Source organism: Typopeltis vanoorti, chromosome 19, assembly GCF_054136105.1.
Source record: "Typopeltis vanoorti isolate ZY-2024b chromosome 19, IOZ_Tvanoo_1.0, whole genome shotgun sequence".
NCBI classification, from domain to species: Eukaryota; Metazoa; Arthropoda; class Arachnida; order Uropygi; family Thelyphonidae; genus Typopeltis; species Typopeltis vanoorti.
The window spans coordinates 31,152,980-31,225,068 of record NC_143567.1 but is presented as its reverse complement, the minus strand read 5'-3'; the positions used below and the strand labels follow the sequence as shown (position 1 = coordinate 31,225,068).

The window sequence follows — 72,089 nt, the reverse complement described above, 5'->3', positions numbered from 1 at the left end:
ATATGTAAACTAATACCCTGTTGCTTAATGTGGACACCTCATCGTCATAAAACCACTTCATTGGCAATAAAGACTTAAAGAAGTTAGACGGTACAAGGTCCAGCAAATATTGTGTGTACTATGACATATCTCCATACGTGTTGAATATTGTGCACTCAGTATGGAGATGTGCCAATATGTTATTGTCAGAGCACATAACAAGCGCTTAATGAATAATTCAATTTTAGGTTTAGTGAAAAGGCAGTGGTAAACGGGAGATCCACTAAGCACATTTTTTCTAACTTTTTTCTTTCTTTTTTTTTTTTTTTTGGAACGCCCTTTCAAATTCGAACGACGTGTTTAGTTATGACAGCTGTCAGAAAAACGTTACCAGTGTTTTCTTATATGTTAGTAGTGTAGTGTAGTGAAGAGAGACTTCTCGTCTTGGTATAAGGTTCCCTTTACTTAGTCCAAAGAAAAAGAAAAATGAACGCCATATTAAATATTCTGGACACCTCTATATTGTGCAATGATGGCTCCATGGAAATCATCTAATTGAGTATCAGCGTGATGATTTATCTGCTATTCTGCAAATTTAAAGAACGTGGTTTGAGTAAATATTTGAACAAGTTGTAAGATCAGATCGCTCATTACATCAGTATCTGAACCATAGGGGACACCTTAAGAAGAACTGTGTTTCGTCGTTTGAGAACAAAATAACCACATTCATATTCATTATTGGAAATGACCTGAGGTGGTTTCAGAATTTTAAGTTCTCAAATTGCAATTTTAGGAAAAAATTGAAAATGTGCATTAACTGTTAGACGGGTAGCCAAGTTTGAGTGGCGACCCTTCCATGCATGCGATATACACGGTCAAATGAGATGTGCTGTTCGTTACTAATAACTGTTGAGGCAGTTTAATGTGAAGCTAACCGCCTCAATATACAAGTAGCTTACTTGTGAGGATACTTTACGTGCAAAAGAATATAATTTCTTGTCAAATATGATTTTACGAAACACACAGTCTTTAATAGCTCTCTTTCTTTATAAAAATGAATATGGTTTCATGATACGCTGCTAAATTTTAAGATGCTAGTTAGCCATGAATTGTTTTCATTTTACATCAGAACTTTAGTATTGCAAAAGTAGCAATGCATTGAAAAACACTAACTAATGCGTTAGTGCTGTTTTATGAGTTTTAATTTAAGTTTTTGTAAATATTAAAAACCGAAAATATTTGGTGCGAGGAATAATTTGAGAAGTCAGCAGATTTCTCAGTTTATTTTCTGTTTTCATGCTAGGAATAACAAGCTTAATAACTATCTCGTTTATAGTTTTCTCCCGGAAACTCGTGTTTTTCATCCCGCATACAGACAAATCGGCCCTTCAGAACACACGCAATTTACAGACAAAAAAAAACTATTTGTGGTGGTGGGCGGTAGATGGCGCTGATATAGTTGATTGGTAGTAGAGGTTCGGTGTAGTGGTGAGGACGGAGAGTTGTGGGGTGGGTGTCCTCCCGCGATGAGTCTTCGGACTCCTTGGAGGTGTCACGAATAGTAATAATAGTATGGTATTATCTTTTAGTTTTGAAAATATCAAGCCTAAAAAGATGTCCTTCGTATCCCGTTGGATACGAAGAAGTTTTTCAGATAATAGAACGAAAGGAAGGGGCAAGAACTAACGACATCTTTGGAAATTGCACAAGAGAATGGTGAATAAAAGAATAGATTATTTTTGGTGACGTACAGAGTGATGGATCGTAATGCCTGAATATGTCCTAATGCTATGGTTCAGCTGGAAAATCCTTGTTGGAACTTGTATATGATCTAGCATATGATCACTTTGCTTTCATCTTCTGACATGCTGTATTATTTCCAAAACTTCCGTTTTCACTATGTGTATATATTCACTACACGAGGGAATATGTAATTATTTAAGCATACATTTTTTTATAATTTTTTTTATAAATAATTTTTTTTTATTGATCGCTAAAATATTTATACATACAATAAACATCTTGTGTGACATTGCACCTTATAATTTTACAGAGTACAGCACTAAGTGCTGCATTCCTACATTGGATTTCAATTAAAATTTTTAATAATACTTTTTTGCCTTTATATTACGTATTTACAACACGTGTTCTTCTAATATTAACAATGAAGATTATACAGAATTTTTTGTATAATTTTTAATTTTAATTTTATTTATTTTTTTATTTTTTTAAAGTTTGAGAAAGAGTGATTACAGATACAAATTTCTGCATTTGCTTATAAGGATTACTTGTAGATGTGTGAGGCAAGTTAATCCCACCTACTTCGAAGCTTGGGTTGGCTTTTATGAAGAGAGTGGGATTTAGCCTTCACTATTTGTGTTGTTGCTACTGTTTATGTATGGGATGTTGGCATTGGATGCTGGTGATTTGTGATGTGTATATTAGTATTAATGGTTTCTTAACTTTGTTGGTATATTTTCCAGAGTTCGTTTTTTAATGTTCTGTAGTTATCTACGTGTTTTAAATTTCTTGGTAGGTGGTTGAGTTGCGTGGGTATCTGATGTAATCTCACAAAAGAACCGTATGAGTTGTTGAAGGGTGCGGGGATGTAGAGAGTTGTTGTAGGTAGTGTTATACGATATGTGTCTCTGTTGTTTCAATAGGTGATGTTGAAGTAATTCCTTGTTAATGTCATGTAGTGTTTCAGGTTTTTAATGCTCAGAATTTTGTGTATCGTCATGTGCTTGTCGGATATTGGTTGTTGCGTATAAGGTGTCCAGATCACTGTTGATATTGACACGATTTTCCTGTGTAGTGTTTCTAATTTTGTTAGGTGGCTGTTTGATGTATTTGCATAGACTGTTATTCCGTATCTGAGTAGGGATTCGCTACCGTGATATAGGAGTTTTTCTTATGTTGGGTGGAATAATGTCTTTAACTTGGAAGAGTTTTGCTGCGATGATCCGGAGTTTGGTGTGTGTAGGTATTCTATATGTTTTGTCCATTTAAGGTGGGATTCTATATAGAGACCGAGGTATTTTGCGTGTGTTACAGGTTTGATTTCGGAACATTGGCAGGTATTTTTGTTGTTAATGCAGCGGTATGTGTGACAATGTATCGATAGTGATGCGGGGCGTATGATTCTTGGTTTGTGCATTATCAACATCTGTGTTTTGGTGCCGTCGATTAGAATTGCGTTTTGGTGGAAGTATGTTGTGATTTCATTTAGGTCTTGTTGTGCTTGCAGAGAGCTGCGTTAATGTCTGTGTGGATTTCTAGTAATGCAGTGTCATCTGCGTATTGAAATATTTGACTTTTTATGGATATGTTATGAACATCGTTAATGTATATGTTGAATACAGCGGGTGATAATATGGCACCTTGAGGTACACCGTGTTTTACTTGTATACTCCGACTGTGACGTACCTGTTTTTGTTACTTTTGTTCTGTTTGAGAGGTAGTTCTTGAACCTTGTATGCAGTGCTCCTCTTATACCAATTGAGTATAGTTTTGTGAGTAGTATGTCATGTTCACGTGTGTCAAATGCTTTGGTTAGGTCCAGCAGTATAAGGACAGCATACTTGTTTTTGTCGAGAGCTTTGTTTATTGTGTCGGCGATGTCTTCTAATAAAGTAACGGTGCTTTTTGAAAGCCGTATTGGTTTTATGAGATGATGTACTTCTGTAAATAGTTCTGTAGTCTGGTGTGTGTTATTTTTTCTAGAATTTTTGAGATGACTGGTAGTGTAGCTATTGGTCTGTAGTTCTGAGTATCGTTTCTTTTGCCGTGTTTGTATATTGGCGTAATTACTGCAGTTTTTAGTTGTTGTGGAATAATGCCTGTGTCGAATATTATGTTCACGAGTTTCAAAAGTATTGGATTTATTTGTTCAAAGTGTGTTATAAGGTCTGTGAGTCTTATTTTGTGTATTCCTGGAGTGGTCTTTGGTTTTTAGTTGTAGTAGCGCTTTCAGTTCCTGTTTTGTTACGGGTGGATAATACATCGTTTGTTGTTGACTTTGTGTGGGTAGTTTTTTGTTGATCGTTGGTAGTTTGTCTTTTTTGAGTTGTGTGATGTTGTTTGTCTTTTTTGAGTTGTGTGATGTTGTTTGTGAAAGCATGGTTGAATGATTCTGCTAGTTCCTCTTGGTTTGTGTTCTGACCGAAGCTTTTTGCAATAAAATCTTGTGCTGAAGTTTTCTTTTTTCGGGTTACTAATTCGTTGAATATAGCCCATGTTTGCTTCATGTAAAAAATACTTCAAAAAATATTCCATGAATTTTTGTAAGTAGTAGCGTCTTTTTGCCCTTCGAATTTTTGTTATTTGATTTCTTGTTTTTGCATAAGGTTTGTAAATGTGTGTTACTGGGTGACTTTTTAAGTTTTTTCCATAGATTTTCTTGTTTTCTTGTGGATTGTTGTCTGTTTGTCGCCTCGTTCGTGTAGGTTTTGTTGCTTTTTTGTATATTTCTGTGAACTTTAGTTGAAAATTCGCGTATAATGTTACAGGATCGTTTATTTTATGTAGGGAATTCCAGTCTGTATTTTTTACTTGGTTATCGACAATGCTCTTTAGTATGATCGAGTTTTGTCGACTTTTTGTGGTGGTGGTGGGGGGGGGGGGAGTAATAAAATGAAGTTGAGACAAAGCAGTGATCGGCAATTTTTACGTTAATTACTGATGTTGTATATGTATGGATGGGAGCCCGTATGTTAATATGATCAATGCATGATTGTGTTAGTGAGTTATTGAGTATTTCTTCTCTTGTTGGGGAGTTAATGGTAGGGTTTATGTTGTACTGACTTAGTATATCAAGATATGCGTTAGTGGTTGAAGAAGCGTGGTCAAGGGTATTTATGTTAATGTCTCCTATTAGGATGAGCCTGTGTGTTGTACGCGGTTCGATGCTGCTTAGCCATGTTTCTAACTCGTGAAGAAAACTGACTGGATTATTATCTGGGGGTCTGTATATTGTGTTTATTGTCTATTTGATACTATTGTGGCTATTTGTGAGTTCCAAAATTAGTGTTTCCGCATGTTCGAAGTGAGTTTGTTTTTCAGTCACATTGTATTTTTCTTTGATAAATACCATAATCCCACCTCCTCTTTTGTTTGGTGTACATAAGTTTTAGATTTGATAATTATTTATGTTGTATGCGTAAATTTCTGTGTCGTTTATTGCAACTTCGGTCAGTATTAGCGCACCTATGTTTATCAGGTATAATTGAGCTGTGTTATCAATGTAAGCCAGTGTTTTTTATACTTCTTATGTTTGTGTGTGTGATAGTGAAGTTGGTGCTGGTGGAAATGGTGTCTGACCATTTCTTCAAAGAGTCAAAGACCTTGAAGTTTATGTTGTCTGACTGGATATGTTCGAGATTTCCATTGTATAGTTTTTAAATGAGTTCTAATCTTATTCTTAAGGATGTGAAAAGTTAGTGTTTTATATTGGTAGGTTGTGTAAGTCGGATTCACTTGTAATTATGTATACGCGAGTGTTTTCATTCTTTCTCATAAATATCTTGGAATTCTTTGTCCACAGGAACTTGTAGTTTTTCTCTGTTTTTGTCTTTCTTGCTTGGTATAGAAGATTTTTGAAGTATGGAGTCCAGTGTTCCGTTATATAGATTGGTGTTAGGAGTTTCTTATCAGTTAGGATCGTTGTTGTCAGCCTTGTTTTCTTGCTTGCTGTAAGAATGGAGTCTCTCAGATTTCTGTTGGTAAAACGAGCGATGACTGATGGTGGTCTCTCTTTATTTTATTTTTTTTTTTTTTTATGGGCCACTGTTGATATAGGTGATATCTGTGGTAGCGATTTGAATTCCAATTTTGCTGCCGATCAGTTGCATTATGATGCTTAAGTCTTTTGTATTTTCTTTCCTTATTCCCTCAAGTTGAAGTTCTTTTTTTCTTTCTTTTTGTAGCATGTGTTCCATTTGACACTTGAGTGTGTTTACTTCTTTCCGCAATTCTTGATTTTCGCGTTGGAGTGTTTCTTGCGTTTCTATCGCTACCGTTAATTTCGTCTTTATTTCTCGCACGGTTCCTAACATTTTTTCAGAGGTCTCGTTATTGAACTGTGTGTAATGTTCATACTCCTCTACACTAAATAATAATAATAATAATAATAATAATAATAATAATAATAATAATAATAATAATAATAATAATAATAATAATAATAAATGTTAAGTGCTTATATGGGTTGAAACTCGAATCCTACGTAAATTGCCCATCTTATCGTTAGTTCACTTTCAGTGTTTATACAATCATATAGAAGATCATTGGAATTAACATAATGAAAAAATATATAATAACAACAATGACATCAATTAAAACCTGATGCAAAAAGCACCCTGTCAGAATAATTGCAGTTATAAATTTTCTAGTATTCAAAATTTATTACTCAGACCTTTATGCAAAAAATTATTGAAGCACTTAGCGAAAAGAACTCACTAAATAAACTAGTGGCTTAATGACTACTTAAATGAACGATGTTTAGATTGCAATTGTTTGCTCTGTAAACTGTCGTGACGTGTGAACTACGGAATAATTTCAGTTTATTCCAGCATAAGCCTCTTTACTACAAGGCATGAAACTATTATTATTATTATTATTATTATTATTATTATTATTATTATTATTATTATCGTCGTCATCGTATTTATCTTTTTGTTATATTTTTCTCTGTATTTTCGCATTTTGAATCCAAATAATTGGGCTACTTTCTGGTTGTTTGTTCACGTAATTTCAGTTATATTTCTCCTGTGTATAATTAGAATGTTGATGTAACAAGAGGCGTTGCGTTATGAAACTCATCGTTAGATATGACCGATAGACTGTGAAGTAAACCAAAAAACAATTATTTTTAGTGAATCGAACAGGTTCAGAAATTCATAGTGTTGTACTTCCGTTAAAAAATGCTGGATATAAAAGAAAATGTAAATTTTTTTCTTCCTTGTATATACGGCATAATGGATAATTATAAACTAAATAAAATTAAATAAAAAAAACAGTTTTATATACACGGACATCAGTGCATACGGTATCATGTAAAGTTAGACAAGTTAAAAATTTTGTCTAAATCATAGTTTGTGTGTGTGTGTGTGGACAGTAAGATGTTTTTCGATCTATTTTGCGTGTAAAATTATTATTATTTTTTTTTGTATCACCAAAGATTGTCCCGGGGGAACTTTTGGCCTCAAGCACCACATGTCGCCACTGGGCACGGTCCTCTGCGACTGTTCGCCACGTTCTGGTCTCAAGCCCGACAGCCTGCAGGTCTTCCTTCTCCTGATCCGTCCATCTCTTTCTCGGTCTTCCTGGCGGCCTCCCTGATCGGGATCGGGCCTCCCACGCTTGTCTTACAGTCCTTTCGGGACCCATACGGTACCGGTGCCCCAGCTGCTGAAGACGCCGGACGAGTCAAGACGCCGGACGCATCAAGACATCTGCCGAATTGTATAAAGCGTGTATGGCAGCATTGGACCGCCTCCTCCAGACTCCGTCTGCCATGACTCCTCCATAGATACGTCGTAGCATCTTGTTCTCGAATACTCTCAGGCGATCACGGCTTGTCTCGCCCTGGGAGTCCACGCTTCAGCACCGTAGAGGAGAACAGGCCTGCTTGTACAGTCCCACCTTTGTAGTCCAAGACAGCAAGCGCGAGGCGAAAAGGGGACGCACCTGATAATAGGCCACATTCGCAGCATTTACCCGACTCTGGACATCAGCCTCAACTTTGTTGTCTTCAGTCACGAAAGAACCCAAGTTCCTAAATACCTTCACCCTCTCAAACTGTGCAGCTCCCTCTGGATCTTGAGCAGCATGGCGACTCATAAAAAGGTATTTTGTCTTCTCGGCATTTATTTTCAAGCCAACATCTTCTGCAGCTTCTTCAATAGCAGTAACCAATGTCACCGCGTCGTCCCGCTGATGCGCCATAACGTTCAGGTCGTCAGCGTAGCCAAGAATCCTAACTTGCACCCCCATGTCGACTCCACCTGCCACTTGCTGTGTGTTTCTAATTACTTTTTTCCAACACCAGAATGAAGAGAATCGGAGAAAGCCTATCACCCTGCTTCACACCAGTCTGTACTTGAAACGGGTTCGAAAGATCACCTTCTGCTTTCACTCTTGCTCTTGAACCAGCTACTCACACTTGCGCCATTTTTCGGAGTTTTCGAGGAATTCCCAGCTCTTCTAACACCTGTCATATTTTTGGGCGTATTATCATTGAGTCATAGGCTTCAGAAAAGTCTATGAAAATATTATGAACTTCCCGGTTATATTCCCAGCACTTTTCAAAAACTTGGCGCAGCGTGAAGAGTTGGTCTATTGTAGAACGGTTCCTCCTGAAGCCCGTCTGGTAGTCACCAAGGCACTCTTCTGCATATGGTATGAGGCGCATTAGCATGATGTCAGATAGCACCTTGTAGCCAGTCGACAGCAGTGAGATGCCCCTATAGTTGCCGCATTGAGCCTTATCTCCTTTCTGGGGTGATCAGCTCCTTCCACTCGTCCGGTAGCCGTTCTTCTCGCCAGATCATCAAGATGAGCCGGTGCAGCTGCTGCTATAGCAGGACGTCCCCACTATTCTTCAGGAGCTCCGCCGGTATGCAGTCCACTCCTGGAGCGAGCCTTATTATTTTTCAGCATGCGGATAGCACGAGTAATCTCACTAAATGTCGGCTCTTCAATAAATGGTTCAGCAGTTTGATAAGGAGTATAATCCTCCGATATTGACGTTCCAGCATTGACATTCAGCAAGTTCGCAAAATATCTACGCCACCGAGCGAGAGCATCTTTTGAGTTTGTTAATAGATTTCCCCTCTCATCTGTTATGGTTGCCGTGGAAAGCCCGCTTGCTTTCCGCTGTTTTCAACTTGTCCAGGTCCCATGCGGATCGTATGGTAGGACACGCGGGCTTCTGAACTGCAGTTCTATGCCTGAAATCGTAGGCTACCAGATAGTGGTCGCTATCTCCATCTGCTCCTCTGAAACTTCTCACATCCGAGATGGAGCTGTGGTGACGTCGATACACTAGTAGTCTATTTGGTTAGCTGTTCTACCGTCCGGCGATCTCCAGGTCTGTTTGTGGACGTCTTTATGCGCAAACATAGTGCTCTTTACAAAGCATCCCGTAGCGGCGGCAAAACTTGCTAGTCGGATCCCGTTATCATTGCACTCCTCATGTAGGCTCTCACTACCCACGAAAGGGCGCCACACACGCTCTCTCCCCAGCTTCGCGTTGAAATCTCCCACCACTAGCTTGACGTCATAGGACGGTAGATTATTACAAGTACGATCAAGCACTTCGTAGAAACAATCTTTAGCTTCCTCCGAGCTCTCTTCAGTAAGCGCATAACAGTTCACAATAGACACATTTTGAAAACGTCCCTGAACTCTAATAGTACACAGCCGATTGTTCACAGGTTTAAAATTTAAAATATTACACAAAAAGTTATCACTAACTAAAAACGCAGTTCCGAGGACTCTTCGTCCTCTGTCGTCACCACTATAGTATAGCGTGTACCCCTGATTGCGGGGTCGAGCCTTGTCCCAGCCAACGCGCTTCTTGTACAGCACAAACTCCAATTTTATACTGTCGTAAGACATTCGTCACATTAAAAAGAGCTCATTATTTCACCGAACTACGTATATTCCAGGTCCCAAAACGATTAATAATCATAGTCGCAAAGGCGTCCGAAATTCCGAGGCTTCTGTGGTGCTTGTTTCGTAACCAATAAGGCTTTTGCAGGAGGGGCGGTTGGCCCTCGCTAACCCTCCCCTTATATTAGGATTCCTTAACTAAATTGAGCAGCATAGTACTAGCGACAGAATTCTTAAGCAGTTGAATACAAATATATATATATATATATATATATATATATATATATATATATATATATATATATATATATATATATATATATATATTTGTATTCAACTGCTTAAGTTGAATTTTCCGAATAATTTTTCCTTAATTTGTGAGGAAAAGTCTCATGTTAAATATTACCAAATATATTATTTAAAAATTATCAAAAATATTTATTTTTGATAAACATATTTAACAAATGCTGGAATAAAAAAATAGCCAATGTCATAAAGTTATTCAGCTAATTTTAGTATTGACATTATATATAATCGTTTATAATCGTTTATATCGTTTATAATCGTTTATAATCGTTCATATAATCGTTTGTAATTTTATTGGATAGATGGCAGCACTAAATGCGATTATTTAAATACAGTACATTATTTGATTAGTTTCTTGTCAGATGGCAGCACTGCGTGCTAGAAAAGTGCTAAATTTTAAAGTATATTTTCTGCGTGGAATATTAAATCTAGCCTTTGTTACATATAACTATAAATTCAATTGCGACATTAGAAATAAAAAGAGAAATATGGGCACCAATTTCTGGTATTATTTTTTTGTCTCATTATATATTTGTTACCTGGATGATGATGGTTTTGCTATATTTCGTATATTCATCTGCTAAATTAGTAGAGAATTTAGAAATATCTTCATGCATCGGACTATTTGTTTATACATCCAAGAAGTACTGAAGTGACAAGCAAGTCACTGTTGAATTTTTACGCATTTATTTCTTTCCAATGAAATTGTATAATAAATTATGGCATTTAATTACTGCAATAAGAGCCAAGGCTTAACTTCGGCGAAGTAAAATTATTCAAAATTAAGTGGATATTGAATACCACATTATTTTTTAGCAGAATAAGAAACTCAAAGATAGAAAAACTCATCTAAGAGTTTCATGCCGAATATAGAAAACCATAAAGTTCGGCGAGTCCAAGCGTAAGCCAACACCTGGTAGTGCAATGCTAGGGCAACTCATAGTGAAGGTGAAGCAAGCTTCGATCACTGTTCTTAGTATTTTCCCATAATGTAAAACACAGCGCCTAAGAGATGTATTACTGTTCTACATTATGAGAGAAGGTCACTACCGAGACCGGTTTCGACCTTTTTTGAGGTCTCATCAGTGAGTAGGTAGACCTAAATGTAATACTAAGGTTACGATAGTCAGACCTTATTTCTTTACTGTACTTTGCTGTACTATAATTTTACTTCGCCGAAGTGAAGCCTGTTGGCTCTTATTTCAGTAATTGTATTTGTGCACTTTTTCGCAATTCGGACATTAAAGAAATAAGTTCTGACTATTGTAACCTTAGTATTACATCTAGGTCTACCTACTCACTGATGAGACCTCAAAAAAAGTCGAAACCAGTCTGGGTAGTGTAGAACAGTAATACATCTCTTAGGAGATGTGTTTTACATTATGGGAAAATACTAAGAACAGTGATCGGAGCTTGCACCACCTTCACTACGAGTTGCCCTAGCATTGCACTACCAGGTGTTGGCTTACGCTTGGACTCGCCGAGCTTTATGGTTTTCTGTATTCGGAATGAAACTCTTAGATGAGTTTTCCTATCTTTGAGTTTCTTATTCGGCTAAGAAATAATGTGGTATTCAATATTCACTTAAGTTTGAATAACTATGGCATTTAATTTTGCTTTCCTAGGATCACTAAATAAATTGCTATTATTATTAGACAATTTGTCATCAAGAGGATTGCAGGCGTAGACTTCTGTGGCTACTTGTTTCAAAAGATATATTTTGGTGATTACACCACATTTTTTATTCAGTTATATAAAACACTGAAATAATAGTTCCCGACAAGTTTCAAAAAAGAGGAGAATAATCTTTTACTTAAGGGTTTTAACTTCGCCTTAACCCTACGTTTCCTTCCAAAAATTGATATCATAGCACAAATAGAAAAAGGAATTAGAAATCTACCGGACAACACGGCAGATCTTATCCCTATAGAAAGTACAGCTTTACTATTAAAAAGCAGATTACCTCGTAGGAACCTACCTTACAATGAATACGTTTGCCTTAAAAAGTTAAAGGATGACAAAAATATTGTCATAATAAAAGCAGATAAAGGCAACGCAACTGTCGTTTTAAATGCTACAGAATATGATAACCAAATGAAAAGTCTCCTGGAAGATATCAACACCTACAAACCCATAGACAGAGACCCAATTTGGCCTACACACAAAAAAACAAATGATCTAATAAAAAAAGTGCCTCTCTGGACTGAAGAACTTAAAAAAAATACTTACAATCAAAACATCCTTTGATACCAAGAATGTATGGTGTTCCAAAGATCCATAAGACAGATATACCTTTAAGACCAATAGTAGATGGAAGAGATTCACCGACTTCCAACTTGGCGAAATATCTCACCAACATGATCTCACAACATATAGGAAAAACATCTTCCTTCATAAAAAATAGTAAACATTTCATAGAAAAAGTGAAAGATATACATATTGGTCCAACAGACATCTTAGCAAGTCTCAACATTATCAGCTTGTTTACAAACGTCCCGAGACAAGAAATTTTGAATCTCCTAGAAGACCTCTTCCCTCCGGACATCTCGAATCATTTTAAACATTGTATAAACAATACTTTTTTCACCTATAAAGATAGAATCTGGGAACAAAAGAAGAACTGGCCATGGGTTCATCATTATCACCGGAATTAGCAAACCTATTTATGGAAAATTTTGAAAACAATGCTCTTAAGAATTACCATAAAAAACCAAAAATATGGCTACGCTATGTGGACGATATTTTCATCATATTCAGTGGAACAACAGATGAACTTATCTATTTCAAAGATTATCTCAACAATTTGCACAACACCATAAAATTCACTTTAGAACAAGAAAAAAACAATAAACTTCCTTTTCTGGATATTTTATTAGAAGTTAATGAAGAAAGTAAACTTTCCTTCTCAGTATATAGGAAGCCGACAAACACTGGAAGATTTCTAAATGCAACCTCACACCACCATCCTTCACAAAAGATAAGCTTAATTAAAACTCTTCGAGACAGAGCATACCATATCTCCAGCACACAAGAAAGATGTAATGAAGAACTAAAATACTTAACACAAATCCTCCAACAGAATTGATATGAAACAAAAATCATCAAGAGAATCCTCAAAATGCCTCCAGCTAACAACACAATAAAACAGGATTACACAAAAACGCAATCTCGCTTCCTTATATCAAAAATGTTACAGATAAGCTAGCCAAATTAATGAACAAACACAACATAAAAGTAGCCTTCCTTCCTATGGAAAAAATCTCAAGATTCCTACATCCACCATAACCACTTCGTCATCCTCTTAAAAAACCAGGAGTCTACAAAACCATTGCTCTTGCGGGATTTGCTACGTAGGACAGACAGGAAGATCTGGAGAAATACGCATGGTTGAACACCAAAAAGACGTACAATGCAAAAGAGAACAAAAAACGGGTCTTGCTTTCCATACCACTTCCACTGGACACGATGTACTCTGGCAAAAAACGACGATGTCATACATAGAAAACAACAGTTATATACGAAAATTTAAAGAAGCTGCTAATATGCTAAAAAACCCAACCCAATGCAATAAAAATCAAGGTTTAATTCTCGATGAAGTGTGGGCAGCTCTAATAAAAAATCTACCTCAATCTGAGCTCGGACTGTATGAACGAGAAGAAGAACACGTGGCATCGTCCAGTATTGTTCAACGTCAATTAACGTTATATATCTGCATTCTGTTATTTGAGTTTTATGAATAGCCAGACGGTTATGATTTGTATTAATTCTCTTGTTTAAACTTTAAGTTATACTATTTACCCCCTGAAGATGTAAATCCTACGATTTACGAAACTTGTCGGGAACTATTATTTCAGTGTTTTATATAACTGAATAAAAAAATATGGTGTAATCACCGAAATATAGCTTTTGAATCAAGAGGATTATTTTCTTTTCTGGTGACTTTTTATTTTAATTTTGTAAATGTTACTTGTTAACTTTCCAGTTCACTCTCTCTATATACAGGGTGTTCGGGATAAATTTGACAGTTTCGTAAGGAAAAAGAAAATCTTCTTTGTATCTATTAAATTTAATGAATTGACAAAAAAAACATTACAGGCAGAGTTAATTACAATACTATCAACAAGATTTACTCAAAATAACCACCATTAGCATCGATCACAGCTTCAATTCTGCTTCGGAACCTCGAACAAGCTGATGCTACAGTCTCCCTGGGAAGGGCCGCAAAAACTGTTTTAATTTTATCCATTAACTGGGCTTTTGTATTACTGGAAGTGCGATTGGTGTCTTTTTCAACTGCGCCCCATACAAAATAATCCATGGGGTTAAGGTCTGGGGAGTTTGGAGGCCAAACATTTGGACTGGTGAAGTCGTAGAAATTTTCAGACAACCATTGGCTACCCTTGTTATCCAGGGCTTGACTACAGTTAGCAACTCCACGAACAAAGCCCGAATTCCAATGCCAGGGTTCTTCAACACCTGTTCCTGCAGATTTGCGAGGAATTCTGCTGTACGAACGCAATCAGATCGTCTGCTAGGGATCTTTCTTCTTGCTACATCCTCGTAGTCACCATTGCAAGTCTCTAGTTCATGCCTGATTGTTTTTACTGTATTCAGGGAGCATTGGGCAGCAGTCGTAATATCCTTATTTTGATGGCGGGCACGAATCATCATGATACAAGTTATTCTCTTCCATGATTCAGGTGGGTTCCAGCTATCCATCCTTTCTGACATCTTGTATGTAAATGAAGAAGGGTCCAAACTTTTAAATGAAGAGAAGTGTGTGTTAATACATGTAACTTACGGAAAAATATAATTAATTATAAATATGTCAAATTTATCCCGAACACCCTGTATATACAACATTTTCCTTGTTCGTAACAATATCTGGTTTTAAGTGAACACTAAAATTTAGTGCTGCCATCTATTGATAAACTGAAAAAGGCAAAGAACATTATCTATAGTTAATCATTATATCATTCTTAGTGTATATCTATCTATCTATATCTATCCCAATGGCTTTAATAGGCCGTTAAGGACCACAACCTTCCAAGCATGCTTGGATTTCGTAACCGAAATTTAAGTTATAAATTACTTAATAGATCAGGAGTGGACTCACTGTTTTAAGAAAAAATAGAGAATAAATATTTTTGTTATTAACGAAGCTCTAGTTAGGCTGACGAATATTTATGAAAATAATAGAATGGTCACTCCTATGCCTCAAGGTCTTGCTGTATCCCTGTGTGTTCACGGGGCCGGTTTGCGGGATGAAAAACACCAGATAAACTGGCGGAAAAACCCTACAGCCCGCGCCCAAGGCCGGCTAACTTGGCTATGGCTGAGGAAGATCCTTCAGCTCTTCACGTCTCCGACGGGAATCGAACCTAGGACACTCCTTCCCCAGGCATATGGTTGCGAAGCGCAAAGCCACTAGGCTAACCGCGCGGACTCTTAGTGTATATATATATTTAATAATGTGAATGAGTTAAATGAGAAACTTAATAGATTTCATCACATACTTAATTACTGCCCACTGCCTAGCAGCCATTGCACATTTTAAAGGACGTGTTCATAACTGCCTACTGATAATAACATATTTAGAGTTTAATTAAATGCCTAGTCTATGTTTGAAGTTATGCACGGAGTAATAATCCAAAGAACGTCTTCATAGCGCAATCGTAATGACATTTGTGTGGCATTTGTCTGTCGATATGAAAGGTTTGCAAATGAGTACATGCAGTCAATGGATATATTGCACTAATCTCATGTTTTTATTGCTTCCGCCTATTAATATTAATAATAATAATAATATTATTATTATTACGTGACACCAGTGTCCAAAGACTCATCGAGGAAGGGCATCCACTCTACAACTCTCTGTCTCCACAGCCCACTCAATCCACCAACTACACCAACGCCATCTACCGCCGACGACCACTACTTTCATTTTCTAAAAAAATTCCCAGTACTTATTCTTTAATAACAGGCAAAGTAAAACATATCCCCTGTCTTCGTATTAAAAAACTTATTGATTCATCTTGTGGGACAGCCAATGAGTCTTCATGTTTAACAGGATCGAAACATATCAGGAGTGGACTCACTGTTTTAAGAAAAAATAGCGAATAAATGTTTTTGTTATTAACGAAGCTCTAGTTTGCTGACGAATATTTATGAAAATAATACCAATTTTTTTTTCAAAATGCAACTGTTCAGTGGAATGTGGCATGCTAGTATTTAGTTAAAAACAGGAGTGTTTCAATAATTTTAGGTGCAAATATTATAAAAACCAATTTTTCTTAGATGTCGTCGACCTATCACCATCTCCAAAATTGAACGTGTTATAACATTATGCTGTGGAAACATCATACTGGATAAGAAGGCAATGCTCATCACGCAAATTCTAATTTATTTTTTATACCCCTGCATATCTTATGGATGATTTTTATCATTTGAATTAATAATATAAAATAGACTTTCTCCTGTTACCTATTCTACTAACTCTAGAATAGGCTGATGGCCCATGAAAATACCGCTAGTCAGTGCTGGGAAATAAAATACGTCGATCCTTTTACGCTTTTTTTTTTTTTTTTTTACTTTTTAAAAGGTAGTAGACGAAGTTTTTTGTAGTATTATTCAGCCTTTGCAAATTGGGAAGCTGGGGGTGGGGAAGGGTTGGTGGGAAGAGGCCCCATTAAACGTCGCCGAAAGCTGAGTCCATGGTTATCAATTATTTCGAAAGTGGCGCCATCTCGTGATCTTAAATCTTAAAACTCGTATTATGTGTGAGATTTATAGCCATTTTTTCTAAATTGATTGTGGATTCAAAAGCCGAGTATTTGGGAAGAAAATCCTCACTAGTTTATACCAAAGATTAACTGACTTGAAACTAGTGGTTTCTTTGTGTTTATTCGCTAGTTAAAATACTAATTATTATCCAGATGTATGTACTAATCAACTTTTACTTAAAAAACATTGCACAGGTCCTCTTTTTCCATATAAGTTTCAAGCCCAGATCTTTCTATAAAGAGCATATTGGGATACAGACATTCTTAGAAAATAAATCGCTATAGTAATACTTAAGCATTAGCACCTAACAGTCAAAGATTGATCTTGAGTTGCAGTATTTGAAGTTAAGTTTCATCCCTTCCGAAAGATTCGAAATACAAGTGTGGTCTGAAAAGTTCTTCGTCTAACAATGAAAAAACGAATTTATAATTTCAAAATTATTTTTATTTTTCAACATAATCTCCCTTAGGACTAATACATTTATTCCAGCAATGCTCCAGCGCAATTATCCTGTCCCTGTAGTGGTTCTCAGTAAAATCTGCAAAATATCCCTCTACACTTGCAATCACCTCTTGATTCGAACTTTAGTTCGACCAGCGAGGAAGAGTTTTAGTTTTGGAAAGAGACAGAAGTCAGAGGGAGCCAAATCTGGGGAATAGGGCAGGTGCATTGACTTGATGAAAGATGACTTTTTTCTTCTGAAAACCAGGTCTTTTCCCACGAATTTTTTCGTCTAGTCTGGTTAAAAGATTGGAATAACATTCCTGGTTATTGTTTTACCCTTTTCAAGATAATTTATAAATGAAATGCCTTTAAAAAATCAAAACACCGATGCCATGACCTTTCCTGCTGATGGAACCGACTTTGTCGTCTTTGGCACTGAACAGCCAACTTCTGTCCACCATTTTGACTGCTTTTTTTTTGGATTCTGGTGTGTAATGGTGAATCCAAGTCTCATCCATAGTAATAAATCTATGCACAAAATCAGTTTTGTTCTTGTTAAAGCGCATCAAGCACTGTTCAGAGATTTTCATGCGAGTGCGTTTTTGATCTGATGTGAGCAAGCGCGGCACCCATCTTGCGCAAAGCTTCATCGTTTGCAATTCTTCAAGCAAAATATATCCTACACGTTCTTTTGAAATGCCTATAGTCTCCGCAATTTCACGCACTTTGACTCGCCGGTCATCCAATACCATATCGTGCAGTTGATGAATGATTTCTGGTGTATTGCACTTTTTGGACCTCCTTCACGTGGATCATCTTCAAGGCTGGTTGGCCAATTTTAAACTCAGCAGCCCATTTCTTAATTGTCGAAAATGAAGGAGAAGAGTGCCCATAAACTTTCATGAATTCGAATGAATTTTTTTTTTCCGTTAAACTTTCTTTTACAAAGAATTTTATAACCGCACGATACTCAATTTTATCCATTTCAAGAGATACAGACAACACTTTTGCTTCAAACAGCTGTATAGAAAAAACAACTTGATAGAATGACTTGCAATTTCACATGGATACTTATGACAGATGTACCAACTTAGAAATCTTGCCGATAGCGTTGCTATCTATGGTCGAGGCTGAGAACTTTTCAGACCACCCTTGTATATTATTCACTTCATTCATTCTTATCCTTTCAGGATGGATTGAGTGTTTCTTGAATTATTCCTTTCTGTTGTAATGAGGTCACGACTGATCGAGTCTTCACATCTTCAGACCGTCGTCTCAATCTTCCTCTGCCTCCGTCACTTCCAACCCTTCTATAAAGGAATTTGAAGAGTGATTCTTGGGGCATCCTGACTTCTTGCCCAAACCACTGTACCTGTCTTTTTTTGTAACCTGTTTGAGATGTGATCGATGTATCCCACCTCTTCCCTTATTTTATCATTTGTCTTGTTTTTTTTTTTTTCAATCCACTTTTTGCAGTTAATTCTTCTTCAAAATTTATCGCACACATGAATACTGTTCATTATTATTATTGTTATTATTATCCAACTGCCACTAAAAAGATCAATTACTGTAAATTAAAAATATAAAGGAACGAACATTGCTTTTGTAGTTGATAATCAAAAATAAATTTCAGTTTTCGAAAAAGTAGAAAAATATTGGGTTACAGCGGAAACAGATAAACAGCGAAACAACGGCTTACATGACACACACGCGCGCGCGCGAAAATATAAAAGACAGAATTAAAAGACATAATCGTAATAGTATTTATTTATGTTGAGCGACATTTCGTTGGTAATCCTCATCAGAAAGATTTCGTTGGTGCGTATTAAATTTTTATGGAAATGTGCGTTTCTCCTTTAAGTCGTCAGGTAGACGAGAGGTAATACAGTTTCGAAAGTTTGTACAGTTGTATTACTGGGTGAACTCTTCTCAACAGTTTCACTATATTTAAAAAACAATTGTAATTTTTTTTTTTTTTTTTTTTTTTTTGTGGCTGGAGCCTGTTTGCTTTGCGGAATGTGCATTCTTTTCATTGGAATATTTTTATCTTTTTTTTTTTTGTTGAATCAAAAGTATGTAGAATTATAGCCATAAATTATTATTTGTAGCTATAATTATTGAACGTCATTAGCAAATAGAAAAAATTTTCTCTTAATATTGCGATCCCATAACTACTCGTAGTTACTATAGACGGTGCTCTTTAGCTAGAAAGGTCTTGGATGGAATCCAAGGACGCGATGATCCCTTATAAGGGTTTTTCACGTGAAAAATGAGTTAGTAGTTCTCATACGGAAAATGAGGGATTTTTCTCCAGAAACTAAGGGGGTTCATCCCGTATAAAAACAAGCGAACCTGCTCGAAGAATACACACTAAACGGCATTTGTCTTTATAACTTCAGGTGCTTCGATTGCAGCTCCAAACACGAATAACTCTATTTAACACTAAACCATGAATATATTGACAACAGGGCCTCTAATACTCAGCTCAATGATCTGGCCTATTGAAGCCATTCCATTAAACACTGCTTGCTGCCATCTTTTGTCAGCCCATTTTCTACTTACTGTGCAATCATAGATACTCTCATTTGGTGCGTTTTAAGCATTAGTTTCTTAGATGGAACGCTATCAAGGGCTTGGTGAAATTCAAATAAATGACACCATGGCTATCCCTTCTTCTGTTTTCCCTGTGGTGACTTCATCATAAAAAACAAGGTGGTTTGTTGCCATCATCACGTTATCTTCGTTAACGAAACCTAGCACAATAAGAGATTCTTATCAAGGATATCCTGGATATAATCCGTAATTAATTTTTCTATCCCCTTGCTCGCAACACTAAGACTCACGTCTCTATAATTTGTAACTTTATGAGATAAACTACCCTTATTAGTTGGAATAACCCTTGAAAATTGTCACTTAAAAGGGAATATTCCCAATTTCAGAGATTCCTTGAAATGAAACGCCAATTAACCCTGACATGCATTAGCTTCTTACCGATTCGTTCTTATCTCCAACTCTTTATCTACTGTCAGATCAATTCCTTATGTAACCACACACACACACACACACACACACACACACACACACACACACACACACACACACACACACACACACACACACACACACACACACACACACACACACACACACACACACACACACACACACACACATATTGAGAGAGACAGATAGACAGAGAGAGAGAGAGAGAGAGAGAGAGAGAGAGAGAGAGAGAGAGAGAGGGAGGGTCCTCTAGTGGACGCCTTTGCTCGCTCGGTCTATGACCTCCCGGATACAATCTGTTTAGTTAGTCCAGAATACTAACTAGACCAATACGTGTGCAAGGGGTTATCTCGGCCAAAGGAGGTCCAAAACGCTACTGTAGATGGTCGTAATGTTTTGGCTCATGAGTATACACTCGCAAACTCGTTGATTTTTTATTATTTATATATCTACAGTCTACGAAAGCTTGCGAAATGATAGTACATTAGTACCATGGTTTAGTTATGGAATATCTTTTATAATTTTTATGATTTATTTATTCTTGCTCTAGAGCAGGGGTCGGCAACCTTTTCAGACTGGCGGGCCACATTAAACTTTTATTTTTAAGGATCGGGCAGCAAGCGTTTAATTAAATGAAAATAGTGAGTCAAACATACTTAAGTTATCAATTTTCATTATATCAATCTTAAAAAAACACAGAAATATTTAAAGTACGAGATATGAAACAAGCATGAAAATAAAACTCAACGAAAAATTGTTATCACTTAAAATCAAAGTAATATAATTTATGGATCAAATATGTGTGTGTCTTCCTGCTTAATGTGACTTTTGTGATTGTTTTCCCTTAGCTAAATTATCTAGATCCACTTTATAACCTGAGGTGCAAATTCGAATCGAAGTATGCAAATGTTTATCAGTCAGTCGAGAATAAATTTTTTTTTTCTAAAACTCATGGCAGAAAATGCTTGTTCGCAAATTTATGTGCTTCCAAATACGACTATCATCTTCTTTGAGAAACTGATTAATTCATCATACGGGCCACATGCCATCTAAGTATGGTCAACCTTTTATAGGCCTCCAAAAATGCACGTTTGGGGCGCTGGTTGCCGACCCCTACTCTAGAGACCAAACATGGAACCTTTCCATGAAACATGGAACTTGAGGGACCTCCAAAACAAAATGACAAACAAAGGGAAAAAATACTACTATCCGTGCCTCAAGGCTACAAACCTACTGATTGGAGATGCTGTCCACTTGGCTAAATTCAGCATAATAATAATAATAATAATAATTATTATTATTATTATTATTATTATTATTACGGGTGATACTCCAGGGAGTCCTTAGACTCATCGAGGGAGGCCCTAAACATCATGTCCACACAACTATACGATATTTTCACAGTATCTATCATACCTTGCCTTGAACTCATTCACCGTCATAGCACCCACAACAGACTCTGGCAGCTTATTCCACTCATTTACCACTCTAAAAGTAAAGAACCCAGCTCTAACACCCCTGCTAACTATACTCTTGTCCAGCTTCCATAGGTGTCCCCTAATTCTCCCACCACCAGTCCTGATCTCAAAAATATCCTCTGAATTAATCCTATAGCAATTTGTATGTCTCAATCATATCTCCCCTTTTCCGCCTATCAACTAGTTTCTGCAACCCACAAATCTTCAACCTGTTCTCATATGGTTCATTCCATAGACCTGCTATCATCTTGGTCACTCGCCTCTGGATCCTCTCCGCCTCCTCCCCATCAAGGAGGAACCTAAGTGACCAAATCTGGGCACAGTAGTCGAGATGAGGTCTTATCAAGGCTCGGTACAGAGGAACAATAACTTGCTTGTCTCTTCTCGTCAAGATATTTTTCAACAACCAAGTGAGTTGATGAGCTGATTTAGCTACTTTTGCAATGCGTCCCCTAAACTTCATCTCCCAAGTCCCTGGCCTCATCAATCTCCTGGAGTACAGTTCCACCACCGCTGCTAATCTTTTCATTCGAAAATGCACAACCTTAGGTTTTGTCACATAGTTTATTCTTTATTTTCTATATCTGTTATTTTAATTATTCTGTTGTGGTTGATTATTTTGTTAATTTTATCATAAATTAATTTTCATTCCACCGAACAACATTCCCTCCCCCCACCTCTTGTTTCCTTTATCTCTTTTATCTGTTTTAAATGTTTCTGTAATGCAGTGTGGAGTGGGTCACGGTCCAACATGCGGTCTACTTCTAAATACTCACGTACTGCATTCGCTCTTAACCTACGATCATTTTAATGGCATTCACTGTTAGGATTGGCACAATGATATTACGTTTCGAGGTTATGCCGTATAATTTAAAGCGTGTGCGGCCAACGAGTCTCCATGAAAACCTGACTATAGGGTGCCAAGGTTTAAATGAGAAAGTAAGACGTGCTGAAAGGACAGAGAATATACTTGACCCAGTGGTCACCAAAGGGAGATGAGTAATTTTCGGGTCAAGGAATCGATCGCAGTTACTGATCATAATGTTTTAATCTGGATATGTGTGTTACGGGAACCTTCGAACACGAAAGAATAAAATATAAGATTTGAATTTCTTCGAGGAAAATCATTAGGATATAATGAAATACTTAAGATATTGTGTAGAAAAGCATTAATGATAATTAGGAAGTATTATACAATCACTTGTGAAAATATTCACCTTTTACTTAAGAACGCATGTTTTAGAGATACTTCATTTTCGTATTAGCCTTTGATATATCTGTGCAAGTTTCTGAAGGAAATCAGTAGATTCAAAACATGTTGTCAGATATTGTTATTTTATTAGTGTTTTTGATTAATTAAATGCGCTAATAAGAGCGAATTTTGGACTGATCGTATTTTTTAAAGCAGACCGATATCGAGAAACTTTGAGAAGAAATATGGAACTTTTTCAAGCCAATTTCGGAAGGACGATGATCACACGCCGGCAATAAAATTTATTTACCACCTAAAGACACTCACAAAACATCCATATCATCACCTTTCGGGCGGATTTCAGCTCTGCTATCCACTGGTCCAACAAATTATCATCTGGCTAGTAGACTTATAGCAATGTGTAGTTGCATCTACTAGATGTGTTCATGGCCGGTTCTGTTTGTGAGGAGAACTGTTACTCAGAAAGGATGGAAAAATGGAAAGGAATGAACTAAGCCTGCTATGTTATCATTGGTAAAGAAAATAATGGAGGTCTGTGGTTAGAAAACGCCCACAGTGTTATTTAAAAATAAAATAAAATTAAACAAATCGTAGCATCATTTATCAATGGGAAAGTCCTCTTTCATAAACTGAATTATTGTTAAGAACCGAATGAAGCAAGTAATTGTGAATATAATAAATTTGGATTTTAATTAAGCATTCGATAGTAATATCCCAGAATCTCCAACTGACAACTCAACTGGAGTTCCTCAGCAAGTCATTGTTCATTTCTTTACGTTGTTTAATATCAAAGCATGAAAGTAGATTATGAAACTTCCTGAACAGTGCAGTAAAATAGCCAGACCTGAAAATGGAAGTATTTCATCGATTTGTAGTAATTTTCTCACTAAACACAAAAAAATCAGTTAGACCTCATTAAAGTTCCATAAATTTATCCAAGTTTGAAGTTCTCGTATGTTGAGAGAAAGTGCAGAAAAAGACAGTCAACTAGCGTCCTCTGTAGTTGATATTCTTGAAATATAACAAAAAGTAGTATCATTTTGTTTCATTGCGTTGTTCATATTTCTAATAAACTCACTATAACAACATATCATCACAGAGGTTTATAAATTTACCCCCTTCGCCCTATTTTTATCCTATTTACATATTCCTATTAACTATTCCAATTATTGATAGTTAGAATAGTTATTAGGAACAATAAAATAGTTAAGAATCGTTAGGGAAAAAGGACACAATATTTAAGAATATCTATTCTTCTAATCGTTCACTATATTTCTGTTCTGCGCATTTAGACATCCATCCAGGTGGGATAGATTTTTTATCTGAACTAATTCAGGTGAGGTGTTTCAGTTATTCAATATACATTTTGAAAATCACTGCACTTGCATAGTGAAGACATCTTGCGCGCTACTATCGCTTGCAGAACTAGTTTAAGAACATAGGTTCACTTTAATAATTATATTAAAGAAAATTATAATAAAATTACATTAATACTATCATCATTATGTAAATCAGCGTAAGCTAAATTGGGAGACGAAAGAGTAGCAAAACAAATGTTCTCTGCCAGGTTGGTAGGAACAAGACTCAGAGGAAGACTAAGACATAGGTGAATCGATACAGTAAAAAGTGCCTTAGAAGATAGAAATATAAGATCTGATGATGATCTCAGAAATATCATGTCGTTAATAACCGACTAGATAACGTACCCTCTCCCACCAATGAGCTGTGGATTCGAAACTCGCAATGAGCAAGGATGCTTGTAATTTTGTAATTAAAATAAAAAGCCAAACGGCTAGTTTTCTGGCAATTTAATAGATATTAAAGGGTAATCGTTTTTAGGTGAGAGATGAATTTCGTCGTCTGATGTGAGATCAAAGCACTGCCTACTGGAGGCCTGAAATGGCTTCGATGTTTGGTCATGGAATTTGAGCAGGATTTCCGAACCAGATTAAAATGAATAAAAATTACAACGAAAAGTAAATAAAAATAGATTTCATGTTATCTTTTCATATATAATATCGTTTACGGTGTTCTTTTACCTACTAAAAATAAGTCTCGATTATTACAACTGCTGGTTATTGCCATTTCTGAAATCTGAGATCTTTAATAATATATGATAATCCTTTCTGAAATATCACATCTGGATGGGTGTCAAAGTGCGCAGAGAAATAGTAATGCAATGTAATTAATAAGAACCTGTAATTATCTAAGTAAGAAAGAATATTTACAACTTTTTAAAACGAAACAGAAATGAGGAAACTCACCGATCAATAAATATATTACTTTTACTGTATAAGAATAAAAATATTACGAAAATATAAATAAATAATACATAGATATGTAAAAAAATATATTTTGTGAAATTTATCTTCCACTGCATTTTTATCTTCCACTTTTCATATTGCAACGATTTCATATTGAAACGATACTGCATTGATATATTGCATATATCAATGCAATATCGTTTCAATTTTCTAGCAAATAACATTCTCAGCGAATTTTTTCCACGGTGAATTTTCCTGTGATGAATTTTCCCCGCGATGAATTGTCCGTGAACCCTTCGCTTTCGCTTACATATTTCTATTTTTTAACCTTTTTCGTATGTTATTTGTTTTCGATTTTAAAGAGAACACAATTATTAACAGCATCACTAAATACCCAGACTGCGCACTTTTTCTTTTGTCAATTATAAGTCGCCAGTTTCTGTTGCCTCTACTTCGTCTGCAATTTTGATTTCCTTGTATAAGGCCTAAGAAGGCCTTATACAAGGAAATCAAAATTCTGCATCTAAAAAAATATATATATATACTGTTGTTTCTATTTCATTTTATTTATACTCCGTGACGTGTTACTGACGTAATGAATATATTATACTAAGGAAAAATCTAACTTGTTTATCCGTGCCATTGTAATGGTGTAAACATCATAGGCTCTTATGACGTAATAAGCGCGTGTGGTAAATTGCAGTCATACTTGCAGTTTTATTGTAGACTTCTCTGAAAAAAGAATAATACAAACACACACATATTTATTGAAATAATTATTTATTTTAAAATTTGACTACATTTTGAGCATTATTGGCATTCCACAACGTACAAAATTTTCGCACATCGTATTATATACTGTATTTACATACTCTGCTTTATAGCAATGAGAAGGCTTCTTGAGGCCAGATAAAAGAAAATATGAACAGGAAAAAAGAAAGAGGAAGTTGCCATCTGCTTGGGAATAATAAATATGATTGTGCAAAGAACGGATGTTAAAATGTCCTGAGATCGTTTGGAATGTAGCCCTTGAAAATAACTATGAAAACTGAGTTGGAATAAATTTGAATTCGGGTCACATATCGTCTCCTAAGGCAATACATTCTTTAATAGTAAATTTATATATATATATTTATCACACCAAACGTTTGTTTAGTGTGATATAGGCAAACACATCTACTGAATTTAACGCACTTGATGAAGGTTTAATCATTACTTTAATGGCACCATATTTTAGACAGTGAATTTACTACGGCGTTTACTGCCTACATTGGAAGCGATCATATTTAGGACCTTAGACTTAAATCCTTCCTCTTTTCCTCTCTGTGTTATTGTCATTGTTCTGCTTTCGTTAAAGCTACACCATTTTGATTTACAGTTAAAGTACTTGGACATACCCACCCACCGAAAACTTTTTCTAACTCCGTGCTAACAGCTAATGTCAAGTGATCAGTATTAAGACCTCCTACGACTTGTATACCAATAGGCAGTCCTTCCCGACTTAGCCCTAAAGGACAATGAGTCGCAGGCAGCCCGAGAATATTAAAAATACAAGTGTATGCAGGACTAGCTAATTTAAAATAGTGTTGATTGTGATAAGGAGCTGGTTCAGGAAAAGTGGGATAGATAAACACACTATCGTCTCCTAAAAGCTGTTCAAATTCTTCTTGGAGTAAGCTAACAGTAGCAAAACTATCAGTTAGTCTTTGTTTGGCCGATTTTCCTTTACCAAACGATGTCTGAAACATAGCTTGCATGATGACATACAAAGTGTGGTCCGAAAGACCAAAAAGCCATTTTAAAAATTCTTTGGACGGTTCTGCTTCTCCGATTCCATCTGCCATTTCAACACTCAATAGTTGATCGTTTGTAGAAGCCAATAACTGAGCCCAGACTAGGAAAGATTTTCGGAGTTGTTTAAAAAATACCTTCTGTGGGCTGACACCATACTGAGAACGAAAATAATTGAGCACCTAAAAAAAAAGGAAAGAAAGGACTTTAATTTAATATAATTTTAATAAATTATCAAAGGCAGATTCAAATGATCTTCGAATTAAAAATGGCGAATGGTTTATTGTTAGTCAAAATAATTCGTATCAATGTTTATTTTATAAAACGAAGTAAATATAAACAAATTCGCTAATGCTTTTTCCTTAAAATTTGTTTATGAATTCAAATACTTCGTTAGAGATTTCTTAATTAAATATTACGAAAATTGAGATGGATGCAGTCTTGTGTTTGAAATTCTTAACAAATGGCATTGCAAAACACTTGAATCTCTTGAATAAGTGCCAATGGTCCTTTCATATTATGAAATAAAGTAAAGTCCAATCTCATCTTATCAAAACTCTACGGAATCGTCGATGACTGGTTGTTGAATCCGAGTAAAAGTATACTGTAATAGTTTATTAGAAAACAGGCGTACTACTTTTTCCCACTAAACCGGTTTCCTACAAATTCTTGATGCTGTCTGAAAGTTGGCAGTTAAGCCAATCGATGCTTCCCTCTCAGAGACTCATTCCATAACCACCGTCTCACACCGGTGTCGGAGCAAGTCTGTTTCTACCTCATTCTTATTTATAGGTACTTCTATGGGCGTTGTTCCATTGGACTGTCATACATCATTCCTTCACTTTCTTCTAAGTCTTCACTTTCTTCTATCTTTTACTTTCTTCACTTATTTACGGACAATAGCATCCATTTAAAATCCAAATACTGTCCCATCGAACCCACTTTTTTTTCTCTTTCACTACATTTGTATTTAGTATCCCGAAAAGCCTTCATTATTGAAAATTGCAAGACACAGACATATATTTTGATGGTAGTTTTTATTCATTTTGCTGTACTTATTAACTTAGCTTCCTGATGGAAAAACCCTTGCGACCTTTGCATGAGAATGACCAATTCATATTTGGCTTAAAAGTCCTTAGAAAGGACCCTGAACTCATAAACTACATTAGCATCATTAACGTCTGTGTCTCTTTTCAATAGAGGGAGTTAGATGCATTTCTAAAAAAGTATAAACATATATTAGATTCGTTTTTATCTGTAAGTAAGCTGTTCGTGTATTTTGGATAATGTTATACTCTGAAAAAAAGTATTTCGTTGAAATTTGATATTTGGAATCCGAACAAAATTTTTTTAAATCGTCTCCATTTTTGTGGCAATCAAATTATTTACAAGGGACAGATATGTCAATAGAAGTCACTCTGCTTTTGCTGGACGGATGTGACCTATATTAAAATTTGAGTCATTTCAGTTTTAGTTTCAATCGGACCATTTGTAGTAGTGCCAAAATTAGAAAAAAAATACGCGGTGGGATTAGGGAAAAAATACCATTCGATGGAGCTCTTTGAATGCGTAAAGTTATCATCATGACAGTTTACGACGATAATGAAAATCTAAAATTCAACTCTGCAACGTTTCGAAATATCCTGTATATGCATAATTTAGACAGCAGACGAAATTTATCTCGCGATGCGAGATTTCTGCCCAGTACATGTACTCTTATATAACAATGTTTTTGGTTCAGGACTCGCTGATGGTTTGAGTTTTCCTCTTATAAATAGAATGTTTTTTAATTGATATTTAATGAAATTTGTTACTTATCATCTCTATTTGTTGATTTTTTTGGATTTCGTTTCAATGGAGATATTAATGCCTTTTAGAGCAAAACAAATTTATGTTAACTATACTACTGTGATAATGAACAGTGTTACTTAAAGGAATGCGATTACGAAATGCATGATTTAATGATTTTCTCCAATAATTTCCTTATTTGTGACCATTACTTAGAATGTAAATGAACACAGTGTTCAGATGTTATATTTCATTCTTACTGCTAGACCGGTTCTTCAGACTTGCAAAGTAGGTCAAGGTGAAGGTCAATGTTTCGAAGCAGCCAACTGATAGGTTCTTGTATATATGCAGTTGCATTTGTAAATCTAAATTAAAAAAGTGACGCACCGATAGTAGAGCAACATCACAGTGTTTTACCCCTCCCCAACCCACCCATAAACACACCTGTTTTGTAACAAAAACAAAAAAATACTTGTTAGTACTATCTCCCTCTTCTTCGGCGAAGGGATTGTAGCTTTTAAATTGAATTGCTATGAAGGACGATAATGACAGATCATAATTATCATCAAATAAAAATCTCCAGCAGTTAGAAAAGACTCATGGTGTGATCTGATAGCTGAAGTTTTAATAATAATATCGATAAAATTCCAATCGCTAATGAATAAATAATTTGCGTAATAATTATTTATATTAAGTTATCACATTTCCGACAAAATGCAAAAATAATTTGCAGTCCAAAATGCTGTATATCTCAGATAATAATAATTTTAATGTCTTTTTGAACAAATAACTAACATAAATTCACTAACATCCACTAACGGCTTCTGTTCCTAAAAGCAGATGGGGCTCTTTTAGCCCTAACCTTTTTGAAGATCGGCGGGCACCTTTAGGCTACCATTGATAACCGAGCCCAAGGTTTTCACTAATTTCATAGACATCAAAGGGGAGAGAGTGTGACAGACAACTGCTTTTATCTCATGGCCGTAAATTTAACAGATTAATTGTCTGATAGTGTGGGTTCTATGGTTGACTTTTTTGAGTCTTGGGAGATTAAAAAACTGACTTTCTGGGAGATAAACTGCTGTTTTTGTTTGGCAAAAAATCGACTAAGTTGGAAACTAGCTGAGAAAAAAGGCCTACAAAATATTCCTCTAATCCGGCGATTAGAATCGAACCTATTATGGTCTTTCTTGTGAAGGTCTAGTCTGAGACAATAATGTTGAATACTTTCGTCAAAAGTATTTTTTCCTCGAAACCGAAACAAATCCAGTTACTTTTTCTTTATGATAAAATTAAAAAAAAATGAAATCAATTCATTATGTGATTTTATTATTTAGTCACAAAGTCAGACATATAACATGTTCCCATTCGTTATTAGCGTTTACTTTTACTCTTTGGTATTGAACCCCCTGATCACTAAGTTGTCAGTTGTCTCCTATTATAAATAAATTAAGAAAATGTATAATTTCAAGAAATTACACTTATTATTTAATAAGTTTTTCGTGAAAAAGTTAAAATATCGCCTTAGAACTACCCTGCCCAATTCTAAAAGATAATCTTGTAAGATAGACTCGAACGTAAAAAGATTGAAGAAGTCTCGATTATTTTACGATCCTGAAAAGCTGCAAATTCTTGATGGTCTCTTGCTGCTATGGCAACATTACATCGCTTTATTTCCACACAAAAATGAAACTGTTTTTTTATATGGAGAACAAATTCAAGGAATGTATCACATGCATTAAATTAGAATTTACAACACGCTAATGTTATAACTTATTTTGTTATGTAATAATAGCGAATCTCATCTGACTGTACTCACTTTTCTTTGAGCTTCGATGATGTCAGGATGGACTTTAGTGACACATGGATTTCCTCCATCATTTTCCATATAATATATGTTGATGTTATGGAGATCAACCTACAGAATAGAATAATTCATTGTTTAAGACATAAATATTTCAACATACAAGTCATTCAGTGTCGTACTATTTTCTACATAAAATAGTTCTCGTAAATGCATGGGATTCTGCTGTAATGTAGGACACACAATATATTTTACGAGCTCTTATAAAGCTAGCTGACGTTACTAAAGGATTTAAAAGAGGCTCTGATGTCATTAAAATTAAAAACAAAATATTAAAATTAAATTAAAAGCATTATAAGAACAACAGTAGGATTTCTTAATTCGTTTCTTTTGGAACTTAACAATAAAACTTTTTTTTTGCTTCTAATTCCCAACGACCTCCGCTTAAGAGCTCTTTAAGGAGTTCTGACCCTCAAAGAAGTTATTTAAGAAATTGGTGTTGAAACACCAGTTCTTCACAAATCGTTATACGAATACTGTAATTTCGGTCATACGCTACAGTTTTTCTTATATCAAGCAAGCTTCCTCTGACTTTTAATTTCGTAGTTAAAACTATGAATTAGACAACTGCTAAATAAAGGAAAAGGTGGAAGATATTTCTGTGGCAAAAATATGCAGGGGTTCACTAATCTAAATATCCCACAAAAATTTCAAACTGTTGTTTTCGTATAAATTGATATTATAGAGAGGCAAAGCACAAAGCACACTCTGTAATTTGTTTATGCTATTTGGAAAAAAAAAAAAACGACTGAAAAAGATCAGTTAACAAGCAGAATGAAGTAGAACTTACTGGAGTGTCTAAAGCTGTATTAGGCAATCGATCTTCTGCCAGTATTTTCATCAGCAGAGGAAGATCTGCAGCGTAGCGACACATGGGTCCCAACGCCAGATATCTTTGTATGTGACCTTTAACAACTGGATGATGACCTTGGTTGGACAGAACGCCTAATTGACCATGGAAATATATAAAAATTTAGTAAAATTTATTCATTCAAATATTGTATATTTAAAAGTACTTTAAATATAACAAAATAAAATAAATAATAATCTCATAACAAATTTGTCCCTAGAGGAAGTAGGCGAGGCTGTTTTAGTCTGTTAAACTAACTTTTTGAAGACTGACAGAAAGCCAGTCTCTTAGCCAATCACTGATAACTTCCCCAAAGCTATCAATGATTTTATAGGCATCCGAGGAAAGACAGCAGAAAAATGCCACCATCTGGTGATCTCTAACTCTTACAGTATATTGTCTGAAATAGTGTTAATTCTACAGCCGATATTCTTGAGTAATGATGGGTATTGCGAAGAGTTTCAAATTGTAATTATTATTATTATTATTATTAGTAAGAAGATTCACAAAAATCATTTTAAGCTTCGAGATAGAAGGAATTCAAGCGACCAAATAAGGCGAACATACCTCTCGTGGGTTTGTGACCCGAGATTCCATTGAGAAAAGCAGGTACCCTAATACTTCCTCCAAGATCTGATCCCAGACCGATTAACGATCCCGCTGCACCTATTAAAGCTCCTTCACCTCCTATGGAACAAAATCATTTGTTATATATATATATATATATATATATATATATATATATTCTGTATATTAAAAACATGATACCAAACTTCAAGCTACTTTGAATATTTTGCAAACTTCGTGTGTGTGTGTGTGTGTGTGTGTGTGTGTGTGTGTGTGTGTGTGTGTGTGTGTGTGTGTGTGTGTGTGTGTGTGTGTGTGTGTGTGTGTGTGTGTGTGTGTGTGTTGTAGGGACAGAATGAAGAATTTTTATTAGTCAACTATGCAAATAACAAAACGATAATTAAAGAATACGTTAACTCAATCTTACCACTACTTCCTCCAGCTATCCTCGTGGTGTTGTACGGGTTTTTAGTGCGTCCATATAATCGATTGTTGGTTTCCCACCACAAGCACAATTCAGGCGTGTTGGTCACTGCAATTGGTATTCCACCGGCTTTCCTCAGAAGTGCCACTACGTCCGAATCGATCATTGCTCTGGTGTGTTTCCTTGCCACAAGTCCAGTAGCGAAAGTAAGACCTAAAGATATAAGACGTTTGTGATTGACACACCTTCATCTCTTTTTCGGATCAAGATTTAATATAGGAGATATAATTGTATATATTGTAGTTTATAGCATAAAGAATGTTATATTTAGGGCTATGAACAACTTTGTTTCCATCTCTAGGATTTGGTTAGCTCTTCTGTTAAATACCCCCCCCCCTCCTTGTCTTCGATAACAACCATTACATGATAAGTACTCGTTTTAACAAGCTTTGGTCTATAATACATATCTTTCTCTTTACTGAATGTTTTTTCATCTCTCTCTCACACACACACACACACACACATGCTATATTTTTAAGGGCGGGTGTATTCACGTGACCAAGTTTATTTGTGAATAAAGAACCCGAATTACCAGGAGAAAATCCTACTCCATCTGAACAATACCAACTAACTTACTTTCAGTTCAAGAACCCTTTTTTTTTTTAATTTTTTACCCCTTCTTTTTTAGAGAGGATTTGAATACAGGTCTTTCCCACCAAAGGGCATTGTAGTTTCCGACTAAGGTAAGGAGGTTTCGATGTCTTTATTTTGTGATAATACAAATTCCTTGACGATATTAGCTAACGAACCATTGGATAATGAAATAATTTTTTTTCAACATATGCTTATTATTACAACTTGTATTTCAGAATGCCAGCTTGGTTGGCCGAGTGGATCTCCTTTCTACTTAATAGATCTACAGGCTACAAATTAGAATCCCATTGTGGTTTATGAATGTTTTTATGTGGTAGATACTTTTTATCGTCTGGTGTGCCTGAAGGCGTGAAAATACCATGTTTGTCCTCGGATCATCAAAATTTTGAGTAGATAATTTTTAAATGGGCGTAACCTGTACTTAAAATAAATATTCATCTTATTTCATAGCTGGAGCCCAAGATCCTGCAAAAATCTTCTTTTGATTCAACCAGGTTTAGATATCTAACTCTTTGCCCATTCACAGTGCTATGTGAATGACGAGAGACAGCCATCTTGGAGGAGGGGGGGAGGATCATAAAAAATACCCTATAAATGCTCTCTGATAAGAATTTTGAACACTCGGAAGACAAAAAAAAAAACAAAAAAAAACACGTCTACTGATTTTTTTTTTTAAGCGCATGGCTGACTCACTTCTAACTTAAATGTCAACCTTGAGCTACTTACTAATGCATTAACTAGTATAAATCTTTTGTTACCTTGGGAAAACACGTCTGAAAGTGAATGAAGTGTTACGAAATGAACGCTATAGCCTGCTTTGTTTGGAATTGAAGCGACATGTGATAAAAAAAAAAACAAATGAAGCAATCGGAGCGAACCTGAACACTAATCATTTCGTTATGCTTTTTCGTTATAATTCAATTAATGTCTAGTTTTAGCTGATAACGAATTTATTCGAAGACACGAAATTATTATTGTAAATGCTACCATAAAAGAGGTTAATCGGAGACTAAAAAATACGAAGAAATGTAGAGATATAAACTGACTGGAAGAAAAATATTCTAATACTTCTCTATAAAAAACGAAAAACTGCATCTGAAATACGAAAACAAACAACAATAACGATCAATATTATGTACAAAATGACTTCCTGGTTTTCACTTTCATACGCTTATTATCGTAGCCTTCAATAATTACGAAAACGTAGTTTTGTCTGTGATTCAAGAACAAGTATATATCAACCTAAATTACTTTTTGAAATGTGTAATAAATATCTTGATTGAATTAAATGCACTGTACCTGAATTCCATCAACAGAACGATCAGGTTTCAAGGCATTCATACAATTATAATTTGTAATAATAATGTGTCCCTTTTTTGAGTCTCATGTAAGCGCCTGCCTTCATCGATTTTTTTTTATTATTATTATTCCATTTAGACTTTGAGGAAGTGCAAACGATTTACGCACAGAAAATGAACCAGAGCCATATACAAATTGTGCATAATAGAATGTAATTTATTTTGTGAGTGCTCTATATGATATAATCAGAAAATGCAATAATAAAATTATTTATTTATATGGATAGCTACAGTAATTCCTTAAAATGTGTCCACCAAGCTCAAAATATGTTAATATGTAAATATTGTTTTTGTTTCTTATGTTCGTTAGCATATCCGAGCTAATTTAGCTAATTTATTTAGTATTTATCTTAATTACGTATTATGAAATAACCCAAACATGACATTTGAAATTTCACCAGATAGCAAAATCCACTGCATCTGAATTAACATTAATTTTTTTTAAATTATGAACATTTAAATTATTTATATTATGCGGTGATGTAAAAATAGTTCCTTTGTTTTAAATAAGAGAAAAGGCGATATAAAGCCGAGTTATTTTCAATTGTTTCTCAATTAATTCCCAAAGTGACTTCGCAAACAACTTTGATCGCTGAAGGTATAAAATATTACCAGCTCTAAGCGGGAGGACAAATGTAGAAATCAACATACCAGCACGACATGATTTTAACTTTTATTAATAATTTATTTATTTTGATAAAGAAGCAATTCTTAAATAATTTCTGCATGTTATCCAGAGTGATTTCCTCTTACATACTTAAACACTGTTTACTAAAGCTTTCCTATTAAAGCTGAAAAACTGTGCTAAATATTATTTTTCCATGAAGAAGGATACGGTTGGTAAGTGTAGTGTAAGAATACGAACAATCTGGAAAAACTATGAGATTAGTAAAACTGGTTGAATTTAGCAAGGCCATGAAGGCTGTAACAGCAATAATTGGTTGTTTTTTTGACCTTGAATATTCAATCAGGAAAGCAATAATAAAAATCATATTATACCTGAAAAGTAGATGTTTTCTTGGGAAAACAATCTCCAGTGTTTTCTTAAAAGGGGCGCGAAATTCCTGGAATATACTAGTTCTTCTACATGGAGAAAGAAACGAAAACAAATAAAAAGTAAATCGCCTTTAGCAAATTGGCGACTAGCAACTCGATATTTCAGCAGCTTTCATAGCGTAGAGGCTCACTCTCTTCATTCTCCCGACCATCCAGACATGTTTCAGAACTCGTTGATCTTTCACCGCCAGCAAATGTCTTAAAAGTGAACATCTTGGCTTGGCTTGGCTTGATTTAACAGCTAACTATAGTTCATTGACTATAGAACGTCTTTACGTGTCAGAGAAGACTCTATATTTTTGGATTTACATTAGTAACTTGCATTTTTTATGCCAATCTTATTTTGTTTTTCACTTACAAAAATACTGGGATTTCAGATATTTCTAAAAGAACCAATAAATATATTCAAAGAGCGCAAGTGTTCTCAGTTTAATGATTTTGTAATTGCTTTTTAATTATCGATGATAGAAACAAAAATGATAAATATTTTTATTTATGATAATCCCACAGATTGGAGATTTGTTCCGTCTATAAAGCATTTAGTATCCTGGATAAACAGAAAGGTGAGGAGAAAGAATTCAAGTGTTAACATTGGATCTGAAGACCTGTAGGTTTCATTCTATAGGAAATACACGAGAGGCCATTGCAAAAGGCAATCATAAAAGAATGAAGAAAGTAAAATAAAAATTTATTCTCTGCGCTTAGCATTAATTCGCAAAGGACTGTTGACCGATGGCAGTTATGAAGAGCACTTCTCATGGAAATATTTGCAGTAAATGCAAATACACGAAGTGATCGTCTGTGTGAAAAAGAATGTAGTGAACTGGTAAAAGATTGGTTATTAATCTAAATGTTTAGTTAGCGTTTAGAAGAACTCTCCAACCATTGGATACCGTGAAAAAGTAATTTATGATTAGTGTAGAGTTGTTCGGTGGTAACTACAACGAAAGAAAAAACCTACTTTGGTAGATGCTGAACAGTCGATATTTGTAATATGCGTATGCCCGGAGAGATCGGAAGTTAGAGATGTCTCTTTTATCTGTAAAAGTGAAAGTTCATTTTGTATCGAGAGTCAGTGTTATCAACAGTAAGACCGGAAGAACAGAATTCGTTTGTTCTTTTTCTGAGAAATAAAACATGATTGAGTTTTACTAGCATCAAAATTAAAGGTTATCCAGTGCAAAAAGTAGATGACCTGGATATAGTTTACTTAACAGGAGCACACTCCGAAGCAAAAAAAAAAAAAACTTTAGATAATTGGAGATATGGCATCAGGCAAGGGACTTTTTTGCATCAAAAATAGGTAAGATTCGTCTTCTGATCAAAGACGAATCTTACCTATTTGAAATAGGTAAGATTCGTCTTTGAAATGGTGGTAGTAGGATGTATATGAAACTCACCAATGCAAGAATTGGAGAAAAAGAGGAAGCCAAGAGATTAGCGTTTTCTGTAATTGGTTCTCAAATGATTCCATCATTTCCCGAGGGCAAAAGAGATGAAAGTAAGTTTGGAGAAAAGTTACCGCCGATAATTTTTGAATTAATGAAAGAAAGAGAGAGGAATGATTAATATATTCCAAGGTAACTTATAAAAGAAAAATAGAAAAGCTGGGAAAAGATACAGAATGCAATAACAACGGCTACTTAGTCTAAATTCACTTGGTAAAAAAGCCTAGTTTCGATGAATTTTAAATGCGACTTTCATTTTATGAATGAAAAATCCGGAGTATTAATTCAAACGATTGTGAATTTTTATTCAGATAATAACTTTTCGAAAAGTTATTATCTGTTATCTAGTTTATAAACACGTTATATAAATTCAGAGCATTGTCTCTGAATAATTCATCATATTTCTATAACCGTATGTTTCTGAATTCATATCCCCTCCTTTATTCATATGCAATCTCCTGCATTAGAATAGCCCAATTTAGTTATGGTTTCACTCTCATTGCGATATTCTTACTGTCACAGTCTGCGAGTCATGCTATACAGCTGACTGCAACCTACCAAGAAAAGATAAAAGTTATCGCTAGCCTTTAGTGTTCCCTTTGGTACGGTTTCTTAGTGTATCGTACACTTCTGTCATTCAATATCTTAGAGCTGCGATTCATTTTCATTCAGATGACGCTGCATTGCACAGAGAGTAATTTCGTGCACCGTTAAAAAAAAAAAATTGATTATGACGAATACGGAGGAAGAAGAACAAGGCAGAAAGAAACATCTCGAATAATTATAAAAATCATAATTTACATTCTAACTAAAAAAAAAACAATTTTTATTAATCTAGGAAATAACTGCTCTTTTATTATAATATGTAAGGTGGGGTCCTCATGGTTAGCCTAGTGGCTGTGCGCTTCGCAACCATATGGCTTGGGAAGAAGTGTTTTAGGTTCGATTCCCGTTGATGACGTGAGAAGCTGAAGGATCTTCCTCAGCCATAGACAAGTTAGCCGGTCTTGGGCGTGGACAGTAGAGTTTTTTCCCCAGTCTCTCCTGGGATTTTTCATCCCGCAAAGCAGGCAAACCGGCATTGAGAACTCAACACTACGGACATAGGATACACCTGGGCGTAGGGCTGACCACCTTATTCTGTGAACGGTTTAGGTCCGATGATTAATAAAACCATCGACACAGCAAAGTAAAAGAAGGAAAAGGAAAATGAGATGAGATGTTAGGTGGGCTAAGCGTTACTTAATCCAAAACCCCTGTTCTAGAGCCCAGACATGGAACTTATTTGGAAACCACTTCATGCCTCCATAAGAAGGATGGTTGTCTTACAGTAGACGACAAAAAGTCAGCAAAAAAAGCTATTAAAAATAACTTTCTTTTACTGATGATATTTAGCAAAATTATTGAAAATACAATAAGTTTTACATATCGTAATAACTTTTCGAAAAGTTATTGGAGATAACTCTCACATACTGGAATTAGTTTTATCACAGTTATAAAAATAACATTTTTTATTTCCAATAACAATAAAACTATTGAAAAAAAAACGTAGTTCTGATTGACATTGGAATAAAGGTTATGTCCTTAACATTGTCTGCCAATTGTGCACTTGTCAGACCATTTCAAGTCTATCTTATTAATTCCTATTCTATTCCTATTAATATTTTCACTTTTCCTATTCCTATTAATAATAATAATACTATTCCTATTAATATTTTCACTTTTCCTATTCCTATTAATAATAATAATACTATTCCTATTAATATTTTCACTTTTTTTCCTCCTTTTTTTTCGTTTAAATCTTGTGGGACAATTAACTTTACTGCTTATTTCAAATTTGATTGTCAACTGATGGCTGTGATAAGATAAGATGCATCAAACAACTGCTGTTCAACGAAGCATTTTCCCTTGGAAATTATATTCTAATAATTGGATTATTAATGTATTGCAGAACAACATTCTGCAGGCAATCAAGAATATCGGCCTTGAAAAGCTGCCATCAAAATAGAGATAAAAAGAAGACATTATTATTGTCAGAAAGCATTTGCTATAAAACCAAAGACAGATTGTTATTAAAAATAATAAAATTATTTATTTGCTCCATGCAGGAATAATCTTCTTTTAATGATAAAAGAGAACAAGAAATAACTGCAGGCAGTCGCCAAAGTGAAAGTCCGCGCGGTTAGCCTACTGGTTTTGCGCTTCGCAACCATATGATTGGGGAAGGAGTGTTCTAGGTTTGATTCCCGTCTACGACGTGAGGAGCTAAAGGATCTTCCTCAGCCATAGCCAAGTTAGCCGGTCTTGGGCGTGAACAGCAGGGTTTTTTCCGCCAGTTTATCTGGCGTTGTTCATCCCGCAAACAGGCAAACCGGGCTGTATCCCGTGAACACACAGGGATACAGCCAGGAATACTTCGAGGCATAGGGGTGACCATTTTATCCTCGTATTTCGGTTACGAATTTCAAGCATGCTTGGAGGGTTGTGGGCCTTAAAGGCCTGTTAAAGCCATTGAGATAGATAGATAGATAGTCTCAAAGTGAAGGATTTCTGAGACAACCTTTTGAGGAAGAAGGAAAATTAGGAATTGCCAAAAAAAAATCGTTCTGATAAAAAACTTTCTTTCAGTTAAGTAAGAAGTATGACTTTAATGTTTTTATGTGAATCACGATGTGGTCTGTCTGTTAGTCTGTGTTCTCTGGATGGTTTGTTTGTTTTGAATAATCCGTCTCCTAGATGGGATTCGAACCATGGTAATCTCCACCAATTACCTTGTCTCTACTAACGTCACTGTTGTGGAGCTATAGGTTCTATATATTAATTTGATTTGTTCTGATTAAGAAGGCATTTATAAATCGAATTTACTGTTGTGTAAGTTTTGGAAATAGTAAAGCTATTGATTGACTTGTCTTTCTCTGCGTTTATTTAGTTCTATGCGAACGATAAAATATTACTTGAAACTTGGCAGGCGAAGCACTTTTCACTTCAAACTTACCTTTGCTTTTGGGGTAAAGAGAGGAGGGCATAGATATTTCTGCGGTAATTGAAGAATTTTTTATAAGCAGAATAAAAAGAAAAGTTGCAGATCGAAATTTAGAGAAGTGGGATTGAATAGTCTTACCTTCAGATCCACTGTTCCGCAATGCTATATTTATTGCACAGGCAAAATTTTTACCTCTAATTCTGCAAAGAAAGATTAGCAATCCATATCACATTTAGGCCGTGGGGTGGGCTAACCTTAATCTGAATCTTGTTCTAGGGAAGAATCGTGGAACTTTTCAATCCACTTAAGCTGGAAGGTGGTCTCACAATGGACGAGAACAATTCTCTACTACCTAAACACTTTCATAACATCCATGTCATATTGGAATCAAACCCATACCTTTATTAATTAAATAGTATAGCTATTTAATTATTAATTAAATAGTATAGCTATTTAATTAATAATTCTTATATTTGTAAATGAGAAGGGTACCTAATAAGTAATAGTATACGTATGAACATTTGTTGTTTTTAAAATTTACTTAAAATGGATCTATCATTTTATTTGATTTTCGCACATTTAACGCTTGGCGTCTTTTATTACTTTATTAATTGATGGTCTCCGTAATGCTCTGGTTGGCTTTAATTTCATTTAAGTTCCGAATGTCTGTTTATTCTCCTCAAATCTTATTGCAACCTTTATCTCTTGGTCTTGTCTTTTATAAAATTTTATCTGCGATAAAATTTTAAAGTAGATAAACTTAAGAATGTGTGAATGAAAAAACTCAGGTTATGCCATCTCAGAAGACTTCACATTAGATGGATAAAGAGTTGCGGACAAGTCCAGTCTATAGTGATCAAAGCCTATCTATCATTGTCTTTCAACTCGAATATGAATGCTCTAAATATTAATATGGATAATAATATTTTAAACTATAGAAAACTATATACCTTGCTTTATTATTCATTTCTCAACTCCCTTTGAGGAACAAAAAGGCAGTGAAAGATTTGTTCATTGTTTTTGAACATTACTCACAACACAAAATCATGTGCTAATAAATTGTTTAACTTGAGGAAATTCGAGATATATGATTATTAAAAATGAGGCTAAAATAACATAAAATCAGTAATTAAAGCCTAATTACAGTCTATTGAAATATGATAAGGAAGTCAGTTACATTTAATGATTTTTAGTAATAACGATAATAACAATAATTTGTACTAAAACATATGCCTATTTACCTTTACTCTTCTAAGCATTAGTGACATCTAACGGTGACTAACCATACGCTAGGTTTAATAAATATAAAAGAAAAGTAAAAAACCTGCATTGAATTTTGAAGCGAAAAATACGCTTTGTTTTTGTAATATTTCAATTATAACGTGTGAATTTTGCGTGGCAAATGAAACAGGTAATGAGCAGTTGTGTAAAGAATGCTTATAGCCATTGAACCAAGTATTAAAAATTCAGTGAGTGAGTGAGTTAAATAATAAGAATATTGACGATAACAGTAACACACAATATTTGAAAAAAAAAAAAAAATCCGCTAAGAATGTTGGTCGCGCGATGTTGTACACTGACCAAATACCAAACTTTATATTTTGACGGCTAGCTTGAAGAATAGAATCGAAGGATCTCTTTGCGCCAATTTTTTGATAAAAGATGGGCAAACCTTATGTAGGATCACACCTTGTTTCTTGTTATACTGATTTAATTTTTTTAACATTTCCGATCACTCTTTGAATGCCGGACTAGGAAATTATAATCAGTGTAGGCTATTTTTATATGGCAGCGTGCTGTAATGTGATCAGTGTACAACGCTGTCGATGGACTAAGATACTACGAAGGGATCTGGAAAGTTCTGATAAACACCTTGAACAAAATGATATTAAAGCAACTGTAAAGTTGCTTTAATAAAAATGTACAAAGCCAAATTATCATCTGCACAAGATGATGTTAAACAAACCTGTTATCTAATTAGTGAGATGCTGGGTTGTATTCGAAAGCCAGTGCCTTTGAAGCCATAAACGCATCTTCGTGAGACAGGCTAAACCTTTCGAACCAAAGCAATTGATTCTGACCAGTACTTTGTACACTGTATCTTTCCACTCATAATGTGTGATCTACCACTTGGATCACAGGCTAATCATTATAGTTTCCAACCATTAGAGACCTAATCAACGCTATCTTTTTAGAAAAAAAAAAAAACAGAGCGGTGGTGATTGTTTGTGTTTATCAGCTTGTCCAAAGTATTTGACACTCAGGACTGGTTGGCCGAGTGAATAATATACACGTTCTTCAGTCAAAATAGGCTATGGTTCGAATCCTATCGTGGATATGGATGTTTGTAAAAGCCTGCTCTGGACGAACGTGTATAACTCCTTAATTTATAAGGGTTATCCTTAAAAAATCTATTAAATAGTTAAGAGATTGAAACAAGTGGGTCTTTGCGCACATGTTCAGAAATTACCTGCAAAAGTCACATTTATCGGAACAACCAGCCTCAAAATATTACCAGTAAACCTGTAGAAGAATCTGCACAGGGAACAGCTCTCTCTCTCTCTCTCTCTCTCTCTCTCTCTCTCTCTCTCTCTCTCTCTCTCTCCACTCGAGGCACAATCATCCAGTATGCAGATAACATAGCTACAGGTATCTATTCATAGCGATATTTGCTTGGAAAATGTCTATTTCCCAAGCAAACATGCAATACGACATTAATTTGGTTACCACCTGGCTCACCATAAATTCCATTCGCATAAATTTTGATAATCAATGGTATTCAGAAATCCAGTGAGCCAGATAGTTGACAATGAGTACATATCAATCTAACTTCGTCCTTACATTTAAAAAATAACAAATAAAAAGCATCACTGAAACCACCAACGTCACTCCGGTTGAAATAATACGATAACCTCGGGATTTCCTTGATGCAGGTATGAATTGGAATAGCTCCATAAATCATTTACGCAGCAAACTCCGAATAAAAGTAAGCAGTATACACAGACTAAAAGACAGCTCTAACATACATAAAATACTGTTATACGAGGTTATTATGCGAAAACATATTAAGATACTCTATATCAACGTATACATCTTGTGCAGGCTAATAAACTAAATAGTTCATTTGCTAAAATATAAAATGACAAAGCTGATCATTTGAGAGCAAGAGATAACCAGCTTTATTCCTATTGCAATGACAGAACAGAAAATGCTAACAACCAAACATCCATTATGTCACTACACAGTTATGCTAGAACATTACTTTGATGCAACTACAGAATAGCCAGAAGCACAATATTATAATTATCGAGAGACCTTAATCAACCAACTACACTACAACAGATATAAACACACAAATCATGGAAAGTCTACTCGGAGTTTCTGTATTCTCGATCGTAAACTAACTACCATTAAATAATAATAATAATAATAATTTTTTTTTAAACATTTTATTGTCTCAGATAAATTACATACATAGATACAACATTAGTTTTATATACACATATATACATAATATTTATAATACATTACAATTGTGAATAACAAATACTGGCGAGTTATTAATATTTTTGAATTATAATAATTTTTTTTTTTTAAATAAATAATATTTTTGTTCACTGCTAAATATTTACGCATACATATATACAATTGTTATCTTGAGTATAATAGTAATAATTTTTTTTTTTTTAAAACAATTTATTATGTCTCAGTATAAGTTACATACAATAATAATATTTACAGTAATTACTATAAGGATTATACAGAATTTTTGATTTTAGAATATACATAATAATAATAATAATAATAATTTATTTATTTTATTCATTTATTTATTATTATCATTATTTTTATTTTTATTTATTTTTTTTATATCTCAGATGAATTGCATACATAGTTGCTGTAGTAATTATATATATATAATATTTATAACGCATTACAAGTGTGTATAACAGATTCTTGCAAGTTAGTAATTTTCTTCCTCGAAGCTTAGCAGAGCTTATCTGAGGAAGATAATAGATGACAGAGGGTGGTGGTTTGTTTCATGGTTGTGTTCCTATACTGGTCACAAGCCAGGTGTTGATTTTACTGTTTGTTGGTACGTGCTTGAAAGACTTCGACTGCTATTACAGTTTAACTTTTTTTTTTATATTTTTTTGTGCAAATAGGGTTGGATTTAGACGTGGTGTGTTTGTTTCTTTGTGTTCTTGTAGTGATAATTTTTGAGAGGGGGGGGGGTTGTCATAGGTTTGTGTGTGTGTGTGTGTGTGTGTGCATGTGTGGTGGGAGAGAGAGAGATAGGAATTACTCTAATTTTCATTCTCACTATAATATTTATATAGTGCCTGTTTCAGCTCTGTATGTTCCTAGGTTTCTGTTGTCGAACGCAGTTTGTTTATCATGTCAGGTACGTAGAAGTTTCGGGTGGCTTTGCCGTAGTGATTGTTGTACTTATATGTTATGTAGTTTGTTGACTGTGGTCTTGTTATTTGATATGTTGTTCTGGTTACTCTATATGTTGGGCTGTAGTAGTGTTTTAACATGACTGTGTAGTGGCGTAAGTGTTTCACCTTAAATATTTTGTGTTTTGTCCGTGCTTCCTGCATAAGAGTGGGTTGTTCCCAGAATATCAGTTTTATCATTTTATCTTGCAACCATTGTAGCCTGTTAAGTCTGTAGTCTGCGCAGAATGCCTATGATGTGATTGCATATCTTGAAATGTTTTCACATAATGCTTTATAGATTAGTATTTTTATGTGGGTTGGGGCAATGTCTTTTAATCTGTATAGTTTGCTTGCTATTATCCTAAGCTTGGTATGTAGGTAGTTTGTATAGCTATTCCAACTCTGATCAGCATCGAAGTGAAGTCCAAGATAGCGTGTTGTTTTCACCTGTGTGATGGTTGTGATTTTAGGTTCTGCACTTTGTGTATAGGAGGATGAATGTTTGATAGTGAGATATTAGTTTCTATGGGCAGGGTGTGGGGGTTTTTGAATACCATTAGCTTTGTTTTTCCAGGGTTTATATATATGCCGTTTTCGGTTAACCAGTTAGTGATTTGATTGATGTCGTGTTGCATATTTTTGTAAGCGATATTTGCATTGTTGTGAATGGATACTATGGTAGTGTCATCTGCATACTGGAAGATTTTACTTTTTAGGGGGAGTTGGCTTATGTCGTGTGTGTATATGTTAAATAGAATGGGAGATAGGACAGCTCCTTGCGGTACTCCACAGGTTACATGTACCTCTTTGCTGTGTGCTGATCCTATACGTGTGATGTGCTTTCTGTTTTTCGTGTATGCTTTAAACCACTGGAGTAGACGACCTCTAATTCCGATATGGGTAAGTTTCGTTAACAAGGTTTTATGTGTTAGTGTGTCAAATGCTTTTGTTAGGTCAATGAAGACCACTAATGTTATTCTGTTTTTATCCAATGCAGCGTTTATTAGATCTGTGAAATCTTCCAGGAGTGTTGCTGTTCCTTTATTTTTTTGAAAACCATATTGTGTTTTGGGTATGATTTGAAATTTTTCAACGTATGTGGAGAGTTTCTGATGTACAATACGCTCCATGATTTGGTTGATTACAGGCAGCGTGGCGATAGGTCTGTAATTACTTATTATGTTTCTTTTTCCCTGTTTGTGTATGGGTGTGATTAATGCAGTCTTCAGTGTTTCAGGTATGTGTCCCGTTTCGAAGATTTTATTTAACAGTTTTTGTATAACTGGAAGTAGGTCGGTTGAGTGTTTCTTGATGTCTTTAGGTCTGATTCCCTCTATTCCCGGTCCTTTGTTAGGATTAATTTGTTGAATTGCCAGTGATAGTTCTTCTTTTGTTACTGTGGGGAACCACATCGACTGGGTTGCTCGTGGACCTAGTGGAGAATGTTCGTTTGTGTGAGGAAAGGTTGTTTCTTGTAGCTTTTGGACAGAGTTCACGAAGTGCTGATTAAAGTTGTTTGCCAACTGTTTGAGGGATTTGGGGTCGCAGGCAAAGCTGTGTTTTATTGTTTCTGAGGCAGTGGTTCTGTGTATATTGTCCAGCATTTCATTAATCAGGTGCCAAGTTTCCTTTATGTCATTCTGCGCTGTTGTTAATTTGTTGCTGTAATAGTTTCTTTTTGCCGTTCTAATCTGGGTTGTTAGGAGATTCCGTTTTCTTTTGTATTCAGCTTTTGAAGCGATATTGTTTGGCGACTTCTTAAGTTGTTTTCATAGAGCATGTTTTCTTTGTATGTCTGTTAGTATGTTGTCTGTTATCCATGGATTTTGTTTCGTTTGGGGGCGTATTTTTATTTTTGTTAATGCTTTGTTATATATTTTGTTAAATGCAAGTTTAAGATTATTATATACAGCTTCAGCAGAGTCTAGAGATGCTATCTGCATCCAGTCTGTTTTTCTGATTTCATCGTTCACTATTGCTTCGTTTACAATGCTATGATACTGTTTTGTAGTCTCAGTGATTTTTATGGGTTCTGGTTCATTGTGTAACTGCAATGCTGTGAAATAATGGTCTGCTAGTTTGCATGTTATGACGGCTGCTGTGTGGCTGTTTGGAGGGGCCCTTATATTTATATGATCAATGCAGGTTGAGGTTGTTGTGTTTCCGACTATCTCTTCTCGTGTATACGACAGTATGGATGGGGTTATGTTATATGCCGATAATAGGTCTAGGTATTGTTCTGTGTTGTTATTTATGTTCCTAATGTTTATATTAATGTCTCCTATTATTATCAAGTATTTTGAGGTGCCTACTTTCGTGGCTGAAAGCCATCTGTTTAGTTCTTCTAGGAATTTTGTGGTGCTTAAGTTGGGTGGTCTGTATATTGCGTTTAATATCAGGGAGTTTTCTTGTTTGATGTTTTTAATTTCGATGCATATGTTTTCTGCGTATTCTAGTTTATAGTTTATTTCTGTTACTTCTAGTTATGTTTGGTAAATATTATTATACCACCGCCTCGTTTTGTTTGTCTGCAGTGTTTGTGTTGTTGGAAGTGTGGCATTTGGTAGGAGGTTGCCTCTTCGTTTGTCGTAGATACTTCAGTCAGTATTAAAATGTCTATTTCGTCTATATCTTCCTTCAGATAAGCTTGCAGGGTCAGCCAGTATTTTTGAATGCTTCTGATGTTGATGTGGAGAATAGATAGTCCATTTTTGGGGATTGTCAGTTGTTTCCATTCTGATATTGATTTCAGAATGTGGCAATTATCATGTTCCGGGGTGATTACGTCTGCTTGATGGTGTGCATTCATGTTGGTTGGTGTGGTATAATAATAATAATAATAATAATAATAATAATAATAATAATAATAATAATAATAATAATAATAATAATAATAATAATAATAATAAAATAAAATAAAAACTTGCAAGCTGGTAACCTAACCAGTGTTTCAAGATCATGTAATGATAAAGAAATACGTACTATACATATCCTATAGATCAGTGTTTCTCAACCTTTTTTGGATCATGCCCCACCTCAACGCCTCAAAGATTTTGATGCCCCCCCCCTCTAGCATAATAGTCAGTCAAATTATGAAAAAGTATAATATAAATATGTACATGTACATTTTCTAATTGCCCCGAAAATATTCAACCCCCTCCCACGTTGAGAAACACTGCTATAGACCTAAGGAAATGTATTATGCGAGCTCAGACTTTCAATAGCGCAGTATGGCATCCCTGGTGTGTGTGTGTGTGTGTGTGTGTGTGTGTGTGTGTGTGTGTGTGTGTGTGTGTGTGTGTGTGTGTGTGTGTGTGTGTGTGTGTGTGTGTGTGTGTGTGTGTGTGTGTGTTTCATGCTAATACAGGGTGGCCATAAAATAACTTTCCCTCTTTGGAGGCATCTGTAGCTAAAACCAATAAACGGAATGAGACCAAATTTTATATTGAGACTTTTGAAGGCATGGGGAGATGATTTCCGCGAAAGAAAGATTTTGTACCTTGATCGAGTTTCTTCAAACTTCTTAATCATAGCACTCAGTGCTAAAGCTGATATGAAGCCTTCTAAATTTCCGAACGGCCGCTACGGAATTGCACTGTTTAAGGTAAGAAAGCTTAACAAGTAAAGCACGCTGAGGCAAGTTAGGACGCATACTGAATACAATTCGTCAGTCATTCGAATAACTGCCTGAACGTTCCCAATCCCTTTTTAAGTGGAATTGGTGGCGCTGCTGTCACGTACGCACAGTAAAATTTGCATAATCCTTTTTTACCTGCGTTTATTGCAAATATTTGACTGCTTTCGGCTCCGCTAGCGCCAAAATTTCCCCTATTGGCGACTTTTGGTACTAAATATTTTTTTCGCGGAATTCATCTCCCCACGCCTTCGAAAGCCTCAATATAAAATGTGGCCTCATTCCGTGTATTTGTTTTAGCTACAGATACCTCCAAAGAGGGAAAATTAATTTATGGTCACCCTGTACATTGGTATATTTCTGACCAATGCAGCAATAGAACCAATAAATAATAACTAATGTCATCCTAAGATATGTTTAATATAAACTTCGAGAATGCAGGCTGATATATTATATCTCATCCAGAACCAATATTATTAAAGTGAAAAACTATTTTATTTGCTATACCTACAGAATTATGTCACCAAAAGAGTCTTCGTAGTTCAATCGATATAGACGAAGCCCTTTGGTCTGAAAGATTTGGGTACAATACCCGTCCGTGATGTTAGGAACCTTTATCTGGTCTCTTTCGACCATAGGTGAGTTAGTCAGTCTCATACGGAAACTCGGGTTTTTCGTTCCCGAAAACAGGACAGGCAAACTCGCCCCCATGAACACACACGGATTACAGTCAGGAATACTTAAACCCAGCCATAGGCCTGATTCGTCAGCTATGCCGGTCACGAGCCAGGATAAAATTAAGGGGATTGAGATGGTGCCGTACCTCCCTAAAAGGGGTTCACGGCCGTGGTATCATCATACGAAATAAAAAAAAAATAAAAAATATCATACAACACGTATACTTGTATATACATACCTACACGTACATAATGCAAATACTGTGTATGAATAACAAAGTTTGATTAATGGGAAAAATATTATTAGTAGTTGTTGTGGTAGTAATACTGAGATTTTCAAATGAATAAGCAAAGAGTTTTCAGTTAAAATAATGAAAAGCATTTCCACTTTTTAATGGAAATATTACAATTTTTATAAGCAAAATTAAATACAGAAAATCAATACTATAAAGTACGTAAAGTTATGAAATAGTTTAAGAAAGTTCGACTGCGTAAAGTATGAAATAATCAATTTCATATTTTTACCTAGTTTTCCTTTAACCAGCCCTCTTGTGTCTTCTTATTCATAATTCGAAATAGCGTTTGTATTTTTTGTTTTGTTTTGTTTTTTCTAAAATATAATGACGGAAAAGCTCTTCACCTCCACGCAAGGCCAGGATTTGTTCCGCATTCTTAATCATGTTAATAGTATCTTGTTGGTTCTATCCTTGAAACTATATTTTTATTTATTTATTTATTTATTTATATTAGTTAAACTGTTGCAAGTCTTATGATGAACAACCAGTGAAACATTTGTTTGAATTTATTTGCCAATTATATCATTCTCATTGTGAAAAATTGTAACTTATTTAGAAGCTTTCAATAACAGATCTGTTAGCGAAATACGTCCATGAAAACAATTAGTTTTTATTTGTGTGTTTTTGTTTTGCTTTGCGTTCACTGGCATATGACGTTTATTGTCAAAACGACCAGGAAATGTATTATAACTTACTGCTGTGCACACTTAACACTTAAATAAAAACAATAAAAATAATAACGACGATTGGTCACAGCTTCTTAAATATGTGTTCACATCTGGCTTCCAGAATAGCAGCAACAGAAAAAAACAAACAAAAAACCTCAAGTTCATAGCACAATTTTTGTTTTTGAAGTTCATAAGAAGGACACCTATTAGTTGCCACCATGTCCGCTTTAATGGAGTAGCGCTCCAGTCTTCGATGCACATTAAAAATAATTATTTTTTCTACGTTTATTTCATATCGCTGCATATGTATATTATTATGCTATATAAAAACAAAATGAAATGTTTGAATGTCAAACCTTAACTGAATCCTAAAATAAAGTATGCAACGAGCCAATTACTTCATCTAACTTTTTTTATTTTGTAAAATGTTATAATACCATTAGTAGATGAATCACACTGTGTTTTTGCACCTTCGAAGAATTATTTTTCAATATTGTTCATTTTTTATTTAGGCATTTTTTTTTCGAAAAACACCGCATTAATTTATAAACATTAACTTAAATTTCTGTTTTTTATGCCAATAATAATAAACAAAAAACACACGCAAGACCACAAAACCTCCAGAGCATCACTCAAGTAAGAGTAAAAAATGTATTCCTTCCCACAGAGGGAATATGTCCCTAGCTCTTCGGACACACATTAATGTTTTGTAAGATTTTATATATTCTTAATGTAAATAGTATAATTAATTTGTATGGATTTTAATAATAATAATAATAATAATAATAATAATAATAATAATAATAATAATAATAATAATAATTATTATTATTATTATTAAAACCCCATGGAGTCAAAAGACGCATTGTGGAAGATCCCACTGTTATACTCGTACACACAGTTTATCATACCATGCCTTAAATATGTTCAGTCTCTGTGATCAACACACTCGGGTAATGCATTCCAATCACTCACCACTCTCCGATACAAAAAACCCGCTCCTCATTCCCTTGCTCACACTCTTCTTATACAGCTTCCAGGAATGACCTCTTGTTCTCTCCCTATCTTCACCCATGCTATGAAAAACCTCCCAGACATTAATCTAGTAATAAACTCAACAGCTTATATTTCACGATCATATCCCCTCTCCTCCTTCTATCCACCAATTTCTGCAAATTTCATTTTCTCAATCTGTCTTCATACTTAACATTTCAGACACGAGAAACCATCTTAGTCAATCGTCTCTGAACCTTTTCCAGTACATCTTCATCTTTTTGAAAACCAGCTGACCAAATCTGCCCACAGTAGTCCATATATGGCCTGATCAAAGCCTTATACAAGGGAACCATAACATCCTTACTTCTACAAGTCAGTTCCTTCGCATCATTCCCATTATCCGCTGTGCTGTCCTCACAATTTTAGCAATATGTCCCAGGAATTTTAGGTCCTTATCCATAATAACTCCAAGATACCTTATCTGTTCTATCACTTCCAAGATATTTCCACCGACTGTGTACTCTACATCCCATATCAGCTTCCCAAATTTCAAACCCTTACATTTCGAAACATTGAATTGACATCCCCTCACTCATTTACCATTCAGCCAGTGTATTCAAGTCCTCGTGCAAAAACACAACTCAATTTTCATCATCTGCAAACAACTGCATATCACCAAACAGACCTTTGGGGTGCACCACTAGTAACTTTCCTCTTCTGGGATATCGCTCCTCCATAGACAACTCACTGATACCTATCAGACAGCCAATTTCCAATCCAACGAACTAATCTACTTTTCAGCTCCATCCGTTCCAATATAATTACCAGCTTGTCATGTGGCAATTTATCAAACGCCTTTGCAAAATCTAAATATCGTATATCACTGTTTATGCAACACCCTTATTCAATGCATTTGTCACTTTATTATAATAGTAAGCATATTGCTAAATCAAGATCTTTTAACAAACCCATGCTGGCCACCAAAGAGTATTTTTCTGTTCTCAACCCAATTCTGAATCTTGGCCATAACCAACTTCTATGATACTTTAACAACTCCAGACACACAGACTGGCTTATAATCCAAAGCCCTAGTCTTATCACCTCCCTTATGAATTGAAACAATTTTACCCTCTTTCCTTTGGAACTTGGCTCAGTGCAAGACTTATGTTGATAAGATACGTAAAAGCTGTTGTTAACTCCCGGGAACATTTCCTCAAAACACGTGTGATATAGTATCAAGTGCTACAGCCTTATTTACACCAAGTTTATTCAATTCCTCATATACCTCCTGCTCACTTACTAACAGTTTCTCCTCCTCCTTTCCTACTGCATTCAAGTTCTTCATGATGTCACATTGACATGAATGAAATACTTTTATAAATTGCTCATTAAATATCTCAATTACATCCTCTGCAGCGATTATCATTCCTCCATTTTCACAATCAATGCGATCCTTCCGTAATCATTATTTGTTCTAATGGCCGCATATCGAAAAAATCCCCTGGGATTTTTTTTTTTTTTTTTTTTTTTTTTTTTTTTAGCCCCATTAGTTAACTGCTGCTCATACTGCACTTTTGCTATTCTTATCAAGCGAGTCACCTTGCTCTCCTTGCTCTCCTTGCTCTTTGTATTATAATAATACCTTCTTCCATAATACCTTCTTCTTCCAGAATGCACATCTTCCCTCTCCATTCATCCATTTCACACGTGCTCTATTTACCCTGTTGACCTTTGGAATACATTCTGATATTGAGTGGGGCCCAAGCAGCATTGATATCCTTTCCATCTTGTTCCTGTTTCCAACTTATTTCCGCAAGCTGTTTTCTGAGCTTTCCATAATCACCAGCCTTATAATTCCACATATATTCCTAACAGACGTCCTCAAAAATAGTAAGCGAGAATTCTATCAATTAGTGTTATCATTAAAACTGCGTTATTCCTTAATAATAAATATTATAATTTTTTAAATATTTTAATAATAATAATAATAATAATAATAATAATAATAATAATAATAATAATAAAATTCGCTAAATTACTTAAAATAATAAAAAATTGAGTGAAATTCTTATATCAGAATTATGGTCAGTTTTCGTGTTTATTATATTTGTTATCATTTGCGCCAGATAGGTTTTTAGTAAGTTTTTTTTTTTTTAGTTTTTGAAGTACGTTTTTTTAAACAGTTATTCAGATGTGAAATTATTTCAGATGTTTTATTATTTATTTATTTGTATTTCCAAATTGTACCTTCAGTAACACTATAAATATAATTGTTATCATTTTAATGTATGAATGTCTGCTTGTCAATTTTCTCAAGCAAGCTAGTTTGTTAGTAATAAAAACGATACGTGTTTCTTATTACTAGAAAAAATATTAGCGTGGTAATAAATATTTTATTAATTATTATCTCTTAACAGCACTGCTATTTTTTTGTTAATGGAATAAATAGGCACTTTTAGAATAGTGCCTACGGCACTATATTCTAAAAGCCAGACGATGTTAAAAATAATGCTAGGTTATTAAATTCATTATGTACTATTATTAAATGCTTCTGTTTTATGAACTTTAAGCTTCTAATATCTAACAATCTTTTTAATTACGGAGGTAGGAAGCCGTTTTTTACTTTTTTTATCACTCGTCTGCCTTTAGTTTAGTACTGAAAATAGTTCTTTATCTATAACAAACTTATCCTAAGCTTGAATTTATTTATTTGTTTTTTATGCGACTGTCCCTGAGATTCCTTTAGGAAATTTAAGTTTACTAGCTTTCGTGGATGGGAATAACATAATAAAATCCAAATTATATTTCTCTCCTCTAAGAAATATTGTGTCCTTTGCCACCAGTCTTTTTTCCATGATTTCTTTTAGAGCTAGGGGAGTGCTGGGTGCCTCCCTTGTCTCTTAACTGTCGAAGTAATTTCTCATTAGTAACTTTTCCTTCCATTTAATTTTCGGTATTCTTCGCCAACACCATGATTCAAAATCTAACATTTAAGAGCAATATTTGGAATATTACTCTTTAAATTTCACGTATTTAAAGAGCAATATTCCAAACAGGCGTTTATGAATTTTTTACTTTATTACGTTGATCCAAATTTATGTTAAAGGAGAATAAACGTCTTATTTTAAGAAAGATTCTTATGCTCTTACTAATTCTACATAAATACCATCTCCTAGATTTTGAAAACTAGAAACTTGGCGTATTATTTAGCTGTTGTGTAAAATGGCAAGTTTCCAATTGTGTCATGGCTTTGGTTTATCGTCATATATCAGTACATTATAGTGATGTTATCTGCAAATGTAATGCAGGCTGTACTATCAGGGCGACAAGAGAGGGTTTGGACCCCCCCCCCCACAAAATATTTTTTTTTTATTTCCCTCTCCCTTCTAGCAAGGGTGGACAGGCTGATAATGATACTACCGAGAAAGACAAAAACTATGCAACATAGACCCTGGGATCCCTTACAGACCTTCGGGCCCCAGTAATTTGTACCCCCCCCTTTCCCTCTCGTAGACCTTGTATATCGTGGGCATTTATGGATATATCAAGTACTGCTTTCTCTTTTATTTCATTTATAGCTTCTTCAACGTATTAATTAAAAAAGAAGTCGAGGAAAAGAACTCGAGAGTGACTGAGCGATTTATTTTTATTTAATTTAAGTAATTTATTTTACACTCTGTAACATTAGCTTTCTCTTGTTATTACACCTTGAACTTTCTCACTGTTTCTCCTTTTCTGTAACTTTAATAAGTTTAACCGACTCGGATTTATCACACCACCTACTTCCTTTGCCAGTTCAGTTTTTATGGCATCGTTTCCTGGTGTTTTTCCGTTGTTTAGCTACAAAAGTCAATCAGACCTCTTCTCTTGGAATCCCATGTCTTTCATCTTCGCTAATATTACAACAACAACAAGGAGAAGATGCAATTATATAGTTTCTACAAATGTTGTATGTATTTCTTTTCTCTATCTTTCGGCTCATTCAAGTTTTATCACGTGATCGTTCATCACGATGCTGCCTAAAGACCCAGGTCTACATTTCCTTTATTAATCTCTATGCAGAGTCTGTTTGCCTTGTTTCATCATATTTTCAACGTCTTGGCATCTTTCCTACATCCATTTTTCCTTCACTCTTCTACAATCCGAGGTAATTAATTTTTTCAATTTTCCTATTCCTGTTATCGTGTTCGTTTTTTTTTCCCTTTTATTTTGCAAACCTCATTTGTTATATCCAAGGTTTTCTCAGTACTCTTCTTATTCCAGGCATTTATTTTTATTGGAATCTCTTAATTCTCGATGTTTTTCCTCCACAGATTTTTTACTTCTGATTTTTTTTGTTTCATTTTTCCTTAGCAAAGGTTTTAAATTTATTTTTATTATGCATTTTTGGAAATTATGGAGACAACACGGTAGTTGTCTCCATAATTTCCAAAAATGCATTCGGATCACCGTGCAAGCCTAAAAGAAAGGATTATTTTTATTATATTTATATTTATATAATTCATTCACATCGTAACTTCCATTTTTTTAAAGGAAATTAGCTACATGAATCTTAGATTGTTCCCGGATTAGTTTCACAAGATTCAAATTTGTCTCAGAATGTTTACTTTCTTGTTATTATGTAGTACATTTAAACAAATAAATAAAAACTTCTGGCATTCTCCATGCACACCTTGTTTTTTTTTTTTTTGTGATACTAATATGCTATTAACAACTAGATGTCTTAGTCCACAATACTCGATTAATCTTTTTCCTCATTCATTTCTATTCTGCAGCCACTGAGTTATAATTTCCTATTTTAATGTGGTCTATCACAATGGTTCTTAACCTTTTAGTAGTAACCCTAAGTACCCTAAAATATTTTTGCGGCCCCTAATTTGTAGTAACCTAATAATAATAATTAAACTTTTTTAAATAGTGATTTTACTTACTGATTATAATAACCAAAATTATTTTGTCTACTAATTTGTCTATTTTTGCTTCAATTGTGTTACTCAATGCTATTCTCATGCAGGAGTCTACTTGGAGTCGATTTGATTCTTTCGCTTTAATAATTACCATTCTGGAAAATCTCTTTTCACAAATATGTAGAAAGTAAAGGCAACAAATTTTGAATGGCAATTGTAAACAGGTGCGGATATTCCCTCCGGATATGTATCCAAAGTTGGACCAAACTTTCTTCTTGAAAACGGAGATCAGACTTAAATCCTTTGTCAATTTCACTAGTGTCATCGTCCATTGGTGATAAGTTTGTATTTTCGCAGTTATTATATGGATCGACTCGCAGTGTTGCCATCAGCGAAAAACTTGTGGCTCCTCCACAAAAGAAACTTCTGAATTAAACTGCATAATTCAGATTACTAAATACGATACAAAACAAGTTGGAAACAAAGTAAAATAAAGAACAAAAAATAATTATTTTAAGAGGTTCCAAAATTTTAACACTAGAAACGTTCTATAAATTTTCCACTGCCTCTCCCCCCACCCCAGTTAAGAATGCTGTCTGTATTTCTTGATAGACTCTATCTCTATCAAGTCGTCCATTATCTCATATATTATAATTACTTCTTTTCTACATCAGATGTTGGCGTATAGCATGTAATACACTGCTGTTTATCAGTCACCGGCTATTTAAACGACGATTATTCTGTGATAATATGCCGACCATTGAACTGTCTTACCCAAAGTATACACGATATTTATTACTCGAAAAATGTCAGATTTTCTTCCCATCGTATATCCGCTACACCTATAATATCAATATTTGTTCTTCTTAGCTCGCTTCTTGTTTACTCCAGTTTTTCTGCTATTGGCAAATATTTTTAAGTCCCCAATTGTTAACATTTTAATGCAAGTTTTATCTGGGGGACATTTTGTCTCTCTTAACGAAAGAAGCTCTTCTTATCAGATCTCTGTGTTCGTCATGTTTCTTGCTTTTAATTCTTCCCGAGACAGCTTATCTGAGAACAAGATAAGCTGTCATTCATGAATCTTGTAAATAATGCAAGGCCTCAACAGAAGTTGAGTTGAGTCGCATATGAGTATGACATTTCCTTTCGGTTTGTTCTTCTGCAAGCCAGATTACTTAGCCATAACGGGTTATTAGGCCTAACATGTTAACTGAAAATGGGATGGGATTACGTAATCTACGCCTCTGGATTCCTTTTTGCTTCTTTTTTGATTCCTATTTTTTTTTAAATTGCTCCAAATATGCAATATATTTTTTTAACTACTCCAAGTATGTTGGTTAATGCAAATAAATAAGTCGACAATATTTAATACGATTTCCTGCTTATCTTATTTAATTCATTATTGGTCCATTTCATAAATGAAAGACTTCTATTAATTAACACCATCTTACCTTGAACGCCTATGGATTCCTTAGAAGTAAACGGAATGCCTAAAAGAGGTGTTTCTTTTTCCATTTCTTCTTCTGATTTTGTACCCGACTGCACAAGTTCATCAACGATTTCTGCTTCTGTTATAGCCTCATAAAATCTATTATCTACCATTGCATTGATGATCGGATCTACCTCCCTTATTCTAGAGATATAAGCCCTTACTACATCAACACTTTTCACCTAGAAGAACAAAGAGGTTAAAATAAAATATGCAGTTTTTGTATTTGTAAGTTTAGTCTAAATTATTTTAATATGTTCTTTTATATTAATATTTTTATTTCGCTGAATTAATTTTATTAGTCTATTTTTACTATTGCAGTATTTATATTTAACTGATATGTATTATTTTATTTTTAATATATATATATATATATATATAATGCTGGAAGAAAGACCGTTACAGGTTTAGTTCTAGTTGCTAGTTACCGACCAGAGGAACTTTTGCAAATGCCTTTCTTTGACCTGTTCCCGCGTTAGTCGATCGTTGACATAGGTAAATAGATTTTTTTTTCTGCAGAAACCTCCAGTTTTTAATCAGCTCAAAAAATCAACCTTAGAAGTCACATTGTTTCAGTCATTCGTGGCCTAACATATATTCAGTCATATATGTTAAGCCACGAGATTTCAGCTATTGTTTGCCGTAATACCTCCCCTGAACGCCTTGATTCGTTGATACCGTGATTTCACTATTAGTGAACTGATGGTATCAGCTATCAGTGAATGGACGAAAATGGGCCTGTTCATAGGCCCATTTTTAGCCCTAACTACCTTCAGAAAGGTAGTTAGGGCTAAAAACACTATGCTTTTTATATCTGACCCACACATGAAAGATCAGAAGACCTGTAGCACATCAATAGGGAGTGTATGTGTGGGTAAGAGGATAAGAAGAAAGGAGGAATTTGTTTATTTTATATTTTTTAAAAAACCATGACGGTTTATTTTTGGGGAATGCAAACTGCTGAGGCTGTTACAAAGAACAGAAGTAGATGGAATGAAAGAGGAGGCAGTGAAGTTGGTTCGGCGAGTTTTAAGATGGACTGTAAAAGGGTGTTGGTTAGTAGCGGCTCTTGTTCTAATGATTTTGGAGGAAAGTGAAGGAATAATAGTGGCCAGTTTAGCAGAGCACTGTCTATGAGAGCATCTCCAGAAGAGACACAAAGCAGAACTTGAACGTCTGTAAGAGCGGGATTGAATTGGATATGTGAGAGAGGGATCACTAATTAGCAAGATTGCAGTCTTCTAGACAGAATTAAGCAACCTTAGAGAGAATTTTGGTGCGCCACCCCAAATACGGGAGCAGCATTCCATGGTTGGGCAGATTTGGCATTTGTTTAGAGTTAGCAGCTGTGAAGTAGTGTCTTGTGCGAAAAGGTACACCAAGCTTTTAGGCGGCTGCAGAATGTGTTTGTACCAGGAAAGGTTGGAGGTATAGGTCACTCCAAGAAGGAAACTCTGTTTGGGTGTCTGGGTATTATTGAAAGTAAGGGGAAATGGATGCGAGTTCTTTCGTTCTTGCAAGAGATCAGACAAGAGACTGAGTTTTGGTGGCAATGAAGTCTACAACATTGTCCTTTCCCCATTGAGATAAATTTTTGGATCTTGAGGATTCTATTACTTGAGCAATACAAGGTTTGTCAAATGACAAGAAGGAATGGAATATACTGTCATCGGCAGAGCTATGGATAGGCAGTACGTTGACAGGTTGTGGCATAGAAGGCAGCCTGCCTCACTGCGCGGCTTAATAAGGGCGCCCGTTCAGCCATATTGCGGTAGGCGCCTTCACTACGATAATTCCTGTTAAAGCGCGGAAAGAAGTTTTTCGAAGCTTAAACTGATTAAAAATTATTTGCGAACAGCAATGACCCAAGAAAGATTGATTAGTCTAGCAACTATATCGATAAAGAGCTTATAAACAGTTTTATTGTGCGATATCCCGCAGAGCAAACATTTAATTAATATTATTATATAATCGTTTTGCATTAATGTTTCTCTTGTAATAAAAACAAAATAGCAATTGGAGATGCTCTTATATTTTTGCCTTATAATCCATCAGGGGCGATATTTAATTGTTTGCACCAGGGCGCGATCTAATCTGGCGATGTCCCTGTGGATAGGACTGGAATTCTGTGAGAGCAGGTCATTTATATACAAGAGGAAGAGAGTGGGCGAAAGAACTGAATACTAGGATACTCCCGTATGGTGGGAAAATATGACGAAAGGAAACTGTCCACCATGATACGTAGTGTGCGACCAGTGAGAAAGTTGGTGATTCAGTTGTGGAGCGTAGAAGGCAGACCATAGGATGGCAGTTTGCTAAGTAGGCTCCTGTGCTAAAGCAGATCAAATGCTTTTGGAATGTCGACTGCTACTCTCTTTGGGAATAAAAGGCGTTAGAGGATTAATTTTTTAATTATTTTTTTATAAAAATTTGAAAATTTAAGTATTTCTTTAGACAGTATCACAACCGGTTGATTGTGATACCAAAACAATCTGTGAATAAAGCAAATTTATTGCCTTGAATACTTTTGTTGATGGAGAACATGTTGAAATGAATGTACAGTATGTATTTACCATACGGAGACTCTTAGTTCAACAATTTATTACTTTATAATCTTATTTTGTAACTTTATAAATTGTTCGACCAATTTTCATTTCGTAAATATACTGGGTATTCATTTTAAAAAGGCTTTTGTATTAGTGGAATAGAAAAAAAAAACAATGTTAAGGAAAAAATCTCAAGATGCTTTATTAAAAAAAAGAAAAAAAAGAAAATGAGAAATAATTGAATGATGGAAAATAAAGAAATGAATATTATGATGGAAAATAAAACAAAAATCACATCAAGATGAATAGCGTGAAGTGAATAGCGATTATACCTTTTGGATGAAAAAATCATGGGTTCAAATCCTATCTAGGACATAAAGAACTTTGTAGGGATTTTATGACTAAGGATGGTTCACTGGGTTTCATACGGAAGTGACAGGGTTTCCACTGAGGGAAAAATTGGGTTTTTTTATCACTCAAAATAAACAAACCAACCTTTGGTCGGTTGATATGCTTTGACAGAATAGCAGACTATGCAAATAAGATTAACAGCGGTAACATGACATGAATGACATTTATAATGAAGCTAAGTTACTTCGAGTCATGACAAGCCTTTCAAACTAATACGATAAAATAAAGACGAGGGGTGATAAAAAAAATGAAGAAAGTAAAACATGAAGAATGCGAAATGTCTATTGTGTAAGCAATGAATGACTAGAGAGGGTGAAGACATTTAACGTGCGGTGCAGACAGAACTCCATGCTAATATAGAGATTTCTTTAAAAGAACAAATGATTATTGGATTAAAACTCTTACCACAGGAAAAAAAAATAATTTACGGATTAAGAAGTCATTTTAGAATGATACGGAGCAGCGTATTGTGAAGTTAGGAAAAACCAACGTTAACGCCTTGAAGGAGAAAAACAATGGATCTTAGCATCATATGAAGCTTCTAAACACAAACGAAGGATATCCAGATTGACTGTGAATTATTGCAATCTGAAATAGCTATCAAGAGATTAAAAGCTATTTACGAGAAGTACCTCAGAAAGAAACACATATTATACTAAACAGGAAATCGTGGAGTTATTATGAATAGCCCGTTACTGTCGTAAGAGTAGGCCAAGGGTTAGATAAGTTTAACCCTTGGCCTACGCATATGGCTGTTTTACCACTGCATATATCTGTTTTATTAATATAAAACAGATATGCAATATCTCCTATTATCTGCTGATTGGAATCTTCCAGAAATCAAACACGTTTTCTCTTTTTTTTCAATGCACAGTATAACACCCCACTTTGCTCTTATAAGCAAGGTAACAGTGATACGTATAACGAGCGAAGAAAATGATCTACCACCTTGAAACACATCGCAATATTCACAATGAAATTCAAGAACACAATTTGTGTTCAATTTGTCAAAAGAAGCTTTATCTATTGGCTATCATGATTGGCAAATAATAAAGTTATGGATATATTTGTATTTCTGTAGAACTTAATAGGAATATTGATTTTTGTCTTATTAATAAAAATATTATTAATAGGGTAGAACCGGTTAAACAGTTGGTTTTATTTTAGCTTGAGAAATCCCAGAATTACAATCACAAGTTGTACAATGAAAATGTCCTGAAATCTACATACGGTTTGATCAAAAAGTATCGAGCTTATAATATCTAAGAACTTGTATTTATTCTGTTTGAAGATCAGCCCCATTTACATTAGACTCCTCTACACACAAGCATGTTCCAGAATATCTTCCATTGCTCGAAGCGCATTTCAAAGAGTTTTCGATATTACTAAAAGTTTCCTTGTCGTTGAATTTAACCTTTTCTGTGCTTTTGTATAATAACTATTAATAACCATTGCCATTCGCCGAACCCTTTTCACTTTATATCTGTTCCTTTAGAATAAATAATAAATAAATTAGATTCAATAAATACAGTTTACACTGAACACAAGATGGCGCTATTGTTCAAATTGACAACCTCTTGCACATCGCAGAAGAATGCAACACTACGGTAATCATCTTTACAAATGCTTGTTTTTATATATATATATATATATATATATATATATATATATATTAAATTTCTATTGTGGTTATTGAACAATTTTAATTGAAAGTTTGGGAGTTTTTTTTTTTTTTTGTAGTTATAATTACTATCAGATTGCGGGAAGGTGATAGTGGTTTTGCTAAGATAAAAAAAAAAGCCATGTTTTGTGATATTTTATCTCTTTTTAACTGAAATACGTTCCTGATAGAAATGGAATTCTAGAAATAGTTACTGCGTAGTAACTTAGTTAAGATTTGATGTTAAAACACGTTACGGAGAATTAACGATAAACTGGTTTACGGTTGCACGAGTAAAGCGAACACTAACTGATTTCATGCGATTTAAGTCATAATCGCGAACCAGAAGACTATTTGTTCATAAGGAAAATCCCCGTTGATATCATTGATTATCTCGCCACTGGTGTTTAAATTGGCTTAAATTCTTCGAATTATCTTTAGCATTGATGCTAAATGCTAGAGATATGTTTGTGTTAAATAAATAAATAAAACTTAATAATAAAAATTCGTGAAAGCATCTTCAAACTCTTCTAGATGTTGTTGCTATGTAGGCGTATATATTTTGTGCAACGAGTCGCAGGTGCATGTACATCTGGAAATATATATATATATATATATATATATGTGTTAAGAATACCAAGCAATTTTTTAAACCTGGTTTTACTCCATTTCTCAAGTAAGCAAACATATAGCATAAATAAAGAACTATTTTAGGTATATTTTCGTAAATTTTAATCAAAAATTACAGTGATATAATTGGGTCCAGGATACAATTTCAGAATTTATTTGTTCGTTTCTGGGAAGATCTGAAGGGGCCCGAACGGAAGACGTTGTTTGCTTACTTGGGAAATGGAGTAAAACCAGGTTTAAAAAATTGCTTGGTATTCTTAACATTTATTATACCCAAGGTAAAATACTTTCTATATATATATATATATATATATATTATACCAAAAGATGTCATGAAAGGTGCCTAAAAGATGTCAAAAAATATGAGATAAACGAACAACGAATGGTACAGGATGGTACATATAATTATGAATGTACGTCGTCTTCCGTTCGGGCCCCTTCAGATCTTCCCAGAAACGAACAAATAAATTCTGAAATTGTATCCTGGACCCAATTATATCGCTGTAATTTTTGATTAAAATTTACGAAAATATACCTAAAATAGTTCTTTATTTATTTTTTGATGTATCATAAATCAACTTATGACTAATTGTTGAGTTACGTGTAAAAAAAAAAAAATTATATAAGCAGGACCAATCCGTAGGTAACATTATACTTTACAGCGGTTTTCATTTATTTTTCATTTCCTGTTCGTTTTATTCACACATTATTCAAAAAAAAACTTTTTTTTTGGAAAGGCGCCGAACATTAATCACACACACACAAACACACACACAAGAAAAAGACTAGGCGTCAGCGCTGCCTATGGTAATACATAATTGATCAGATTTAACCTAATGAATAATACATAGGTATAAAAGTTAAGTTAAGCAAAAAAGTATTTACATATAAACAAATTTATGGTCAAATGTGTTTGTACAAATTAATTCTTTCTAAAAAATTAAAAACATCATGCAATTAGCCTGAGTCTGCTAGCATTTCCTGAGTGTATATATGGCTTGGTTAGATAGGTGAAAATTTCATTCCTCTCCCGTGTAAATTAACAGCATTTCTCCATGGAAGGTTTGCACACCATCCTGCAACCTCTCACTTTGTCAGCTACAGAAATCTTATACCCCATCATCCATCTATCTACAATTGTTTAATGCACACAGAGCAGCACACGCTGATTTCTTATCCATCTATACTGATGATTCAAGAACTAACACCTCTGTTGGCTGTGCTGCTGCGCTTCCTGACATTATTATCTCAAATCAGATCCCACCAGACTGCAGTAATTATACAGCAGAGTTACATGCCATTCAGCTTAGGTTAAATCTGACCAATTATGTATTACCATAGGCCTTGATCTTGTATATTTGTATCACCCTGCTGTAATTTTGTTAATATCTAAATACCATAATGCTAAACTTAAATTTTATGCATCAATGCTGTATAATAATTCCTTTCTGACTCTTTAAGTATTAGTATAATAATGTTTGTTGTAATCTTACTAGATGTAGACACTGCTTTCCTTGACTTGTTTTGTATATACATATGTTAACCTATAGTTACCTATTTATGTACTGCTGAAATCTCTGCAGTAATTTCGTTTATATGTAGATACTGCATCACTTAACATACATTTTGTGTACGCATCTTATTTACTACTTTATTTCTCGAATAATCATGTAGTGCTGTAGGACATCTTACCTATTTGTGTACTTTCTAGTAATTCTGTTTCCACTGCATTGCTAAATTTAATTTTCATCTATGCATATTGTATAATAATCCCTTTTTGCCTATTTTTGTACTGCTATAAAGGCATCTGTTATAATTTTACATATATGTAGATACTGCATTCCTGGGCAGGGGTTTCATATATTATGTATTAACTTATATTGTTAACAATTTTTGCACTACTGTAATAACCTCTGACCTTGTGTGTTGCTGTGCCCTCTGCAGCAGTTCTGTTTACCTAGAGATGCTGCTTTGTAAAACTAGATTCTTGTAGAGACATATTGTTTGCAATTTTCTGTAAATGCTAATGTTGTAACCTTTAGTATGGCACAGTACCTTTGTAGTTTTTGTGCCAAATAAACTATAAACCAATCATAAAGGCCGCACCAAACCGCTACCTAGTGAGGATAACGTAGTGGGGGTAACGCGTGATTTACGTGCAGTTTGGGCTGGTAGTATTGCAGCCCAAGATACGTTGCTACTACACGAGCACAAACAACACAAATTAATGTCGTTAATTTATTAGGTGAATATTGTGCGGATTTTCATTTTTCTATTTAATTCTAGCATTTAATTTATATCTTTGTAGAAATGAACGAAGAGAAGAATTCTGTTAAATATTGTTAAATTCTGTTATATTATATTTTATTCATGATATAATTTTTTCAATCCATACTGATTTTTTTTTTTTTTTTTTTTTTTTTTTTACTTTTATTGCTACAGCCCCACCACTTTAAATTCTTACGAGCCGCCACTAACATATACCCTATGCTTTCAGACATATGAAAAGACTCTTGCCCAGCGGTCTTCAGAACTCTTCTCCCGTTTTGTGTTCTACAATTTTTCTTTGAACTCGATGGTAATGCCCGTTAATTATAATAATATTTAAAAGATATAATTACTCTCATACTTTATTTCATTTAATTTTCAGCGCCAGCTGTAATGTTTTTCATGCAGTATCACTTTCCATATACTTTTGCTTTAGTATAAAAAATGAAAAGTCAGTAGGAAAATGAGAGAAATATAACTTTCCGATTTTTCTAAACGATATTTATAATAACAAAGGAATTATTTATTTTATTATTTTCGTATGGGGTTCCCACTTTCCTCCCCGTCCCTTAGGACTGGTTGAGTCCTCCTAATGAGGGATTAAGTATGTATTTTATGACTGCAGATCTATGTGTTCACGGGCTGGTTTGCCTGTTCTAAAGGACGAAAAACCCGAGTTTCTCGGTGTAAAAGCCCCTCCCCCCCACTTCCGTATAAGACTGGTTAACTCACTTTTAGTCGAAAGAGACCAGGAAAGGTTCCTCACGTCTTGGACGGGAATCGAACCTAAGTCTTTCCGACCAAATCACAGAGGAATGATTTATGAGATAAAGGCAGATGTTCTTACATGCTTCTTTTTACGCAGTTCATAAATGAGGTGCACAAAGATTGAAGATCTTTGCACGTCACTATACACCCTTTATGATATTATTATCAATGAAATGGCACACACACACGCACGCACGCGCGCTCGCACATGCCTAGTAACTGCTCGCACTAATTTTTCCCTTCAGTATTTCTAATTTACAGTTAATAATTTTTAAAAATACTATAAAAACTATAAATTATATGATAAATCATATTTGCCACTTATTTTATTTAGCAATTTTCCAATGTCTCATTTTCACTGTTATTCTAACCCATTCCAAATTGTACACTTTAACTAGTTACTTTTGGCATGCGCCTTGTGGACGAACGCTGTCAGCAAGTTGCAGAGTCATATTTGTTAGAGTACAGTATTTACTGTCTAGACCGGTGGTTCTTATCCGGTGTTCCGGAAGAAGTTCTGGAATTTGGGATTTTTAAATTAATTTGTCAGCACAAATTAATTTAATGATTGTTTATTTGATGTTTAATTAATTAATAATTAATTATCAATTATTGATTAATAATAAAAATCAGCTAAATTACCAATTAATTATTAATTTATACATTACAAAATAACCAAGGTATTCAGTGAAAATTTCAGGATTTGTGAAGTGTTCGTAGTCGAAAAAAGTTTGAGAAACATTGGTCTAGACAGTACAATCATTTGAACTCGTGCAAACGTGATGGATTTTTTTTGCAGTCACGCGGATTTAAGTAAAATAATTTATTGTTTACAAGTTTACAGATTATAGCTAGTCGAAAACAAGGCAACATTAATATGAGAAATATTATATTAGCGTACACATTGAGTCTTAGACTAGAAGCTTGCCCGCAAAATGCTTTTTGTTCATCCGAAAGGTCCGGCAAAAATGAGAAGAAACATTTTGCTCCCTGTTCAGTTAAGCCTTAAATAATCACTCGTTTGTCTTCTACTTCTTTTTTTTTTTTTATTATTATTCCTCCACCTTTTTCAAAATATTTACCAATTTTTTTCCATTGTGGTTGCGCATCCTCTCTGTTTACTTGTCACTTTTGTCTTCTTTCCATTTTATTTATTTTTTAAACTTTTTTCTCTCTTTCTTTCTTTATTTTTCCATTCTTTCTGCTTTCTTCTTCACCCGTCTCTCTCTTCCTCTCTCTCTATCTGTTTTTTTCTTCATCCCACTATTTCGCCATCTTTATTCTTTCTATTTTTTTCGTACATCCTCTCTCTTTCTCTCTCGAAATAGCGAGAAAGTTGGAAATAGAGCGAATGAGATTGTTGATGGATTAGTGTCAAAGCAATCCTATAAATTGTGTGTGTGTGTGTGTGTGTGTGTGTGTGTGTGTGTGTGTGAGAGAGAGAGAGAGAGAGAGAGAGAGAGAGAGAGAGAGAGAGAGAGAGACGAGAGAGAGAGAGAGAGAGAGAGAGAGAGAGAGAGAGAGAGAGATTATGAAATATGAGTCCAGGTAGTGATAAAAATGCCTCTGCACTTACCTGTCCTTTCCTGATCTTTCGTGCGAGTTGAGTAGCCGACTCCAGCAGAAGAGGATTGGTGATTGGTGGAAGAGACTGCTCTTTCCCAAAATATATCAACCAAAAAACGAAGCCGGTAATAAAATCGAGTAATCTCCGGCCAATTCTGAGCAAATATACTAGGACTAATGTACTGAATGCTCCCATTTTTCCGAGGAGATTAAATTAAAACAGAAACGGATTTAAAAAAAAAAATAAAGTTAAAGACAAATGACTAGAGAAAGTGATATCTTGATGTTAGCAGTTCATCTTTCGTAGCACGACAACGGTCTGAGAGGGTAAGGAAACCAAACCTCACTTTGAATATGTTCTGATATCCTTGAACACAGAGCAGCGCGTGTTAGCGCAACTCACGTGTCAAATGACCTTCGCTTCAACGTCATTCCAGTCTCCTTTGAAACGAATACAATGTTCACATGGCGTGTGAATAAACTTTCCTGATAGGCATTGTGTACTTTAGCCTTTGGTATTTTTTTCGAGAAGTGAAAAAAAAAAAAAAAAAAATCAATGAATTTTGTTGACTTTCGACGTTTTGAACGGAAAAAGTTCTTCGTACAATAGGGTCCATCCACTACTAATATACCATTAATTTAATACTGTAATAATGCTACTCAAAGTGCATTGTAAGAAAGGGAAAAAAAGTTTTAATGCCATTCCGATTCAGGAGATCCATCCTTAATAATCAAAGCAATATTTTGAAACCGAAGCTCAGTTTTAATTCACAGAAGTATTACATTAAATAAGTTTCGGACTCACTCTTTTTAAGTGACAATAATTTGCAAGAAATTTTGGTTTAATATCACTCATTTAGATTAGGCAGATGATTACTTAGCACACAAGAAATATTCACTGGCGTTTTTTCTGAAATGTGAAAATCGCGGGTTCTTTCTTTTTTATCTGAGAAATAAATAATTTTTGGTTTTGAAATGAGATTAAATATTTATGCCAAAGTTACCATTAACTTTATTTATTTATTTCTATTTCGGAACACCTCAGTGCTGCATCAATGATTTTCATATGATGTCTTTTGTTTTCGACTTACAAGATTGATTTCAGCAGTACTTAAAAATCGTAGAGTTGTGTTTGTATAAAACGAGGTGTGTAGGTAGGGAGAACGTAAACATTTCTTCGATTAATAAAATAACACCTGTAATCAAGTCTCCTTTACCTTAATACAAGCAGTATGAAAATGTACAACAAAAATAATAAAATAAAGTTTGCTTAATTCTCTCTTGCTACTACGACTGTTGTACGACATAATAAATTACACAATAAATTATAATGTGAAATGAGTGTGCTTCTGTTGTCTGAAGGTTGTCTAGCTAAATAAATATGAATTTTGAAGATCAATACGCGCTCGATGCTTGTCAATTTCTGAAACATCTGGAATTCATCTGGATTCAGCTTAATATTAGTAATTCGAGAAAAAGACAGTCTGACATACATTTCTATATTACCGTTGTACTAAAATGATCAGTCAGTGAAATGTTAGTTGAAAAAAATATCTAAATTATAACGAGGTCAAACGTCATAAAAAACATCATAACTACTGTACATATTGCAATGCGTATAGTAGTAGATGCCTTAATTTATATGAATGTGCATTTTTAAAACATCGGTTCTTTCCTGAAATAGAATTCTTATCTAAGCTCTTTATTCATAAAGTTTTTTTTTTTTTTTTTTTTTTTTTTTTTTTTGAGTTCTACGCAATAGTTGATTGATGGTTAAGCAGAAGTGCCAGTTTCAGAGCGAATGCAAGGCTATTTTCGGCTGATGATGTCATTCATTATGTCATGTTCATACTGCAGCATATTATTTCAACTATATTTCCCAGAGTTCTGTTCAATATCCTGGTTTTGAAATTTGAAAATGTGGTCATTTTATTGGTGATGACAGCTAAATGTACGCCTTGTGGTGAAACTTGAATGTACTGACAAAAAACAATAAAATTCGCTCCTCAAATCTAACTGCTTATTCAAGGATCTTGAAGGTCAAACATAATATATTTCCACACTCCTTCAAAACAACATTCACTGTTGTTTATTCAGTATGGTCTGACACTGTATTATAAGGAAAAAGTCCTTTCTTCTATATATATATATATATATATATTTTTTTTTCTTTTTGAAAATGGCTGACAGAATATGACAGATGTCACTTCGTAAAAGACATTTTAAGTGTACAAAATCATGAGATATAATTATGAGGTAAAACTGACGGAGAATTTGATGACAATGATGCGCTTCGTGACCAAAAAGACTGCTTTGTGGCACTCAAATTATTTCTTAATGTTTTTTGAATTGCATTTTTTGTTCTTTTTGCTATTTATGAATTTTATAATGCAGTTTTAAAAAAATAAATAGTAATAACATGTGCATATGCACATAGATGCTTCGGTGCAATACAAAATATTAGAATATACTGATGAAGAGGGTCATGTTCTGCTTCTGTTCATCTTATGATTTTCTAGTAGATCACAAATCACTGTGTGTGTGTGTGTGCGTGCGTGTGTGTGTGTGTGTGTGTGTGTGTGCGTGTGTGTGTGTGTGTGTGTGTGTGCGCGCGCGTGCGTGCGCGCGTGCGTGTGTGTGCGTGTGTGTGCGCGTGCGCGTGTGTGTGTGTGTGTGTGTGTGTGTGTGTGTGTGTGTGTGTGTGTGTGTGTGTGTGTGTGTGTGTGTGTGTGTGTGTGTGTGTGTGTGTGTGTGTGTGTGTGCGCGCGCAGGCCAATGCAGTGCTTTGATACATCCTCTTCAAATCACATCTCTACAATCACTGAGAAATGGAATGTGATAGTAAGATTGTAAAAATCAGTATCATAAAATTGTCACAGTGTTAGACTAGCATTCAGTTCTTGTATTCTTCAGAAGATCTATGATTCCATAGACGTGGATGATTTAATGTATGGCAAAATCTATAGTCGTTAGTCTTTTGAATTTTTCATTTCTTCAAGCATCTCTGATTCATTCCAATCGTTGTAATATTACTGTAGCTGCTTTTTTTTTTTTTTTTTAGTTCCATTGAATCTGTTCTGGTCAGTCAGCAACTAATAAAAATTCCAAATGCGCAGCTATTAGCGGGTATTTACAAGGTGTTCGCAAATTATCTTGAAATTGAACCATATTTTGTCTCATTTATTTTACGATACTACACGTGACCTCTTTTTTTTTTTTTTTCAATTAACGAACAACTGCGACAATTTGCCCAGACTCATCAAAATTTTTTTTAATTTTTCGCTACAGATTTCCAATAGAGTCGAGGTTACTCAGTACTTTGTATAGATCAAGTTTCTGTACATGAGTGCAGTTGGAATTGAAACCTATCCTGTTTCGATAGCCTTATACACCCCATCATGCAACCTAGTTTCGGGATCAGTTATTCCGTTACGCTAGTTTGTTGCCCCATGATTATACAGATTATTCTGAATTAATATAAGAAATAATTACACAAGCTTAATAAATTGCATACAAAGTTCTTTAAGACACCGTAGCTTGTTACCAAAATTTGGAGAAATTGAGCGTGTCGTAATAGCATTCATGAAGTGACATTATTATCTCTGAGCATAAAGAAAAATGGTCCATTGAAAGAAAACGTAATTACTCAATAAATTGTAGTTGAGATCCAGAAGAGAATAATTATATAATTTTTTATATTGTTCTCTCAAATTTGATTAAATATGGCGCAGTTGAAATTGAAGGTGACATTGAATACCTTTTGGTATACGTTCTCCATTACACAATTCCACACAGTACACGAACTCTGCATTATACTAATCTACATGTGGCCACTCAATATTGCACTTTTTTGCCTTACAAATACTTGTATTGGCTAATTGTTTCATTATGCATTGGCTAGCCGATTTGTCTATTTGCTTGTACATTGTACAGTATTTTTTTTTTTTTTTTTTTTGCTTTTTGTAAAAGAAAAGAAAAATAAATTGCACAAACTTCTAGTTTAACGCTTTACAAATTTCTGTTTACGCTTTACAATTCAAACAATCACTGGTTCTTCCATCGCCATCTGTCGTAATCTTTCGACAACGCCTTTATTGTCGAAAGCATGCGATTCACTGTTTTCTTCTTCTTCTTCTTCTTCTTCTTCTTCTTCTTCTTCTTCTTCTTCTTTATATTTGAATGTTAGCCATTTGATTCAGTTGAAAGCACTCTGAGAAGCAATAAGGTTTTTGGAAACAAAGTTTTGAAAATTGGATCAATGCCATGAGTACCAGTAATATTAAAAAAAAAAAAAAAAAGAAGAATAAATAAGTGGCATTTCTAGTCAGAATAAATACTTTTCATGCATAAGCATGTTTTGTTTTTGATGGTATGTTAAAAAATTAAGTGGGGAATAAATAGGTAACAAAATGTTTAATCAGTACTATAGTTTTTTCAATAATATTTCTACGCAAATTATTTAATGGAAATGAAGAAACTAGAAGTGAAACAAACGTTTGTAATTTATTTGCAGGGTATATAAACTCGCATATATTTTCTAAGATAACAATTGTGGCGTATTTCGTTATAAAACATCATAAATCATAAATATAAATACTGATCGGAAAACGTCATAGATGAATACCTACTGCTTTGGTTAAAGAACAAAGAGAGTTTGTGTCAAAATATACATGTTGACAAAGTTAAACGTACGATAAATTTCGAAAGAGATCTCCTGATCGTCTGCGTTGTAACTTACGTGAATCAATATAATGCGACCTCTATATATATATATATAAAGGGTGTTCGGGATAAATTTGACAGTTTCGTAAGGAAAAAGAAAATCTTCTTTGTATCTATTAAATTTAATGAATTGACAAAAAAACATTACAGGCAGAGTTAATTACAATACTATCAACAAGATTTACTCAAAATAACCACCATTAGCATCGATCACAGCTTCAATTCTGCTTCGGAACCTCGAACAAGCTGATGCTACAGTCTCCCTGGGAAGGGCCGCAAAAACTGTTTTAATTTTATCCATTAACTGGGCTTTTGTATTACTGGAAGTGCGATTGGTGTCTTTTTCAACTGCGCCCCATACAAAATAATCCATGGGGTTAAGGTCTGGGGAGTTTGGAGGCCAAACATTTGGACTGGTGAAGTCGTAGAAATTTTCAGACAACCATTTTTGACTTTTCCCAGAGGTGTGGGAAGGGGCCGAATCCTGCTGCCATACATACGGCCTACCATTGGCTACCCTTGTTATCCAGGACTTGACTAC

The 72,089-nt window shown here is 34.6% G+C and overlaps 1 protein-coding gene across 1 annotated transcript; it reads right to left on the bottom strand.

The window, feature by feature from the left end:
* Positions 1–25,854: 25,854 nt before the first annotated feature.
* On the bottom strand, positions 25,855–67,172 carry LOC150095967 (fatty-acid amide hydrolase 2-B-like). Its single transcript, XM_090408957.1, has 7 exons — positions 66,837–67,172; positions 56,940–57,159; positions 32,370–32,579; positions 31,943–32,062; positions 31,316–31,470; positions 30,481–30,579; positions 25,855–27,055 (listed from the first exon to the last, which is right to left on the bottom strand). Exons 1-7 carry the CDS (start codon positions 67,020–67,022, stop codon positions 26,417–26,419), a joined length of 1,629 nt encoding a protein of 542 aa, XP_090265083.1. The 5' UTR covers positions 67,023–67,172; the 3' UTR covers positions 25,855–26,416.
* Positions 67,173–72,089: the final 4,917 nt, after the last annotated feature.

Excerpts from the sequence above, each read along its gene's own strand:
- LOC150095967 (XM_090408957.1), bottom strand. The coding sequence starts at position 67,022 with ATGGGAGCATTCAGTACATTAGTCCTAGTATATTTGCTCAGAATTGGC. Across the intron at positions 30,580-31,315 it reads ATACAGCTTTAGACACTCCA|GTTGATCTCCATAACATCAA; the intron begins GTAAGTTCTACT and ends TCTATTCTGTAG. Across the intron at positions 27,056-30,480 it reads TCATCGAAGCTCAAAGAAAA|GTGCTCAATTATTTTCGTTC; the intron begins GTGAGTACAGTC and ends CTTTTTTTTTAG.